Below are 72,089 nucleotides of genomic sequence, written 5' to 3'. Positions count from 1 at the left end.
ATATATAAGACAAGAGTGATGGTATATTGAAAAAAGTGGGATCTGGGCATGACGTGAATGGTATAGAATAAGGGGTGGATACTGTCATGGGTTCAGCAGTAATAGTTATTTTTCTCCTTCTTTGTCAGTGCAGTGCTGTGTTTTTAACTTCCAGCCTGGGAACAGCGCTGATAACACCAATGTTTTTAGTTGTTGCTAAGTAATGTTTACTCTGACCAAGGACTTTCTGAGTCATATGCTCTGCCAGGGAGGAGGGTAACCTGGGAGGAAGCAGAGACAGGACACCTGACCCAAACTAACCAAAGAGGTATTCCATACCACAGCACACCATGGCCAGTATATAAACTGGGAGCAGTTACCCAGAAGAGCTAGATCAGTGCTCGAGTTGGGCTGTGTATCGGTTGGCGGGTGATGAATGGTTGTATTCTCTTCCCTTGTCATTTCCCTTATCATTGTTATTGGTGGTAGCAGAAGTGGCTTTGTGTTATGCCTTAGTTACTGGACTGTTCTTATCTCAGCCCATGGGAGTTACATTCTTTTGATTCTCCTCCCCATCTGTTCAGGAGTGGGGGGAGGAATGGGGGGGGCCGGGGAGTGAGCGAGCAGCTGCGTGTTTCTGGATTGCAGGGAAAGCAGGAGAATGTGAATGACTGTTAAGGAATGAGTCAGTTCTTAGACTCAAACTGAGGTTTTTTGATATGAAAATTTTATCATGGTAGAGATGGTCAGGGCAATCTCAAGCACAGCTACAGGTTGGGCGGTGAAGAGATTCAGAGCAGGGTTGCCCAAGGAAGCTGTGAATGCTCCATCCCTGGCAGTGTTCAAGACCATGTTGGACAGAGCCTTGGGTGACATGGTTTAGTGCGAGGACCCCAGAACTGTACACAATACACCAAGTGAGGTCTCATGAGATCAGAGGGGCAGGATCACCTCCTTTGACCTGCTGGTCACACTTTCTTTGTTGCAGCCCGGGATACAGTTGGCTTTCTGGGCTGCGAGTGCACACTGCTGGCTCATGTTAAGTTTTATAAGAACTGAAGTCTTATAAGGCTGACTGAAGTTTTTGACCTATCAAAGGCTTTTTTAATGTTTCTATATTTAACAGGCAAATTAAGTAGTGCAGAAATAGAACTAGAGATGAATCCACACAGCATCAATTCCCTGATCAGCTCAGGATTTATTTTTATGTGCTATTTGCTGTATTTATTAATGAGGAAATAGTTTTCTGTAGACACTTTATGATCTTTTTTCAGTGTAAATGGTTCAGATACCACATAACACCTGTTTTAATGAGTTTTCCCAGCTAACCTGTTATTCCTTTGAATTTTCTCAAGTGCCCCCAAGATTCTTTCAAGCTCCTGCCTCAGTGACAGGCGTTTCAGACTGACTGTTGGTGTTTTTTTTGGTTTGTAGTCTGCAGTGTCTCTCTCCTTTCTGTAGTCTTTAAAGCTTCACCTTTGAACTTCATTTTGCCATTTATAAGTAGTTGAAATAAAGATACAATGGAGGCAGCCACCATGTCAGTACTTGGATGAGACTGAAAACATGACATGACATGACTTAATTGATCTGTTGTCCTTCAGGGAATACCTTAAAGTAAGTGATCCATCTTTTATCTTTTCAGTGCATTTTCTGCAGAGGTCTTGAAGCAAAAAAGGTTGAGAATACTCAGCTTATACTTGTAGGATTAATTAATTTATCAGAAATAAATAATCTTATGTGTCACCCAACAGAAGAAATGTAGGAATAAATCACATGGTAAGGCTGTAGATTAATAATCTTAACAGTAGTAAAGTGTGAAGGATCTAATGAAATATTTCAGCACAGCATGATGATTTTGTGGGAAAGGGTTTATAACATGTCTGGAGCTTCCCTTTCCTTTCTCCTTCACTGTTTCCATCATCTGACTGACCTGACCAGTTATCAGCTGATTCTAATGGTAATTTTTAACTGAAGTTGTTTAAAAAGTAAAAAAAGACTTGTTGTGAGAAGAAATTATTCAGAGGTGCCAGGGGTGATTGAGTCATGTGGAGCTCACTGTAACATTTCATAGGTATATTTAATGTAATATAATTCACTTTCCTTCCTTGTATGGCTGTGTGGGGGTTTGTGTGTGTGTTTAGGGATTTTTCAGTATGTTTTCTATACATATGCCTGTCAATATACATCAGTTAACACTGAGGTGAGAAGGTTATAGTAAAGACAATACAGTCTCTACCAGTACAGCAAGAGAAGTTGCTGGTCTCTGAGCCTGCCACTTAGTGCCAAGAATGATGGTTGAAAGGAGATTAACACTTACTATGCACCCAGTTTCTCTTGACAAATCATGAGTTAATTGTGAAAGTAGAAGGAGGTGCCTACCTAGTCTAAGGATAGAGGAAGGAGTTTGTACTGAGGTAACTGATGAGTCTTTAGAATAATTCATTTTTTTATTTTCAGTCATGTTTGCTAAAGGAGAATGATTCACTGCTGTTGAATTTCACTGTAACCAGGATCTATTAATTTTGTTAAACTGAGTTACTAAGTGATTATGTAGCTAATTTAAGTCATTGTAACTAATAAAATATAGGGAATGGATATAGAAACTTGGTTATGTTAACAAAAATTAAAATGTTTGATGAGGTATTTTGATACTATAGAAGTGAAATACTCTATTATGTAACATTTTCTTAAATGCTAGGAAAATAAACAGCCATTTAAATTATTCTAATAAGAACAACTCCACACTACTGTTTGACTTACAGAACTTCAGCCCTGTGTAGTACTTGGGGGCTTACAGCAGCATTTCTAGTGGGCTTACAGAGAGGCATTTTAGTAAGGGACAAGAATACTTGGTAACTTACTGTCTTTAGAACTTTTTGGTATTTCTAAAACAGCCAGCTCACAGCAGGGCTGTACTAATCATTCTGCCTCCGGACCCAAAGTACAGGGCTGTGCAGGTTTCTATACAAATGTCTCTGCTCTGGCAGCTGGGCTGAAGGTTTAAAGCAAATGTTGTGGTTTCAGCCCAGCCAGTAACTTAGAACCACACAGCTGCTTGCTCATTCTCCCCCACCCCCGAGGGATTGGGAGAATTAAAATAATGTATTCCCACAGGCTGAGATAAGAACAGTCCAATAACTAAGGTATAACACAAAACTACTACTACTACCACCACCAATAATAAGGGAAATAACAAGGGGGTAATATAAAATTAAAAGGGGAAAAGGAAAACAATAAACACAAGTGATGCACAATACAATTGCTCACCACCTGCTGACGAGCTAGCTGGGCCTTTTGGGTAACTCCCCTCAGTTTATATACTGGGCATGATGTGCTGTGGTATGGAATACCCCTTTGGCTAGTTTGGATCAGGTGTCCTGTCTGATTTCTCCTGGTGTCCCATGCCCCTCCTCACTGGCAGAACATGAGACTGAAAAGTCCTTGGTTGGAGTAAACATTACTTAACAACAACTAAAAACATCAGTGTGTCATCAGCACTGTTCTCAGACTAAAGTAGAACACACAATGCTACACCAGCTACTAAGAAAAGAGAAAAATGACTGCTACAGCTGAACCCAGGACAGCAAGTCACCTTTGTGTATACAGAGCTTTGCCTCTTCAGTATCTGTACAAAATCTGGTGAGCTGACTTCTCTGCTGACTCTGGGAAGGAAGCAAAATGAAAGCATTAAAGTGAGTTGTGTAGTGCAGAATAAGTTGTCCAGTGCAGAATGAGTTGATGCTAGAGAAAAGAGTCTATTGCTCTGGATTTGCAAATAGTATAAAATGGAAAGTTAAATGTGCTTAGAAGGGACAAAAATATGTGGAGTTAAGAATTGGAATTCTTTTACTGTGGTTCTGTTGTGAGGCTCCTTTGATCTGTTTTCTGTGCAAGAAATTAAATATTTAAATTCTCTAAGCAGTTTACTGAAGTTTACATTCTCTTTCAGGAATGAATCAAATTAACTTTTAATTCTGCATTTCAGAAAGAGACAAAATTATTTTAAAATAGGCCTATGGCTTTATTTTACAAAAGAGTATTTGTGTTTTGCTCTAGTCACTGCCTGACACAGTAAAAAAAACCCAAACAATCCACTTTCATTTTTTCCTTTTAATAAATATATAACTTTGTAGCTCACAGCATGCTGAATAGCTGTATGACCTTTCAGCAGGGCTTCTTCATCTTGAAGCTCAGGAAAACAAAAGGACTTTCTGTATATTCTTAATCTCTCAGACAGAGGAGGAAAAAAAATTCAAAACCTGGAACTTGTATGGAAAACATCCTGCCTGTCTTCCCTTAAAATAGGAGACTGGGACTCAGAGCCCTCTCATCAGTAACTGGGCCTGGGCAGACTTATAGATGAGTAGATAAGTCTGTTCTGGGTAGAGCTTGCTCAACTCCTTGTAATTACTAATGGGAGTCAGACAGATTTCCCATCTTCTTTTGTATCTAGTCTGCTAGCAGAGTCATGTTTCCATTATTGAAGATTATTTTTGCAATGAGCAAAATCAGTGTGTTGTCTGATGGTAGTTTGGGTAATACAGCCACCTTGAAGGTGGCTTTTAGATAGCATTTGGGAGCAAAACATTTAAGTAACAGAGTCAGGGCAAGCAGGCCTCTAGCAGATGGACTAGGCCATATAAAAATTGGCAGAATACTTGAAGACCTTTGAAGAGAAAGATTCTCATTGAACTTTTGGTGGTGGGGAAGGTTTCAAGACTGATATACCCAGATGTTTGCCGTTGCCTTAGGCTAAGCAGCTACATACAGCTCTGATTCTGTAATGGATGTTTACACATTAGGCAGAAACACTACTTCATTAAAAAAAAATAATTAAAAAAACCCAGAACACTTGGGCTTACCTTTTGTGTTTTAATGGGTACAGTTGTTTTGAAGGCAACTATCAAATTCATTTTGTGATAGTTTTGTTATGACTGTTCCCTAAACTGTTTCCTGTGTTGTTTTCCTTCAGGTGTCTGAATGCTTAAATCAGCCAGGAGTAGCCATAGGCTTGGGTTGGATTTTCCTAGGGGGAGATCGTGTTTGTAAAAGCCAGTTGCATGGATGGAGAAGGTCAGCTCATTTTGACTGGTCAGCTTGGAGATGTGATGAAGGAGTCAATGCATCTTGTAATCAGCTGGCTGTGCAGCAACACTGAGATATGGTAGGTTGGGAAAAAAAATTACAGTGCATCATGGAGATGGTGTGCATGCATCAGCTAGCTAGATGAGTCTATAGTTTTCCTCTAAATTTTAAGACACAGTTTCTGTTAAAAATCAATTTTCATAGTCTAAGCTTTCATATCTTGAGAATTAGTTGGGTTTGTGTGGTAGCTGTTGAGTGCAGTAGGACTTCAGCCAAAGCACCCAACTCTTTTGAACCTCCCAAGAGTTCTGGAACTGGGCTTTCTAGTTGGATCATATGATGAATAGTCAATTGTCCAGTACTTGTCACTATATAAAGATTCAGATAGGTTAAAAAACTAAACTGAATTAATGCATGAAATGCTTCTGGCATTAACTGCGTATACATTTATCTCTCTAGTTTACACTGTTATGTCCTACAGGTTAAGTAAGGTGAAAAGATGTAAATGGGAGATTTATTTTATAATAGTGGTTAATGCTGGGTTTCTGTGGAGTGTTGGTTTTGTGGGATGTTCTCTGAAAATTGATATTTAGTGTTGGGAACGTAAACCTCCCTAAAAATTTTATGTAGGAATTGCTTGGTTTCTACATTACCTCCTACTCAGAATTTCACAACATGTGCAAAGGCCGAGCATATTGATTTACTTGTTCCGGTTTTGTCTGGGAATCTGATGTAGAAACCCCGTTGAGTTGTCTTTTTGTTTGTTTTTCTAGGGCCTCTTAGTTCTCTGGTGGACTGTTAGAATATTCTTTTAGAATAAAGACCAGGAACAAAATTTTTTCACATTCAAACCATTCTTTTTTTCTTTAAGCTTCTAGAAGTTTTGATCTCCTTGACAACACCAACATCCATCTGCACTTCCCAGCTGGAGCTGTCACAAAAGATGGACCCTCTGCTGGCATTACCATAGTAACTTGTCTTGCTTCACTCTTCAGTGGGTGGCTGGTGTGTTCAGATGTAGCCGTGACAGGAGAAATTACACTAAGAAGCCTTGTTCTTCCCATAAGCATCATATCAGAAAAGAGCCAAGTTGTATTAATTTTCCCTATTCTGGGTATAAAATCTAGTTATAGCCATTTTCAGCAATCCAGTCTCTTCTGATGCACTGTCAGAGGCTGAGGGAAGCCAGCACGCTGCAGTGCCACACCGCTCCTGATGGCCTTATGTTGAACGCTAAAGCTCCCCTTAATGATGCTTTTGGGGAAAGCACAGTAAAATATATAGTTAGAAAGGAAACCTGGGCATCTTAAAATTCAAGATGGTTCCAGAATACCTATTGCAATTTCTAAATGTGCTCCCTCAAACTGTTACTACAGAACTATCTCCGTTTTCTCTGAAAAGTTGTTTCTTAAAGCTCTTACAGTAACTGCACATAGGTTATTCTTGGAACCATCTCGATATGTGTATTTTTGAAGTCTTCTTAAATTTTGTTACTTGCATGTAGTTCAGCTGAATGGTTCCTGTGAAGCTTTTTCAAAGCATGAGGGAAAAGGCAAGTTTTCAAACCAATACAGTTTTAGTTTTCAGTATCAAATGGAGCTTGGCATAAGTGATTAAGCAAATATGGGAGAGCATTACCTCTCATATCAAATGATGAACAAAGGAAGTGTGGAGTTAGAAAAAAAACAGAAATAACATGGATAGGTATCAGACTGGAAGGATCTCTGAAGTAGCATTCTGGAGGCAATCAGACTGACAAGACTGCCTGTTGGTCAAAGCTCTAGTGAAAAATAAGCACTGCATTTGACACTGCTCTAGTGCAGTTTATTTAGCTTAGCAGATAAATTGCCTTTACTGTAGCAGTGACCAAATTTTGCCTACTCTTTATGGTGGGTGCAAAAATCAGGTATCTAAATACTACACTGAGTTGACCTTCCTTCTGAATGTCATCTAGAATCTTGTGGAATTGCATCCTTGAGACTACTTTCTCCCAAACCTGGTACTGCCTTTATCTTGAAGTTCTAATGTAGGTACAGGATTTCAGCATACCCTGTGGAAAAAGTAAGTTTTTCTTAAGAAAGAAATCCTGAAAAGTAATGACTCTTCCACTATTGATGTTCTTGTACCTGTATTCCAAGATTAATTTTTAATTCTTTTATTAACTGGTACAGAAAGGATACAGTAGGACATTAACAAATTTCCCTCATTAAGCATATGAGCTAAAACTACAGCTGCATTTTTAATTGCTTTCCTAAATGACTGGGGGAGGGAGAAACCTTTCATTAAAATTTAACTCCTGATGTGATTTGTTTCAATGATTACCTCATTAGATCGATGTCATGGATGTTTTTATATATGTATTTTTTCTCCATATTAGGTAAGGAGAATTAAAAGACAAAGTCCTGGCAGCATACAGAGCTGGACTGAAGAAAATTATCATTCCTCAGAGAAATTATCTTGAAGAAATTTCAGTGAATGTACAGCAAGATTTGACTTTTGTTATGGCAAGCTGCCTGGATGAAGTTCTTGACACCGCTTTTGATGGAGGTTTTGCAGTTAAGCCTGGAGTTGAGTACTTGAATAGTAAACTTTTAAGAGCCAGGCCAAGATTTTGTCTGTTTCAAGTTTCACAAGGATCAAGAGCTATCAACATATCAAGTAGAACTATGAGCTAAATTTGATTGTTAAAATGTGGGTGTAAATGCTCTTCCTGCTCACTAATTCTGAAACAAACTCAAGTGTGATCATGAAATGTATACTTTGTCACTGACAAAAACTATTATAGAAACAACCTATAGATCAAAAGTAAGCATTTGTTTTGCTTTAATTTCAGTAGACAGAAAGCTGATTTACCTCAAACATAACAGCATCATAGTAATGAATTCTAGTAATAGTAATATGTATATAATATGTAATAGTAATGCATAAAATAGCAATATGTAATAGTAATAACGAATTCTAGTAATTCATAGTAATAAATTCATAGTAATGAAATACAGGTATTTCTGTATGTGATTACAAAATACTTTTTAACTGTTATCAAAGACTTGATCTAATAAAATTATAAAAATAAAATAGTGAAACAAAAGGGGTTTTTAAGAATTCTACTTCAGTCATTCACTAGCCACATTCCAAGGGTAAGAGGTAACAACCACCGAGTCTCAGAATACCTTCTGCTTTACAAAATACTTGAACACAGAATGTGCAAAGAAACTAGACAATTGGTGAAACACCACAAAGGTACATCACTAATACACTGCTTCACTTGTTGCAATTTTAAAGCACTACTGCAAACAACAACTAGTAAGAAATGTCAAACAGAACCCAAACATTAATGTCCACATTTGTCAAATATTTTCCTTTTAAGACTTTTTTTTTTCCTCCAAAGGCAACAAAACCCAACAGCAGCAGGGCTAGTGGACAAACAAAAGATCTACTGCATTTCATCTTGTCTATTAAAGACAAATATGAATACTCACTTCCCCATACAGCAATGTAAAACAATGTTTTCTAAAATAAATAGCTAATGTTAAGATAAATAAATGGTGCATAACAGATAAGGTAGTAAACTGTACAGACTTCTAGTACATTTTCCATTTCCATATCTAACTGTAGTAAACTCACCATATCCTCAAACTCTTTCAGTGGATCTCCTCTCAACAGGTTTCTAATACTTTTGAAGATCTGGGCCTAAGGATAATCTCTAATAACTTCATCGGATGGACATACGTTGTTCTATACAGATTTCATAACAAGACCGGAGAGCTGGAAACAAGTTGACCTCAGCAAGCAAATACCAGTGGTAGGCAGCTGATAACACATGAATTAATGCATCCCTCAAAATATCAAAAAGTAGTTAGCCAAGTTCCTGTCAAAGACCAGGACACAAATCAGAGGTAAATACAGACAAGCTTAATTAGGTGAGAGGAATTAGTGAATTTAGTAGATTGCAAAAAATTAGTTGTTCATAAGTGTCATGGGTTCAGCAGTAGCAATCATTTTTTCTCCTTCTTGGTAGCTGGTGCAGTGCTGTGTTTTGACTTTCGGGCTGGGAACGGTTGCTGATAGCAAGTATGTTTTGAGTTACTGCTCAAATGTTTGGTTTTGTCCAAGGCATTTTCTGAGCACATGCTCTGCAGGGAGGAGGGGAAGACGGGGGGAGGGGGGGATAGGGCGCCTGGCATAGGTTGGCCAGGGAGGTATTCCATACCACAGCACGTCATGCTCGGTGAGGTAACTGGAAGTTGGCCGGGAGGGGGGGAGTTAGCTCTCTTCTGGGTTGGGCTCGTTTCAGAGGGTGGTATCGTATTCTCTCTCCTTGTTTATTTCCTCTATCATTGTTTTTATTAGTGGTAGCAGTAGTGATTTGTGTTATAGCTTGATTACTGGATTGGTTTTTATCTCAACCCGTGGGAGTTACATTCCTTTGGTTCTCCTCCCCATCCCTCTGGGAGTGGGGAGGTGGGGGGTGAAAGGGGTGTGTGGTACTGCAGGAGACTGAGGTGGGGTTTTAAACCACGACAGTTCTTTTTGGCGCCCAACGCAGGGCTTGAGCGGTTGAGATAACAACAGATCTGACAGGATTTATAGTCATTCGTCGCAATGCTGATTTATTGGCTCTCACAGTTGTTTCTCTTGATCTCACAGTTTCAGGATTTTGCCAGTTACTTTCAGTATGTATTAGCTGTTTTCATGTTTATCAATCATGGGATTTGGGCTAAGTTTCTTATCTCATTGTTGCCGCGGCCAGGTGGAGGGGAGGAAACACCGACACGATGTAGGTTCACGAAATGCTCCGTTTATTGATTACAAGGCTGCTCTTAATATACTGTCCCACACGCAATCACGCACTACTTGATTGGCTACTTCACTCTGCCCGCGAGAGGTACACGCTCCACTTTGCCTCTCCTGATTGGTTTCACACCTTCGCTTCAGCTTAGCGTTACATCATGCTTCTGGCATCTTGTTATTGCTCTCCTGTTTTGCTGACCTTGATGCTTCCTCTTCCAGCCTGGGGTCAGAGGCTCACTTTCTCACAGCTTGCTGCAAGCCTGTTAAAGCGCCCATGCTCGACCCCCAACATCTCCCCCTCTTTTTTCAAATAAGGCATTCGTCATCTGCTGCATGCGTTGCATAGTACATTGTAACAAACAAGGTTCAAAAACAAAATTAACAACATAATCATTATTGGTCCACTTAACATCATGATTAAACTCCTTAACCAACTACTTATCCCTAACGATTTTAACCAAGAGTCTATAGGATTTGTTTCTACAGTATTTTCTTTAAGTTCAAACAATGATCAGAAAGATTGTGAAGGATGTAAAGCAGCTGCAGAAGTAAACTGTACAGTGTTAACAGTCAAGAGGCTTGCTCCATCATTACACTCCCCCCCCCGGGTGTTTTTTTTTTTTTTTTTTTTTTTTTTTTTTTTTTTTGGTGGTCAACCATAAATACCTGCTGCACTTATGCATTGACCCTTTCTTGCCCAAAATGTTGAACTGCTACCTGTTAAAACTTATTACATGAACCTAACAACAAAAAATATACAGAATACTGTCTGCCTACATCACACACACACAAACACACATATATGCATATATGGGATCCCACATACACTCTCCACAGAAACACAAAATCCAGACAATCATTGCTCCCACTGCACAGTTCCACATACAGGACGTGGCACAAGGACCTTGTAAAGACTATTAAGAAACCAGCTCCAAGAAGCATCATCGCAGTGCAAGGTGGCAGGCTCAACCTTAGCGGGCGTCCCCACAGAGGCTCTGCCTCCCTCACATCACATGAGGCTTGGGCTTTTATACTGACTAAAATGCACACTCGTTCCAACACAGGTGGCCAGCCTATGTTGGAAGAAGTTGCCAGCAATATCTATAAAGGTCTGCAAGGGTCAATAGAAACATGGACATACTTATGTTTACCAACTTCAAGTACATGAGTATCACAGAGAGACCGTATCAAAGGAGTTGTATATGGGGTCCCAACTCCACGGTCTGACACATTCTGCCCGATACCCCTGATAAGAGCATACAAGAGACCTTCCCATCTCAGGTGGGAAGCACACACACCACGGGAAACCGTGCAATACATCCACATCCCCCACCCATCTCACTTCTCCCTTTACAGCTACCCATTTATCATGAGGATATGGGGGATATAAATCAGGCTTCTTTTCCGGATGAATAGGCTCCAGGTCAAAAGCACCATCCAGGTCAGCATCGGCATTATCAGGCGTCAGAATCTCAGGATCAGCAACAACAAACTGATGAACATGCACAGGCTCCTTCTCGGGGTCAATAGGGCTCAGGTCGAAAGGATCGTCTTCATCCTCATCTTCAGTCTTCACAGCCATGGCAGCAACCAGCGGAGGTTTGGGGGGGAGGGTGGGGGTGGGAGGGGGGGCACGCTGGTCTCCATGATCTCATTTTTTGACTTTAACATCTCTAAAACTGTTCTCCAAATTACTAACAAACTTTTCACAGCTTCATTGCCTTTCGTGGCTGCATTCCACAGCTTAACTCCTGCCCCATTCCACAAGGATATCTCAAATCCGGTAGACTCATAAATCTCTGGGTAACGTGTCTTCGACCATTTCGACATTAACTTTAGGTCTGTCTCTTTAAGGGTTGCTCCCTTCACCTTAGGAAGGACTGAAAACATCCATAAATCAGGGGCTTCTTCCTTAGTAATTTTCTCCCAAGTCTCGAGATTAAAAGCTTCACCGACTCCCACAGTTCTTCCCCTATCTTACGCCATTGATCTTTGGAGAATAACTGTCCCGTATTTTCTAACAACCCCCTTCGTCGGCACCAAAATAAAAAGTCCACAAGTTCCTGTCGAGGTATCGAGTACCCTGTTTTCTTCGCTACGCATAGCACTCCTTCTATCGTAGCCTTTTCTATCGCTGATACAGCGAAACCCATCCCGAACCAGACCGCAGTCTGCCTGACTCACCGGTCAGCCGTGGCCACGTAATTTGAGCTCCTTTCCTGCCTCTCTCGGACAGCCTGCCTCTCTCGGGCAGCCGGGATCTCCACCTTCTCTCGTCCGCGGTCTCTCTCTCTCCTGGTATCACGTCGGGGTCACCAGAATGCCGCGGCCAGGTGGAGGGGAGGAAACACCGACACGATGTAGGTTCACGAAATGCTCCGTTTATTGATTACAAGGCTGCTCTTAATATACTGTCCCACACGCAATCACGCACTACTTGATTGGCTACTTCACTCTGCCCGCGAGAGGTACATGCTCCACTTTGCCTCTCCTGATTGGTTTCACACCTTCGCTTCAGCTTAGCGTTACATCATGCTTCTGGCATCTTGTTATTGCTCTCCTGTTTTGCTGACCTTGATGCTTCCTCTTCCAGCCTGGGGTCAGAGGCTCACTTTCTCACAGCTTGCTGCAAGCCTGTTAAAGCGCCCATGCTCGACCCCCAACACATTGTTCTTTATGTTAATGACTTGTAATACAATAGAAACATTCATCATGAAACTGATCTGGTTTATGTTCCCAGTGTGGTCACCACCTTTATACTTTCGGAGGTATATAATAGAAGTGCTTAGCAATTTCACATCTTTTTTCTCCTTCTCGGGTGGTCAACCTGTGAAGGAGACATACTTCTATCCTCACAGTGTTCTCTCCAGATGGTCTACAACATAATTTGAGAGTTTTGAAGTTTTTGAATGGCCTTTTAATACTGTTGAGACTTGTATATTGATTGTGATGGGGATCACCATAGTAGCACGCATACAGAGTGTGTTTTGCCCATTTGTACGTTGCGTCTCTGCCCTGATGGCCTGAAGTGTCATGGGCCCACCGGGCCAAAAATAATTCACCTTTATGTTGCAAATCTAAGTCCATCTGAGCCACTTCAATCTTAGCAGCTTTTTCTACTTGTTGGTTATTGTGGTGTTACCCAGTCGCCTGACTCTTAGGTATGTGGGCATCTACATGGCGTACCCTCACCACCAGCTTCTGCACCCGGGCACCAATATTTTGCCATAATGCAGCAGCCCAGATGGGTTTACCTCTGCATTGCCAGTTGCTCTGCTTCCATTGCTGCAACCACCCCCACAGAGCATTTGCCACCATCCATGAGTCAGTATAGAGTACTGGCCACCTTTCTCGCTCAGCAATGTCCAGGGCCAGCTGGATGGCTTTCAGTGCAGCAAACTGACTCGATTCACCCTCTCCTTCAGCAGTTTCAGCAACTTGTCGCTGAGGACTCCATACAGCTGCCTTCCATCTCCGATGCTTTCCCACAATACGGCAGGACCCATCAGTGAACAAGGCATACTGCTTTTCACTTTCTGACAATTTATTATATGGTGGTGCCTCTTCAGCACGCATCAACTCCTCCTCTGGTGACATTCCAAAATCTTTGCCCTCTGGCCAGTCCATGATGACTTCCAGAATGCCTGGACGACTGGGATTTCCTATCCGAGCTCGTTGTGTGCAGCCCATTTACTCCAAGTAGCATCAGTTGCATGATGTGTAGAGGAGACCCTGCCTTTGAACATAAAGCCCAGCACTGGCAAGCGGGGTGCCAAAAGGAGCTGTGCTTCAGTGCCAATCACTTCCGAAGCAGCTCGAACCCCTTCATAAGCTGCCAATATCTCTTTCTCCATTGGCCTGTAGCTGTCCTCAGAGCCTTTGTATCCCCGACTCCAAAAACCAAGGGGTCGACCTCGAGTCTCCCCTGGAGTTTTCTGCCAGAGGCTCCAGGTAGGACCATTCTCCCCAGCTGTGGTGTACAGTACATTTTTCACATCTGGACCGATCCGGACTGGTCCAAGGGCCATTGCATGAACTATCTCGTGTTTAATTTGCTCAAAGGCTTGTTGTTGCTCAGGACCCCATTTGAAATCATTCTTTTTCTAGGTCACATGATAGAGAGGGCTTACGATTGAACTGTAATTTGGAATGTGCATTCTCCAGAACCCCAAAGCACCCAAGAAAGCTTGTGTTTCTTTCTTATCAGTTGGTGGAGACATTGCTGTTATCTTATTGATTACTTCTGTAGGGATATGTCTACGTCCATCTTGCCATTTTATTCCCAAAAATTGAATTTCCCGTGCAGGTCCCTTGACTTTACTCAGTTTTATGGCAAAACCGGCTTTCAGCAGGATTTTGATTATTTCCCTCCCTTTCTCAAAAACTTCTTCTGCTGTATCACCCCACACAATAATGTCATCGATGTATTGCAAGTGTTCTGGAGCTTGCCCCTGTTCCAGTGCAGTCTGGATCAGTCCATGGCAGATGGTGGGGCTGTGTTTTCACCCCAGGGGCAGTCAGTTCCAAGTGAACTGGACACTCCTCCAAGTAAAAGCGAACTGTGGCCTGCACTCTGCTGACAAAGGAATTGAGAAAAATGCAATGGCAATATCAATTGTGGCATACCACTTGGCTGCCTTTGACTCTAATTCATACTGCAGCTCTAACATGTCCGGCACGGCAGCACTCAATGGTGGTGTGACTTCATTCAGGCCACGATAGTCTACTGTTAGTCTCCACTCTCCGTTAGACTTTCGCACTGGCCATATAGGGCTATTAAAGGGTGAGCGGGTCCTGCTGATCACTCCCTGCCTCTCCAGTCTACGGATCAGATTATGGATGGGAATCAGGGAGTCCCGATTGGTGCTATATTGCCGCCGGTGCACTGTTGTGGTCGCAATTGGCACTTGTTGTTCTTTGACCTTCAGCAACCCCACAACAGAAGGATCCTCTGAGACACCAGGCAAGGTGGACAGCTGCTCAATTTCCTCAGTCTCCAAAGCAGCAATACCAAAAGCCCACCGGTACCCTTTTGGGTCTTTGAAGTACCCTCTCCTGAGGTAGTCCATGCCGAGGATGCATGGAGCCTCTGGACCAGTCACAATGGGGTGCTTCTGCCATTTCCTCCCAGTCAGGCTAATTTCAGCCTCCAGTACAGTCAACTCTTGGGACCCTCCTGTCACTCCAGAAATATAGATGGGTTCCACCCCTTGACAGTTCGATGGCATCAGGGTACACTGTGCACCGGTATCAACTAGAGCCTTATACTTCTGTGGGACTGATGTGCCAGGCCATTTGATCCACACAGTCCAGTAAATACGATTGTCCCCTACCTCCACCTGGCTGGAGGCAGGGCCCCTCTAATAGTCATCATCATCACAATCTTGGACACCTAAGTCGTGTTGAGGGGGATTATTCTTCTTTATCGCAGGAGCTGGAGTAAAATCAGCTCTTCCACTCAATCTGGGAACCTGTTTTCCAGAGACTGAAGCTGCAGCTCTCATGGGGCAATCAGTCTTGACCCTTGCTCCTCTCTTCAATTCACCCACACATTCCTCCAAGGCTGAAGTAGGTTTTCCATCCCACTTTGTCATGTTTTCTCCGTGATCCCGCAGGTAAAACTATAGGGTAGCCCGTGGCATGTATCTTATATATTTTCTCTCTTGAACAATAGGATGCCTTTTGTTAATAGCTGAAACACGTGTTGGCAAATGTGAGGAGCTGGATAAATCAGACAGATCGTCCCTCAACTGTTTGAGATCCTGTTTGAGATCCTGAGACAGTTTTTCCACAGCTGAGATGATGGAAGGGGTAAGATTGTCTTCGAATTCTCGGAGCTTATGAACCATTTCATCCACTGTTAGTAGGGCTATGTCATTCCAGGTTACTGTTGCCAATGGATGGGCATATGATGACGGTGCGTTCCCGTGTAAGTTTTCGCCACATGGGTCGTGTGCATTCGACTTCATCTGGGTCTATGGGTACATTCCCATTATTCGGCTTGGTGTGGTAGATTATCTCTACGATAGCTGATTCCCTCAGGGACTGGATACCTTTGTCTATAGTAGTCCACTTGGCCGAACGACTCATAACATCATCCTTGTATGGAAACCTTTCTTTCACAGCTGCCAAATGCCTCCTCCAAAGACTGAGGGACTTTTTCTCTCTTGCAATTGCTTTGTCAATTCCCCCTTCTCTAGCAAGTGATCCCAGCTGCTTGGCTTCTCTATCTGCTAGTTCATGACCATCGGCCCCATTATCTCAATATCGGAGCAACCAGGTGATGATGTGCTCCCCTGGTTGACGGGTGAAATCTTTTCACATATTCCGCAGCTCAGTTGAGGTCCGAGATCGAGAAGTCACCTCTTCTTCTTCATCATGTGATGATGACCCCTGATTAGATACTAGACCAGGTAGTGGATGCGTAGTTTCTTCATCCTGCCTCCTCTTTCTTGGCTTTTTTTGGTTTTTCTCTTGTGTACAGGAGCAACCAATATTGGTACGAATTGGTCCTCTGGTTCAGCTGCAGTGATTATCACTGTAGTTTGAGTAGCAACTGTACTTGTTGCTGGGGTAGCTGCACTGTCTGTCAGAGCTGAAGTTTGGGTAGCGACTGTACTTGCCGCTGGGGATGGTGTAGCTGCTGTACTTGGAGTTGGAACAGCTGCACTGACTTCTGTGTTGCTCTCAGATCCAGGGAAATCTTTTTCCTTTTGAAGGTGTTGGATAATGTCGAACAAGGCCCTATAGGCGTAGGCCAAGCCCCAGCACGTTGCTGTAATTTGTCCATCTCTGGTATGGCCAGGACGACAACACACCTCATTTAGGTGTTTTACTAATTCTTCCGGATTTTGCACTTGTTCGGAAGTAAAATTCCAAAGTACTGGAGGGGCCCACTGACCTAGATGCTTGCCCATACTATCCCACACACCCTGCCACTCATGGCTGTCCAGCCTCTGGGAAAATCTCTTGGTCCTCCTATGTCGTCATTTAACCCCAATACAGGACCAGACCTGACTCCACTTAACTCTTGAAATCAGATGAAATAATTGTGGGCAAAACAAACTCTGTATGCGTGCTACTATGGTGATCCCCATCACATTAAGCATACAAGTCTCAACAGTATTAAAAGGCCATTCAAAAACTTCAAAACCCTCAAATGATGTTGTAGACCATCTGGAGAGAACACTGGGAGGATAGAAGAATGTCTCCTTCACAGGTTGACGACCCGAGAAGGAGAAAAAAGATGTGAAATTGCTAAGCACTTCTATTATATACCTCCGAAAGTATAAAGGTGGTGACCACACTGGGAACATAAACCAGATCAGTTTCATGATGAATGTTTCTATTGTATTACAAGTCATTAACATAAAGAACAATGAGATAAGAAACTTAGCCCAAATCCCATGATTGATAAACAGGAACACAGCTAATATATATGAAAAGTAATTGGTAAAATCCTGAAACCGTGAGATCAAGAGAAACAACTGTGAGAGCCAATAAATCAGCATTGCGACGAATGACTATAAATCCTGTCAGACTTGTTGTTATTTCGTGGGTTTGTACCCCACGTTGGGTGCCAAAAACTGTCGTGGTTTAAAACTCCACCTCAGTCTCCGGCAGTACCACACCCTTCTTTGTTTACCCCACCCCCCATCTTCCCACTCCCGGAGGGATGAGGAGAGAGCCGAAGGAATACAACTCCCACGGATTGAGGTAAAATCAGTCCAGCAATTAAGGTATCACACAAATCACTACTGCTACCACTAACAAATCAATGTTATAGGAAATAAACAAGGAGAGAGAATACGATACCACCCGCCGAAACGAGCCCAGCCCGGAAGAGAGCTAACCCCTCCCCTCCCGGTCAACTTCCAGTTCCCTCAATGAGCCCAACCTGGGAGAGTGTTAACCCCTCCCCTCCCTACCAGCTTCCAGTCCCCTCCCTGAGTATGACGTGCTGTGGTATGGAATACCTCCCCGACTAGCCCAGACCAGGCGCCCTATCTCTCCCTCCTCCCTGGCAGAGCATGAGCTACTGCTGAACCCATGACACCGTGGGGGCTGCATTCCTTGGATTCTCCTTCCTAACTCTCCGGGAGTTGAGGGAGCGAGGGGGGAGTGAGTGAACGAGCTGTGCAAACTTGGTTTTAAACCACGACAATAAGGAAAAAGATGCTAGATTGCAGGAATTCTGAAGCATTTACCTACTGTCACAAGGCATCAGTAGAATCATAGAATCATAGAATAATTAATAGTTGGAAAGGACCTTAAGTTCATCTAGTTCCAACCCGCTTGCTTCAGGCAGGGACACCTCCCATGAAACCATGTCACCCACGGCTCTGTTCAACGTGGCCCTGAACATCACCAGGGATGGAACATTCACAACTTCCCTGTTGCCCTGGGTTCAGCAGTAGCAGTCATTTTTTTTCCTTCTTAGTAGCTAGAGCAATGCTGTTTTTGACTCTCAGCCTGAGAACAAAGCTGATAACACCAGTGTTTTTAGTTGTTGCTTAGGAATGTTTACTCTGACCAAGGACTTTCTGAGTCTCATGCTCTGCCAGGGAGCAGGGGAAGCCAGGATGAAGCAGAGACAGGACACCTGACCCAAACTAGCCAGAGGTATTCCATACCACAGCACGTCATGCCCGGTACATAAACTGGGGCAGTTACCCAGAAGGGTTAGATCACTGCTCAGGTCTGGCTGGGTGTCGGTCAGCGGGTGGTGAGTGGTTGTATTCTCTTCCCTGGTTATTTCCATTATTATTATTGGTGATAGCAGTACTGGTTTTGTGTTATATCTTAGTTACTAGACTGTTTTTATTTCAAACTGTGGAAGTTACATTCTCTCAATTCTCCTCCCCATCCATCCAGGAGTGGGGGGGTGTTATAAAAATTTACCGCAAACCGGGTTTTGTCCCAATCGATTTTATTCACAATTGATTAGAAATTTAAGAGAGGCAATAAGCAAAACAGCGCTGGGTGCGCAGGGGAGTCTCCGCTCCACCAGCAACGCACACCGGGATCTTTGGAGTACAGTCTCTTATACTTCTCAGTCTTGGGTTTTAGCCAACCCTGTTGTCTTCTTTACCCGAATGTCGACGTGGCCCCTTTCCTTTGTTCTTTTCTTGTTTGCTGGGGTCTTTCTCCGGTGAAGACATTGAATTTTCTTAGTAATGTATTAACAGAAAAATGCTTACAAGCTTAACGTAGTCTTAACATTTTGTTCTATACCTTATATGGTTATTTGCCTAGTACCCAAGTTTGCAACATCCTGTAACAAAATGTATCTCTTGGTTATCTAATCTCCTTAGGCCAGTCAAACCGTTAAACAGAAGTCCCCTTTGAAAAACAAAGCGATTGATTAGGAGAGATTATCCCCTTTGTTTCTCCTTATTGACAGGAGTACTTATGATAATCACGGTCACAAAGGAGGGTTGGTTTCACACCAAGTGCAATAGCGACAAGGACGCCTAAATTCCTGACACGAATCATTCCTGTATGTCTCACAGGGAGGAAGAGGGGAGAGTGAGTGAGCAGCTGCATGGCTGACAGGGCTTAAGCCATGACACCTGGGCAACCCATTCCAGTGCGTCACCACCCTTACAGTAAATAACTTCTTCCTTAAATCCAATCTAAACTTCCCTGGTTTAAGTTTGAACCCCCTTCTCCTATAACTACAGTACCTAATGACAAGTGCCTCCCCAGCATCACTATAGACTCCTTTCAGATACTAGAAGGCTGCTATGAGATCTCCACGCTGAGAGACCCGCCCCAACTTGCTCAGCCTGTCTTCATATGGGAGGTGCTACAGTCCCCTGATAATCCTTGTGACACTCCTCTGGGCTTCTTCCAACAGTTCCATGTCCTTTTTATGTTGAGGACCCCAGAACTGTAGACAGTACTCCAAGTGAGGTCTCAGGAGACCAGAGGGGCAGGATCACCTCCTTCAATCTGCTGGTCACACTGCATTTGATGCAGCTGAGGGTACGGTTGGCTTTCTGGGCTGCGAGTGAACACTTCCAGCTCATGTTCATTTTCTCATTGACCAACACCCCCAAGTCCTTCTCCACAGGGCTGCTCTGAATCTCTTCTCTGCCCAACCTGTAGCTGTGCCTGGGATTGCTCCCACCCAGGTGGAGGACCTTGCACCTGGCATGGTTAAACTTCATGAGGTTGGCATCAGCCCACCTCACACGCATGTCAAGGTCCCTTTGGATGACATTCCTTCCCTCCAACGTATCAACCGAATCACACAGTTTGGTGTCATTGGCTAACCTGCTGAGGGCACACTCAATCCCACTGTCCATGTCACCAACAAAGATGTTAAAAAAGACCGGTCCTAACACCGATCCCTGAGGGACACCGGTTGTTACTGGTCTCCTGTTGGACATTAAGCCATTGACTACAACCCTTTGTGTGTGGCCATCTAGTCAGTTCTTTATCCACCAAGTGGTCCATCTATCAAATTGATGTGTCTCCAATTTAGAGATAAGGATGTTATGTGGGACAGTGTCAAACGCTTTGCACAAGCTTCTCTACCCCTGTCCATCAGTTGCGTAGCCCCATCATAGAAGGCCACCAAATTGGTCAGGCAGGATTTCCCCCTAGTAAAGCCATGATGGCTGTCACCAAGCACCTTGTTGTTTTTCATGTGCCCTAGCATGCCTTCCAGGAGAATCTGCTCCAAGATTTTGCCAGGCACAGAGGTGAGACTGACTGGTCTGTAATTCCCTGGGTCATCCAGTTTCCCCTTCTTGAAAATGGGGCTTATATTTCCCTTTTTCTAGTCATCGGGAACTTCACCTGTCTGCCATGATTTTTTAAATATGATGGACAGTGGCTTTGCAGCTTCATTCGCCAGCTCCTTCAGGACCCGCAGATGGATTTCATCAGGTCCCATGAACATGTGTACGTTCAGGTTCTTAAGATGGTCTCCAACCATATCCTCTCCTATAATGGGCCAAAGGTCTTCCTTCTCACAGTCTGTCTGCCTTCCAAGACTTGGGTGGTGTGGTCAGAGCCTTTGCCAGTGAAGACCGAGGGAAAGAAGTTATAGAGAACCTCAGCCTTCTCCAAATCCAGGGTATCCAGTTCTCATTATAGCTTCTGGAGGGGGGCTACATTTTCCCTACTCTGTCTTTTATTTGTTACGTACTTATAGAATCCCTTCCTGTTATCCTTAACAACCCTGGCCAAGTTTAATTCTCCATCTTTTACATCAAATTTGTGTGCAGTTCCAACAGCCTAAAGATCAGATTTTATGTGAAACTTACTACATGAAGCAAACTATTTGTGTAGTATTTTATTAATCCAACCGGATGGAATTTATGTTCTTTACCTGTAGAACTACTTACCTCATTATGCAAAATAGTAAGAAGAAGAGTTGTCTTAACAAATCAACCTCTGACAAGAAAGTTAAGACAGTGCACAGTAAATAAACTGTATTTTAATGGGTTACAAAAGTAGTTATTAGGCAGCCTAGCTCCCCAACCACATGTCCACTACCACCAGGTTTGACAAAGATCTCTTTCAAACAGCTTTTCACCTTAGTCTCTGTGTCTGGTTTGGAACACAAATACCATATACATTTATAGTTCAATCTTTCACATACAGATGGTATAAAGCCCAATATCCTTCAAAAGTCTTTCTGGCTGGGGAATCACACCTCTAAGAGACTGTTTGTAATGTAACATCCATCATGTCACTAATATACAGAAATCAATTCAAGACAGTTCCTTCAGTAACAACCAAAAGCCATGAAGACAAGCATCAATGTGTCAAACTGAGCTAACACAAAAAGCAAAAGTTAGGTTGGTGTTTTGTTTTTAATTTTCCAGGTATTCTTTTAATGATAAATATAAGACTGAAAACATTTCAGTCTGACTGCCTTTAAAAAAAAAATGGTCAGTGCTTAATATTACAAATACTGCATAATACAATACATTCTTTGTACTGAAAACAAATACAAGAATGCAATCAAGTTTCTAAGCATCTCTAAAATTTGAAGCGTGTATTAGTTTAAATTCAAAAAATTCTTAGTAATTGTTCCTTTTCTGGTTGAAGATAACTCAAAGTACAACATCATCTTGACCTGTTTTTAGAAGAGCTTTGTTTCGCCGATACATCTTTCAATAAAAGTACTTCTTTTAAGTTCAGTACACTCACAAATAGCTCAATTAAGAACAGCATCACCAATGAGTTGACTACTGGAAAGAGACAAAATTTACCAAACATACAGAAATAGAAGTTTAACCATAGCAATTATGCACAGCAAAAGATGACACTGGTAATTAATTTTTTTAAAAAAGATAAAAACTTGAATTACAGAAAAGAAAGTAATATTTATTTAATGAAAAACTAGAAGTTAATGAAAATTAGCAAATACACAGAAAATATACACCAACAGCAGCAATACTATGTAGTGACTTACAAAGGAGGGTACAGTAGCCAGAGACCAGATCATTCAACATGGCTTGTCAGTCAAAGGGGGGAGGAAAAAAAACCACAAAACCATGAAACAGTATCCTTCTCAACAGTACAATGAATCTACAAACAAGTTTTTAGAATTATTTTACAACAACATTTTCTGTAGAATCAATTCTTAATACAAAAGATGCCCATTTTGGGTGTATATATATATTTTTTCAGTGGTTTACTGCTGACTTATTTTAAATATGTTAGTGTTACTACATGCAACTGCTTCCTCTAATTTAAGAGCCTTTCCTTTTATTTACCTTCATATGTCTACCCTCCATCTACCAACTAATTTGACAGTCAAAGGAAGATGGTTACCCTAGTTTCAGCTAAATTAAATGCAACGGTTTAAACACTGGCCTTAAGAAGTTGGACTACCATTTCAACACATGGATATAGTTACATTAATGCCTAAATTGCCATTTTCTGCAAAGAGCTGTGCAATGCTGGTGTCAAAGACTAGACAGTCACTATTCATAATGGCTGTTGCAATTCCTTCATGGATAGATCGAGGAGTTGCTTCCCAAGTCAATCGCCGTCTATGACCATTTAACTCCAGTCGATAAGCAAAGTTTTCTGCTTGCTTGCGGGTTCCTATCAGCTGTACAATCGCAAAGAACTGCTGATGACCATCGTACTTCTCCTGTTTCTCCAATACTAACATGAAATGAAAGCCAAAACAAGACTGCATCATAACCCAGTCAACAGCACCAGGAAGATTAATGTCTGTAGCAAGAAACACTATATCTTCTCCCTGAAGTGTTGTAATGGACTTATGTTGATGCATCAGGTGTGGCATTACAGCATCTAGAGAACCTTGCCATTTACATGAAGCACCAGGACATGGACAGGAATAAGGCCTAAACTCACACAGCTCCTCATGGTCTGCTTTTTCTGTGTGTGGCAAAGTTATCTCACATCCGGAAGAGGCATATTTACAAGGGAACAGTACAGAATTAGCAACTTTCTCCATAGCCAGGTTACGAATGGAGCCCAGTGGGCCTCGGCAAGTCGGACAGCACGTAAGTTTGGGGCGACAGTTGCTACAAACAAGATGACCACTCTGACACTGAAGAATTGGTGGCAGCACATAGTCAAAACACACAGGACACTCAAAGAGACTAGCCAAGTCATTATTGGAAGCTGTAGTGCCTGTCAGTGCAGGGACCCTCTGTGACGGTGTACACTTGGAAGTACCTGTGGGTAGAGCTGTAGCAGTCTGACGGCTCATTTCTGCAACAGAACAGAGAAAAAAAAATGAGTACTCAGACACATTTTATTTCCTTTTGCATACAGATTTTCTTGATTTACAAAGAAGCCTCAAAAGAAACCAGATACAAATGACAGCAAACATGGGGCACAAAGGGTTGAGATAATGACAGATCTGACCAGAGTGTCTACTCGTATTTGTGATAAGCATTAATTCTTTTGGATTAATAGTCACTGGTCACAATGCTGATTTATTGGCTCTCAGAGCTGTTGCTCTTGAACTCAAAGTTTCAGCATGTCATACCTTACTTATAGCCGATATTTGCTGTTTTAGTGTTAACCGGCTGGGGAGCCTGGGCTAAGGTTCTTGCTATGCTGTACTTTATGGTAATGACTTGTAATACAAAAGGCTCACTGATTATGAAATTGATCTGTCTTGCATTCCCAGTGTGGTCACCACCTCTATACTTGGGGAGGTATATAATAAAAGTCTTTAGCAATTACACAATTTTTGTTTCCTCCTCGGGTGGTCAACCTACGAAGAAGACATTCCCTTACATTCCCAGCACATACACCACACACACCCCCCCCCCCAGAGTATTTACAGAAGCTTTTGAGAGTTCTGAAGGTTCTGAATGGCAGTTGGGTAGCCTTGAGACCTGCCTGCTGATTGTGATGAGGATCACAATGTTGGCAAGCATACAGAGTGTGTTTTACTCACAACCATTCCGTCTGATATCAGAAGTTAAGCAGAGTAGGGTTTTGGTCTTGTCTAGGGTTAGACGAAGATATAGGAGGACCAAAAGATTTCCCCCGAGGCTGGACAGTCATGAGTGGCAGGGTGTGTGGGATAGTATGCGCAAGTATCTAGGCCAGTGGACCCCTCCAGTGCTTTGGAACTTGATCACTAAACAAGTGCAAAATACAGAAAAATTAGGAAAACACTTAAATGAGGTGTGTTGTCATCCTGGTCCTACCAGAGAGGAACAAATAATGGCAAAGTGGTGGGTATTGGCCTATACTTACAGATCCCTGCTCAACACTATCCAGCACCTTCAAAGGGAAATAAATGTCTCTAGATCTGATGGTACAGCAATTGACAACTCAGCTGCTCCAACTAGAAATAAAGCAGCTACACCAACCCTAGTGACAAGTACAGCAGCTACACATACTCTGACAGCAACAGACAGGGCAACTACTCCAGCTCCAAGCACAGGAACTACACCAACGTCAGCGACTAGTACAGCAGCTACCCAAAGCCCAACAGCAACAGACAGCACAGCTGCTGCTGCTAATCAAACCCCAAGCTCAGTGGCTGCACCAACCCCAACAACAGATACCGCATCCACTACAACCCCAGTGATAATCACTGCAACTAAACAGAGGGCCAATTTGTGCCAGTATTGGGTGCCCTTGTATGCAAGGGGAAAAGTGAACAGGAGGCACAAAAGCAACCCATACAGTGAAGAAAGATGAAAAGCCAATGAACTTACTACATGGGAAAGTATCTGAACAAGAGTTATTATTAAGTTAATCAGAGGGAGAAGAAGAACAAAAGGCGATTTCTCAACCCCAGACTTCAACTGAGCTACAGAATATGCAGAAAGATTTTAACCGTCAACGAGGGGAGCACATCATCTAGTTGCTCTGATGCTGGGACAATGGAGATGAAGGTCACGAGCTAGAAAGCAGGGAAGCTAAGCACCTGGGATCACTTCCTAGGGAAAGGGGAATTGATAAAGCAATTTCAAAAGTGAAACAGTCCCTCAGCCTTTGGAAGTGGCTCTTGGCAGCTCTGAAAAAAAGGTTTCCATACAAGGACGGTGTTGAGTCATTCAGCCAAGTAGACCACACTAGAGAAAGGCATCCAGTCGCTGAGGAAATTAGCCATTGTAGAATCACAGAATCATAGAATAGTTAGGGTTGGAAAGGACCTCCAGATCATCTAGTTCCAACCCCCCTGACATGGGCAGGGACACCTCACAATAAACCATATCACCCAAGGCTTCATCCAACCTGGTCTTGAACACTGCCAGGGATGGAGCATTCACCACCTCCCTGGGCAACCCATTCCAGTACCTCACCACCCTAACAGTAAAGAATTTCTTCTTTATATCCAGTCTAAACCTCTGCTGTTTAAATTTCAACCCGTTACCCCTTGTCTTATCACTACAGTCCCTAAGGAATAGTCCCTCTCCAGCATCCCTGCTATGAGGTCTCCACGCAGCCTTCTCTTCTCCAGGCTGAACAGCCCCAACTTTCTCAGCCTGTCTTCATACGGGAAGTGCTCCAGTCCCCTGATCATCCTCGTGGCCCTCCTCTGGACTTGTTCTAACAGTACCATGTCCTTTTTATGTTGAGGACACCAGAACTGAACAGGTCTCACGAGAGCAGAGAAGAGGGGCAGGATCACCTCCTTCGACCTGCTGGATCCTTTTGATGAAGCCCAGGGTAGAGTTGGCTTTCTGGGCTACAAGTGCACACTGCTGGCTCATGTTCATTTTCTCATTGACTAACACCCCCAAGTCCTTCTCTGCAGGACTACCATGAATTTCCTTTTTGCCCAACCTGTAGCTGTGCCTGGGATTGCTCCCACCCAGGTGTAGGACCTTGCACTTGGCATGGTTAAACTTCATGAGGTTGGCATCAGCCCACCTCACAAGTGTGTCAAGGTCCCTCTGAATGGCATTCCTTCCCTCTAGCGTATCAACAGAACCACACAGCTTGGTGTCATCGGCAAACTTGCTGAGAGCACACTCAATTCCATTGTCCATGTCAGCGACAAAGATATTAAACAAGACCGGTCCCAACACCGATACCTGAGGGACACCACTCGTTACTGATCTCCAACTGGACATTGAACCATTGACCACAACTCTTTGAGTGCGACCATCCAGCCAGTTCTTTATCCACCGAGTGGTCCACCTATCAAATTGATGACACTCCAATTTAGAGACAAGGATGTCGTGTGGGACAGTGTCGAACGCTTTGCACAAGTCCAGGTAGATGACGTCAACTGCTCCACCCCTGTCCATCACTTTTGTAGCCCTGTCATAGAAGGCCACCAAATTGGTCAGGCAGGATTTCCCCCTAGTAAAGCCATGATGGCTGTCACCATTTCTGTTTTTCATGTGCCCTAGCATGCCTTCCAGGAGAATCTGCTCCCAGATTTTGCCAGACACAGAGGTGAGACTGACTGGTCAGTAATTGCCCGGGTCATCAATTTTCCCCTTCTTGAAAATGGCAGTTATATTTCCCTTTTTCCAGTCGTCTGGAACTTCACCTGTCTGCCATGATTTTTCAAATATGATGGCCAGTGGCTTTGCAACTTCATTCGCCAGCTCTTTCAGGACCCGCGGATGGATTTTATCAGGGCTCATGGACTTAAGGGCTCATGTTCTTAAGATGGTCTCGAACCAGATCCTCTCGTACAGTGGGCCGAAGGTCTAGGTTTTCACAGTCCCTGCGTCTGCCTTCCAAGACTCGGGTGCTGCGGTCAGAGCCTTTGCCAGTGAAGACCGTGCCAAAGAAGCCATTCAGAACCTCAGCCTTCTCCAAGTCCTGTGTAGCCAGTTCTCCCAAAAGTTTCCGGAGGGGGCCTACATTGTCCTTAGTCTGTTTTTTAGCCGCTACATACCTATAAAATCCCTTCCTGTTATCTTTAACATCCCTTGCCAAGTTTAGCTCCAATTGGGCCTTAGCTTTCCTAACTTGGTCCCTAACTACCCTGACAACATCCCTGTATTCATCCCAGGCCACCTCTCCTTGCTTCCACCTTTTATAAGCCTCTTTTTTCCTGTGAATTTTTATCAGCAGCTACTTATCCATCCAAGGAAGTCTCCTGGCCCTCCTGCTGCACTTCCTTCTAGTCGGGATGCAACACTCCTGAGCTTGTAGCAGGTGATCCTTGAATATTAACCAAGACTCTTGGGCCCCTTGCCCTCTAGGGCTATATCCCATGGAACCTTGCTAAGCAGGTTCCTGAAGAGGCCAAAGTCTGCTCTCTTGAAGTCCAGGGCAGAGAGCTTACTGCACGCTCTTCTCACTGTCTTGAGGACCTCGAATTTGACCATCTCGTGATCACTGCATCCAAGACTTCCCTGGAGCGTCACATTTCCAACGAGCCCTTCCCTGTTGGTGAGCACGAGGTCAAGCAGGGCACCTCTCCTCGTCGGCTCCTTTATTGCTTGCAGAAGGAAGTTGTCTTCCACACAATCGAGAAACCTCCTGGATTGCTTGTGCTGGGCCGTACCATTGCCCCAACAGCTGTCAGGGTGGTTAAAGTCCCCCATGAGAACAAGGGCCTGCGAGTGTGAGGCTTTTCCTATTTGTCTGTAGAGTTCTTCATCCACAGGTTCCTCTTGATCAGGCGGTCTGTAACATATCCCCACAGTAATGTGTCCCATCACCGATTTCCCCTTAACCCTGACCACAAACTTTCTGTTAACTGATCACCTGTCCCCAGACAGAGTTCCATACTCTCCAGCCTATCCCTAACATAAAGGGCAACTCCCCCTCCCCTCCTACCGGTCCTGTCTTTTCTAAAAGGCCTGTAACCTTCCATTCCAACACTCCAGTCAAAGGAGCCATCCAACCATGTTTCTGTGATGCCTATTATATCATAGCCGCGTAGATGTGCCCACATCTCTAATTCCTCTTGTTTATTCCCCATGCTACAGGCATTTGTATAGAGGCATCTGATCCGAGCTCCAAATGAAGCCAGCTCAGTGGCTGGAGCGGCTATAATATTACTACATTGCTCAGAGTATTTATTATAGGAGCTTCCAACTGACTGGGTGTGTTGGGATGGAATGATGCCCCCCTCCCCCAACACAACTAGTTTAAAGCATCCTTGACAAGTCTGGCAAGCCTCCCAGCAAAGCCACTCTTCCCTTTCTTTATCAGAGCAGTTCCACCAGACCCCAGTAGGCCTGGCCTACAAATGTGGGCCCCATGTCCAAGACACCCAAACCCTTGACTATGATACCAATCTTTTAACCATTTATTAACCTGTCCAATCCTCCTTGCCTTTGGAAGGTCCTCCCCTGTGTCTTGGAGAATTGTCAAAAAGACTGTCTGAGCTCCAGAACCCCTGACCACCTGTCCCAGAGCTCTGAAGTCCTTCTTTATACTCCTCAGGCTACTACTATCTATATCCCTAGCACCCACATGTATCACTAGAAGCGGGTAATAGTCCGTGGGACTTACTAGAGCAGGCAGCCTCTCTGCAACATCCCTGATCCATTCCTCAGGTAGGCAACACACCTCCCTTGTGACCAGGTCAGGCCAACAGATGAGCGCTTCTGTCCCTTTCAAGGCAGAGTCCCCTACTACTACAACCCGCCACTTTTTCCTGGCGGCACCAGTAGAGATCTTCTGTACCAGTGCACCAGCCGACTGTTTCTGATGCAAGTGCATTTCCTCATTAGCCCGTTGCAGGACAGCAAAGCAGTTCTGGGTGGGTACAGCAGATTTAGGAGGAAGCCCCCTGCTTTTAATTACTCTCTTCCTCCTTTTGTTTTTTTTTTTTTTTTTTTTTGTTACTAATTCCCAGCTTCCCTGATCAACAGCCTCCTTCTTTCCTCCATGAGTTAGAGGGGAAGCTTGAAGCCCCTGTGCTGTTTGGGCCTGAAGCAAGCAATCCTGCTTCCTCTCAGCTTCCCTGACATCTTGCAGCTTCTTGATAGCATCCCGCAGCTCAGCCACCTGCTGGAGGAGGACCTCCATCAGGGAGCAGCGAGCGCAGCCCTGCCCATTCTGCACCTTTCCCTCACAAGACCAGAGCAGGCACTCTCTACACTCCAAGCTCTGCACTGCAACCTCCCCTCTTACCAGCTCTGTCTGGGTGCCTACGCTGGCCACCACCCGGGCAGCCAAGGCAGAGCTCCCAGACCAGACCCTGGTTGTACGGCGAGTGAGATGACCTATCGAAGGCTGGATGTGTGGAGTGGACACACAGATCCAGATGAACTCGAATGTACATGATCCATAAGGCAGAAATTTACAGGGAATGCACTGTCATCATATGCCCACTCATTTGCAGCAATAACCTAGAAGGACATTGCACCGCCAACAGTGGATGAAATAATTCATCAACTCCGAGAGCTCGAAGACAATCTCACCTCTTCTATCATTTCAGCTGTCGAAAAACTGTCTCAGGAGTTCAAACAATTGAGAGATGATCTATCTGATCTATCCAGCTCTCCACATGTACGAACCCACATCTCAGCTATTAACAAAAGGCATCCTACTGCTCGAGAGAGAAGATATAGGAGGTATACACCAAGGGCCAGCCTATGTTTTTACCTGTGGGATTACGGAGAAGTCATAAGGAAGTGGGTTGGAAAACCTACCTCAGCTGTAGGGGAATGGGTGCATGAACTGAAAAGGAGAACAAAGCTCACAGATGATCATCCCATGAAAGCTGCAGCTTCAGTCTCTGGTGAGGAGGTTCCCAGATGGAGTGGAAGAGCTAATTTTACTTCAGCTCCAGTGATAAAGAAGACTAATCCCTGTCAATAAGACCTAAGTGTCCGATGTTCTGATCACTATTAGAGGGGCCCTGCCTCCAGCCAGGTGGAGGTAGGGGACAATTTGATTTACTGGACTGTGTGGATCAGATGGCCTAGCACATCAGTCCCACAGGAAGTGTAAGGCTAAAGTAGATAATGTTGCATAGTGTACCCTGATGCCATCAAGCTGTCAAGGGGTGGATCCCATCTATATTTCTGGAGTGACAAAAGGATCACAAGAGTTGACTGTACTGGAAGCTGAAATCATCATGACTGGGAGGAAGTGGCAAAAGCACCCCATTGTGACTGGTCCAGAGGCTTCATGCATCCTTGGCATAGACTACCTCAGGAGAGGGTTCCCAAAAGGGAACCAATGGCCTTCTGGTATTACTGCATTGGAGACAGAGGAAATTAAGCAGATGTCAACCTTGCCTGGTCTCTCAGAGGATCCCTCTGTTGTGGGGTTGATGAAGGCCTAAGAATAACAAGTGCCAATCGCAACCACAACAGTGCACCAGTGGCAATATCGCAGCAATCGAGACTCCCTGATTAGAATCCATGAGCTAATCCATAGACCGGAGAGCCAAGGAGTGATCAGTACGACCCACTTGTTGACGCAGGAGTCCCGGACAACGCGGAGACGATCAATGTGATCAAGCGATTGCCAAACTTTATTAGATACAGTACTCTTCTTATACCCTTACTCCCTTATGTAACAGCCTTGGATACTGAGCTCTAATTGGTTAGTCTAGAGTTTACTACCATTTACAAAGCTAATGCTTATAACTTGTTATAATTGCGATTAAATACCTTACTCTAAAAATACAGTGGGAAACTACAACCTTGGCAGAGATCATTCTCTGCACATTTTCAGTGGAAAATTACAGAGGCCTAACAAGACAACTGACCTTGCTTATGCCTGCTAAAAATCTTACTTTACAGTAACAAGGCTCAGGGTATCGGGATCACTCACTATGTGGCCTTGGCTCTTTAAGAATTCCCACACCCGCTCACCTTTTAATAGCCCCATATGGAAAGTGTGAAAGTCTAACTGAGAGTGAAGACTAACAGTAGACTATCGTTGCCTGAATGAAGTCACACTACCATCGAGTGCTACCGTACCAGACCAGCTAGAACTTCAGTATGAACTAGAGTCAAAGGCAGCCAGGTAGGATGCCACAACTTATAACATCAGTGCATTTTTCTCAATTCCTTTTGCAGCAGAGTGCAGGCCACATTTTGCTTTTATTTGGAGGGGCATACAGTACTTGGAACCTACTGCCCGGAGGAGTGGAAACACAGCCCTATCATATGCCATGGACTGATCCAGACTGCACTGGAAGAGGGGCAAGCTCGAGGACACCTGCAATACATGGATGACATTATTGTGTGGGGTGATACAGGGGAAGAAGTCTTTGAGAAAAGGAGGAAAATAATCCAAATCCTGTTGAAAGCAGGTTTTGCCATAAAATAAAGAAAGGTCAAGGGACCTGCACAGGAGAGTCAATTTTTGGGAATAAAATAGAAAGATGGATGTCTCCAGATCACCACAGATGTGATCAACAAGATAACAACGATGTCTCCACCAACTAGTAAGAAAGAAACACAAGCTTTCTTAGGTGTTGTGGAGTTCTGGAGAATGCACATCCCAAATTACAGTCTGATTGTAAGCCCTCTCTATCATGTGACCTGGAAGAAGAAGGATGTTAAATAGGCCCCTAAGCAACAAGCCTTTGAACAAATTAAACTAGAGATAATTCATGCAGTAGGAAGTTGGACCAGTCCAGACTGGCCCAGATGTAAAAATCATCTACACAGAAGCCAGGGAGAATGGTTCTACCTGGAGCCTCTGGCAGAAAACTCCAGGGGAGAACTGAGGAAGAAGCCTCTGTTTTATGGATGTTTTCAGTCCTTCTTAAGGTGAAGGGAGCAACCTTTAAAGAGACAGACTAAAAGTTAATGTTGAAATGGTTGAAGACGCGTTACTCAGAGATTGATGAGTCTACCGGATTTCAGATCTCTTTGTGGAATGGGGCACGAGTTAAACTGTGGAATGCAGTCACGAAAGGCAATGACACTGTGAAAAGTTTGTTAGTCATTTAAAGAACTGTTTTAGAGACGTTAAAGTAAAAAAATGAGATCATGGAGACCAGCGTGCCCGCCCCATCCCCCCACCCCCTGCTCTCCCCCCCGAACCTCTGCCAGTTGCCACCGCGGCTGCAAAAACTGAGGACGGAGATGAAGATGATCCTTTTGACTAAGACCCTACTGACCCCGAGAAGGAGCCTGTGCACGTTCATCAGTTTGCTGTTGCTGATCCTGAGGTTCTGACACCTGATAATTCCGATGCTGACCTGGATAGCCTTTTTGACCTGGAGCCTATTCATCCGGAAAAGAATCCTGATTTATATCCCACAGATCCCCATGATAAATGGGCAGCTATGGAGGGAAAAGTGAGACAGGTAGGGGATGCAGATACATTGTGTGCTTTCCCTGCAGTATTGGGGGTATCTTATCAGGGGTATGGGGCAGACTGTAGCAACTGTAGACTTGGGAGCATATACAACTCCTTTGATACAGTCTCTCTGTGATACTCATGTACCAGAAGTTGGTAAATATAAGTATGTCCATGTTCCTATCAACCCTTGCAAACCTTTATAGATATGGCTGGCCACTTCTGACATAGGCTGGTCACCTGTGCTGGAATGAGTGCATCTTGGTCAGTATAAAAGCCCAAGCATCATGTGATGTGAGGGAGGCAGAGCCTCTGCGGGGACGCCTGCTAAGGTTGATCCTGCCAGCTTGCACTGGGATAATGTTTCTCGGAGCTGGTTTCCTGATAGTCTTCACAAGGTCCTTGTACCACGTTCTGCATGTGGGACTGTGTAGAGGGAGTAATGATTGTCTGGATTTTGTGTTTCAAATATTGTAGTTGGGTGGAGTGTGCTTGTGGGATCCCAAGCTTGTGTGTGTGTGTGATGAAGACAGACAGTGTTCTGTATATTTTCTGTTGTCGGGTTCATGCAGAAGTTTTCATGAGTAGCTGCTGCGGAATGGACTCATTCAGAGATCAATATGATCAGACCAAAAGCCATTTATTGCAAAGCATTAACTCCTTATATACTATTGCTTACACACACCTACAGCAGTTTGGCATATCATGATTGGATGCTTGTCTTGAAAACCCTTAGAGACTAACATATAATTGGTTAAGCACAGGTGTGAGAACTTGACCCCGAAAGCTTGCCAACAGTTGACAGTTCTCATAACTCAGTGAATTCCAGCTTCTTCTTATCTTGCTTGCTTAAGCATCCTTTGGCCTCTCACAGCCTTGCTGTATCTTTCAGAGTTATTAAGAGCTCATGTACCAAATACCCATTCTCCTGTTAGAACGCTGTCTCCACTAGTAGCAGTTTAGCATTTCGGGCAAGAAAGGGTTAATGCAAAAGCGTGGTTGCTGGCAGATATTTGTTGCTGCTGCTGAGCAGGCAGGAAGCTGTAGCTGCCGCCAAGCAGGCTGTGCAAAGCAGGGTGAGCAACTTTGCGAGAAAAAAAAAAAAAGGGATGTAATGATGGAGCAAACTCCTTGACTGTTAACACTGTGTGGTTTACTTTTGCAGCTGCTTCACATTCCATTTGCATCAGAATGCTTCTGCTTTAAGGAATCACTTTAACCTCTCTACTTCCCAAGAACTGATAACCCGGAGGAAAGGGTATACTTCTGTCCTCCTACCTAGAGGTCCACGGCAGCTGCCTGCAAAGTTTGTCAAGCCTTGCCATGAGTGGGACAGACGAGTGGAAGAACTTGATGCATCAGCTACAGGAGCTGACCATGAATACCCCAAGCAGAATGGGACAGAGGAATCTAAAAACGAATGATTGCAAAACATCACTTGAAGGCAACTGAAAAGTAACAACCTGAATATGCGTGCTTGTAAATTATTAGAGGCTGTGATTTTGTGTATAAAACCACCTGTATTTACTAGCCAGTTGCTAATAAGAAACTATACCTTGTATTGTATGGATTTGTCACTTGTAAAAGAGATGTTAGAGCACACAAATTTGCAGCAGCTGCTAGAAAATGCTAAGGCAAAAGCTAGAAAGATTCTAAGATGATGGTAGTGTTATAAAGCAGGTAATGGAACAAATTAAGAGGGTGGGAGAACTCCACTGGTAAGAAATTTCTTTGGTCAGTCACTCGCTGCCATCAGCATCTTCAACATGCTGCTGCACTCTGTGATAGTTACTCTGCTAATGTCAATCTGTGTGTGCTTTGCTATAGTAGTGACTTGTTACTGGGTGAAGCAGGTGAAACTCTGCTTTGACAACAAGGTTCAAGGACTGAGACTGACCAAACGCCTGCTACCACAGTCAAGGGCAAGACTGGGTTGGCCTCTTTGTTTGCCACCAAGAAGAACTTTTAGCTCCACTGCTGGCTGCAACCCAGCAGGTGTGGAGCGGTGGGGACATATGCCATGCCAGACCTTGATATGAGGGATGGTCTTCCCTGTTATCAGAGAGACATCCAGGAGAAAAAGGGCAGGCCCAGCTGTGTACAGCTATCAACAGGACCATACTGACTGCCAGCGAAACATATAAAGCACCAGAACTCAACAATATAAAGAAACGGCAATGACAGAAATCTTTGTAATACCTGTTCTATTACTTGTGACCATGGGTAATGGACAAGTACACTGGGCACATTTGTTAAATCCCCATTATTCCATCCTGTTACATGGTGTGTAGAATTCACTGGTATGCCAGATGCTATAAAGGTTCAAGTGACTTCAAATCAGACTAAACTTAATGAAATAATACTGCCTAGAGCAGTGGGTTGTTATGTTACACAAGTCAAGAAGTGTGTCCTGTTTTCAGCAGTAGCAATCATTTTTTCTCCTTCTTGGTAGCTGGTGCAGTGCTGTGTTTTGACTTTCGGGCAAAGAACGGTTGCTGATAGCAAGTATGTTTTGAGTTACTGCTCAAATGTTTGGGTTTGTCCAAGGCCTTTTCTGAGCCTCATGCTCTGCCAGGGAGGAGGGGAGGCCGGGAGGAAGGAGAGACAGGACACCTGACCCAGGCTAGCCCAAGAGGTATTCCATACCATAGCACGTCATAATCAGGAGGTAACGGGGAGAGGTCCGGAAGGGCTGGAGCTCTGGGGGGGAATGGAGGAGGTATCGGTCAGTGCTTGTTCGGGCAGGGTGGGGTGAGTTATGGGTCGGTGGCTAGTGAGGTGTTGTATTCCCTTCACTTGTTATTTGCTTAATCATTATTATTTGTAGTAGTAGTAGCAGTAATGATTTGTGTTATGCCTTAGTGATTAAACTGTTCTTATCTCAACCCGTGGGGGCTACATTCTTTGGATTCTCCTTCCTAACTCTCCAGGAGTGGGGGAGCAAGGGGGGGAGCGAATGAACGAGCTGTGTGCAGTTTGGTTTTAAACCACGACAGTTCTTTTTGGCACCCAACGTGGGGCCCGAGGGGTTGAGATAACAACAGATCTGACAGGTTTTATAGTCAATCATCGCAATGCTGATTTATTGGCTCTTAGAGTTTTTTCCCTTGATCTCACAGTTTCAGGATTTTGCCAGGTACTTTGAGTATAGGTTAGCTGTCTTCGTGTTTATCAGTCATGGGGCTTGGGCTAAAGTTTTTGCTTCACTGTACTTTACGGCAATGACTTGTATTATGGGGGGCTCTGGCAGCAGGGGGGGATGGACATGGCCGTGGACTTAGACTTGTACCAGGCCGTCCCACTGCTCTTCACCGTCCTTGCCCTTGTCCTCGCCTCCGATTGTGTGAGGCTACCTGAAGCCGGGAAGGAGCCGCCCTGGGAGCCGGCAGCGGCGGCTGAAGCTGCCAGGGAGAGCAGCCCGGGGAACCAAACAGCTGTAGCAGAGCAGCGGGAGGAGGCGGCGGAAGAGCAGAAAGAGGCAGTAGCCGGGCAGCAGGACCAGGCAGCGGAGAAGCTGAGTCCCGCGGCCGAGCCCAACCCTGCAGCGGCCGAGAATATCCCCCGGAAGTTGCCCGCCGAGCCCCAGCAGGATGCAGGAGATCACGCAGCACGTCCAAGCAAGGCAGAGGAGGAAGATCCAGATCTGGGAGAAGCTGATAGTAGGAGAGCTGGCAAGCACGACAGCTACATCAGCCCCAGTGACAAGTGCAGCAGCATCATCTGAGAGTTCTGACGGTTTAGAAGGGCTTTTGGGTGCCCTTGGGACCTGCCTGCTGATTGTGATAGGGATCAGCATGGTGGCACACAGACCGAGTGTGTTCAATCTACAACCATTTTGTCTGATCCCAAAAGTCAAGCAGAGTCAGGTTTGGGTCTTGTCTAGGGTTAGACAAGGATATATGAGCACCAAGAGACAGTCCCCAAGGCTGGACAGTCATGAGTGGCAGGGCATGTGGGACAGTATGGCCAGGTATCTGATCCACTGGGCCCCTCCAGTGCTTTGGAAGCATTGGAGGTGGAAGGCAGCTGTATGGAGTCCCCAGCAGCAAGCTGTAGAACTGCTGAAGGGGACGGTGAATGATTTTGAGCCTGGTGGGCCCAGATACTTCAGGCTATCAGTCCAAAGATGCAACATAGAGATTGATTCATGATTGAGGGGTGGACTTAAGAGTGATGTTATACTGAAAATGTGGGATCTGAGCATGACGTGAATGGTATGGAATAAGGGGTGGATAATGTCCTGGTTTGAGCCGTAGCAGTCATTTTTCTCCTTCTTGGTAGCTGGTGCAGTGCTGTGTTTTGACTTTCGGGCTAAGAACGGTTGCTAATAGCAAGTATGTTTTGAGTTACTGCTCAAATGTTTGGTTTTGTCCAAGGCCTTTTCTGAGCTCATGCTCTGCCAGGGAGGAGGGGAGGCCGGGAGGAAGGAGAGACAGGACACCTGACCCAGGCTAGCCCAAGAGGTATTCCATACCATAGCACGTCATAATCAGGACGTAACGGGGAGAGGTCCGGAAGGGCTGGAGCTCTGGGGGGATGGAGGAGGTATCAGTCGGTGCTTGGTCGGGCAGTGTGGAGTGAGTTATGAGTCGGTGGCTGGTGAGGTGTTGTATTCTCTTCACTTGTTATTGGCTTTATCATTATTATTTGTAGTAGTAGTACCAGTAATGATTTGTGTTATGCCTTAGTTATTAAACTGTTCGTATCTCAACCCATGGGGGCTACATTCTTTGGATTCTCCTTCCTAACTCTCCGGGATTTGGGGGAGCAAGGGGGGGGAGTGAGTGAACGAACTGTGTGGACTTGGTTTAAACCATGACACAGTGATAGAGCAGACACACCAAATTGTAAGAAACTTCTAGTAAAACTAAAAAGGGGGAGATGTGGAGACACTGTTCTCACAGGAGAATGGATATTTGGTACATGAACTCTGAATAACTCTGAAAGATACAGCAAGGCCGTGAGAGGCCAGATGAAGCTTAAGCAAGCAAGATAAGAAGAAGCTGGAATTCACTGAGTGATGAGAACTGTGGAGTGTTGGCAAGCGTTTGAGGTCAAGTTCTCACACCTGTGCTTAACCAATTATATATTAGTCACTAAGTGTTGCGGAACGGACTCAGTCAGAGATCAATGTGATCAGACAAAAAGCCATTTATTGCAAAGCATTAACTCCTTATATACTACTGCTCACACACACCTTGCCTGCTTAGGCTTCCTCGGGCCTCCCACGGCCTTGCTGTATCCCTCGGAGTTATTCAGAGCTCATGTACCAAATATCCATTCTCCTGTGAGAACACTGTCTCCACAACTAAGGGTCTTCAAGACATGTATCCAAAAAGGATATGCCAAATTGCTGTAGGTGTGTGTAAGCAATAGTATATAAGGAGTTAATGCTTTGCAATAAATGGCTTTTTGTCTGATCATATTTATCTCTGACTGAGTCCATTCCGCAGCAATATATATATGAGACAAGAGGGATGGTATATTGAAAAATATGGGATTTGAGCATGACGTGAATGGTATGGACTAAGGCGTGGATACTGTCCTGGGTTCAGCAGTAGCAGTCATTTTTTTCCTTCTTAGTAGCTGGTGCAGTGCTGTGTTTTTGACTTTCAGCCTGGGAACAATGCTGATAGGAACAACTAATAAAATCGGTGTTAAGTAATGTTTATTCTGTCCAAGGACTTTCTGATTGTCACATTCTTCCAGGAAGGAGGGAAGCCAGGAGGAAGAAGAGACAGGACACCTGACCCAGACTAGCCAGAGGTGTATTCCATATCAGAGCATGTCATGCCCAGTATATAAACTGGGGGCAGTTACCTGGGATGGCTAGTTCACTGCTCGAGTTGGGCTGGGTACTGGTTAGTGCATGGTGAGCATTTTTATTCTCTTCCCTTGTTTTTTTCTTTATCATTATTATTATTAGTGGTAGCAGTAGTGGTTTTGTGTTATACCTTAGTTACTGGACTATTCTTATCTCAACCCATGGGAGTTACTTTCTTTTGATTCTCCTCCCCATTCCTCCGGGAGTGAGCAAGTGGCTGCGTAGTTCTTAGTTACTGGCTGGGCTTAAACCACGACACTGGGACAAACCAAATAGAGGTTCTGGGGAAGTGTCACCACATGAGCTTGTTACAAGGGAATTCTAATGGTAAGGCCTCTGTGAGAACTGAGCACTGTTGTAATTTTTCCCCACCTCCCATGGGTGGAAAACTCATGATCACTTGCTGCAATTCTGTGGTCTGGAACAAATTGTACACAGAGATTAATTGAACACAGGAGAACAAATTGTGATCATGGTGTTCACTTTGAAAAAGTTCAGAACCATAGAATGGTTTGGACTGGAATGGACCTTAAAGCTCCTCCAGTTGCAACCCCCTGCCATGGGCAGGGACACCGTCCACTACACCAGGTTGCTCAACACGCCACCACGTGCACATTTTTATGTCAAATTCTAAATGTGTTTCCCTTCAAATATTTTAAACATACACTTCTGAAATGTTTGTGTTTCATCTTCCATGATCCTATGGGTCTTGATGCAGGGGATCCCCAGTAACCCGCAGATAACTCTGGTTAAACCCACTGCATTACACCAGTTCCCTGGGCAGTCTGACAGGCTGCTTTCTTTAATTACACCTCTTAGGGCCCATTCAAAAGTTAAATTAAGCAATCTACAAACTTTGCAGGAGACCTTATGCAGAGGTACTTCCCACTTAAACCTTCTAAAAGCCTCAAAACACTAGAGAAAAGAACCAAGTACTAGAGAGAACCATACAGCCCTGTTTTATCACTGTTTCTGCATCTGACCAGCATTCACATATGTGAAAGAAACAGTGCTGTTTTCACATAATTGGGGACGGGGCTTTGCAATATTAGGGCTTTACAATATTAGAGCTTTAAGATCAATATTAAGGCTTTGCAATACTAAGATTTTTCAATACTGGAGCTGGGGCTAAATTAATAAAGAAACAAAACAAATGGTTTTGAGATATCATAACTCAAAAAGGCACACTGTGGTTAAAGACAATATAATCTTTTAGATGAAAGACACTGTAGTTAAAGACAGTACCATCTCTGGACAAAAGATACAGTCTGTGGTTAAAAAGAATACTATCTTTGTATAACCTATGAAACTAAGCAGGTGCAGGCTGGTTAAACAGTAAGTTGGGGTACCACAAGTCTGCCAAAGAGTTATATAATTAAACCATAAAAGGAGATAAATAAATAAGAGGAAGGGGCATACAAAATCCAGTAAGGGAAAAGGTAACCAGAGGCAGGACAGTTAGCATGTAGATTATACGCATCGGACAGGCTGTAAACCTTGGAGTACCCAACCAATGGGGAAACAAGGGGGGGAACTTGTGGATTGGGGGGTGTGTAGGAAATATAAATCACAGTTCTGCTTTAGCTGTGTGCCTACTTTCCAGGACACCTGTTTTTGCACAAGTGTTAATAAACAGCTGCTTCACTGCTGTGTCTACCCTGAGCTTAAGTTTTTATCTAGAGACCATTTCTCACAACACACACCTTCTACAACCAAGAACCATGCAAATAAGCAGGGAATGAAAGTGAGCAGGAATATGTAAATCAGGCCATTGAGATTAGCAAGCAAGGAAGAAACTGGATAAAGCTATAAACTGTAATTCACCAAGACTAAGCCTGCCCAAAGCCTACATTTTCATCACTCTTGTTAACATAAGGATGAATAATACATCATGATGGAATAGTCAGAAGTTAACTTCTTATAGTTATCTTGAAAACAACAAGTTAATTACAAGCATAAGTGTTAACAGTGCAATATATTTAACCCACCAACATATAACAAGATACAATTACAAACCAAGTAAAACCAAATACAGAATTGGAAATAAAATTTAAATATATTTTTCATTTCAAAAGCTTTACTACAGGTAAACCCCCCTAATATGCAATATCTGTTACTATCTTTATTCACACACACTGGGACTAAGTTTCTAAGCAACAGTGACAAACTAAGGCTCACTAGGTGTCACTGTCAAAGTATCAGTTCCTACAACACAAATTATTCAAGATATTGTACAAATTAAGAAAATAAAAATAACCAAGAGGAAGAGTGAAAAGGGGAAAAGGCATTTTAAAATTTCCTAGCTCTAGGTCAAGAAAAACTCTGTCCTTAATGACACCAAAACGCACCAAGCTGTTGATGAAACTGTTCTTAGCACCAATGCACACACCACCAAGGCCTCCTGGGGGACACGATTTCACAGCTCCTACAAAACAGCTTAAAGTCTAGCGCACAACCCAAGTCACATGTTGCTACCGTTCCCCTTGCAGGAGTTACTTCCCAGTAAGCAGGCACACAGCACTCCCTTCCACAAATGCGAGTTGGAGGCATATGTCCCCGTCATGGGGAGCGGAAGAGTTCATCGCATTCCTGCACAGACAAGCGGGTTCTGGGCTGCCCGGGGGGCACAAACCAGGCACTGGCTGTGGCGAACATGCCTGCGATCCCCAGCGGGACCCTGCATGGCTCCAAGCATAGTTGTCACCGCTTCGGGCACAATCCCCCATTTACGACCCGGCACTCTCCGCATCCACATGCTGCATCCAAGCTCCAGCTCAGCGCCCCAAAATGGTTCCCCAACCTCCCCGCCACAGGTGGGCCTACCAGGTCAGGCTGGCTACACCCGCCTGTGATAAACACATAAATGTATTGTCTTTCACAAACCATAGGTGTGGTTATGTGGATATAACTGTACGAGTTTACAATAACAGAAAAAAAGCTCGCTAAAGACACAAGATTAGACAAGTTAAAACAGGGCCGGAACTTTTGAGCATAACGGAGTCACATAGCAAAAGAATTTGTAAAAGTAAAAGAAAGAAAGGGGGGGGGGGTTGATATTATAGTACCTGAAAATAATAAAGTACTATTTAGCTTAACTTAGGTTGTAGAAAGAGAACAATGTTTATGTTATAAGTCTGTGGAATGTAACGGCCCCACTAAACATGAGTTGTTTCACATAAGTCCTCTAAAGTATCTTTAGCTTTAAAGAACAATGTTTGTGTTGTAAGTCTGTGGTGAGATAACAAGATTTAGTGACCCCACTAAACATGAATGAGTTATTTCACACCATCCTTCTACTTATCAGTTAGTTTAGAGACAGAGCCTCCCAAAAATCTGCTAGCTTGGGATACTCCTTGTCTGCCTGTCCAGCAATAAATTTTTCAGGAAGGTCACACTGTTTTAAAACTCTGCTAGTTATGAGGAGAATTACAGATATGGCTGGTTTCAGCTAGTTGTGTGATTACTGGGGTGTCCAATTGTGCCAAAGGTGAAAAGTACACTGTGAGGAAGACTGATTACTTCATCTTGAAGACCCCTACTCACAAGAGGAAGACTGCTTACTTCATCCCCAAGACGACTACCAACAATCACCGGAGAGCAGTGCGCAGACGCCAAGAGGAGGACACTTATAATAATAAGTTCCTGGAGCTGAATATAATATTCCCTGCCTATAAACAGGAATTATGAATATGTATGCGACTAATGTAGTAATATTCTAGCCGCTCCAGCCACTGAGCTGGCTTCATTTGGAGCTCGGATCAGATGCCTCTATACAAATGCCTGTAGCATGGGGAATAAACAAGAGGAATTAGAGATGTAGGCACATCTACAGGGCTATGATATAATAGGCATCACAGAAACATGGTTGGATGGCTCCTTTGACTGGAGTGTTGGAATGGAAGGTTACAGGCCTTTTAGAAAAGACAGGACCGGTAGGAGGGGAGGGGGAGTTGCCCTTTATGTTAGGGATAGGCTGGAGAGTATGGAACTCTGTCTGGGGACAGGTGATCAGTTAACAGAAAGTTTGTGGTCAGGGTTAAGGGGAAATCGGTGATGAGACACATTACTGTGGGGATATGTTACAGACCGCCTGATCAAGAGGAACCTGTGGATGAAGAACTCTACAGACAAATAGGAAAAGCCTCACACTCGCAGGCCCTTGTTCTCATGGGGGACTTTAACCACCCTGACAGCTGTTGGGGCAATGGTACGGCCCAGCACAAGCAATCCAGGAGGTTTCTCGATTGTGTGGAAGACAACTTCCTTCTGCAAGCAATAAAGGAGCCGACGAGGAGAGGTGCCCTGCTTGACCTCGTGCTCACCAACAGGGAAGGGCTCGTTGGAAATGTGACGCTCCAGGGAAGTCTTGGATGCAGTGATCACGAGATGGTCGAATTCGAGGTCCTCAAGACAGTGAGAAGAGCGTGCAGTAAGCTCTCTGCCCTGGACTTCAAGAGAGCAGACTTTGGCCTCTTCAGGAACCTGCTTAGCAAGGTTCCATGTGATATAGCCCTAGAGGGCAAGGGGCCCAAGAGTCTTGGTTAATATTCAAGGATCACCTGCTACAAGCTCAGGAGTGTTGCATCCCGACTAGAAGGAAGTGCAGCAGGAGGGCCAGGAGACTTCCTTGGATGGATAAGTAGCTGCTGATAAAAATTCACAGGAAAAAAGAGGCTTATAAAAGGTGGAAGCAAGGAGAGGTGGCCTGGGATGAATACAGGGATGTTGTCAGGGTAGTTAGGGACCAAGATAGGAAAGCTAAGGCCCAATTGGAGCTAAACTTGGCAAGGGATGTTAAAGATAACAGGAAGGGATTTTATAGGTATGTAGCGGCTAAAAAACAGACTAAGGACAATGTAGGCCCCCTCCGGAAACTTTTGGGAGAACTGGCTACACAGGACTTGGAGAAGGTTGAGGTTCTGAATGGCTTCTTTGGCACGGTCTTCACTGGCAAAGGCTCTGACCGCAGCACCCGAGTCTTGGAAGGCAGACGCAGGGACTGTGAAAACCTAGACCTTCGGCCCACTGTACGAGAGGATCTGGTTCGAGACCATCTTAAGAACCTGAACGTACACAAGTCCATGAGCCCTGATGAAATCCATCCGCGGGTCCTGAAAGAGCTGGCGAATGAAGTTGCAAAGCCACTGGCCATCATATTTGAAAAATCATGGCAGACAGGTGAAGTTCCAGACGACTGGAAAAAGGGAAATATAACTGCCATTTTCAAGAAGGGGAAAATTGATGACCCAGGCAATTACTGACCAGTCAGTCTCACCTCTGTGCCTGGCAAAATCTGGGAGCAGATTCTCCTGGAAGGCATGCTAGGGCACATGAAAAACAGAAATGGTGACAGCCATCATGGCTTTACTAGGGGGAAATCCTGCCTGACCAATTTGGTGGCCTTCTATGACAGGGCTACAAAAGTGATGGACAGGGGTGGAGCAGTTGACGTCATCTACCTGGACTTGTGCAAAGTGTTCGACACTGTCCCACACGACATCCTTGTCTCTAAATTGGAGTGTCATCAATTTGATAGGTGGACCACTCGGTGGATGAAGAACTGGCTGGATGGTCGCACTCAAAGAGTTGTGGTCAACGGTTCAATGTCTGGCTGGAGATCAGTAACGAGTGGTGTCCCTCAGGGATCGGTGTTGGGACCGGTCTTGTTTAATATCTTTGTCGCTGACATGGACAATGGAATTGAGCTTGCCCTCAGCAAGTTTGCCGATGACACCAAGCTGTGTGGTTCTGTTGATACGCTAGAGGGAAGGAATGCCATTCAGAGGGACCTTGACACGCTTGTGAGGTGGGCTGATGCCAACCTTATGAAGTCTAACCATGCCAAGTGCAAGGTCCTAGACCTGGGTGGGAGCAATCCCAGGCACAGCTACAGGTTGGGCTAAAAGGAAATTCATGGTAGTCCTGTGGAGAAGGACTTGGGGGTGTTAGTCAATGAGATAATGAACATGAGCCAGCAGTGTGCACTTGTAGCCCAGAAAGCCAACCGTATCCTGGGCTGCATCAAAAGGAGTGTGACCAGCAGGTCAAAGGAGGTGATCCTGCCCCTCTACTCTGCTCTCGTGAGACCTCACTTGGAGTATTGTGTGCATTTCTGGTGTCCTCAACATAAAAAGGACATGGTACTGTTAGAACAAGTCCAGAGGAGGGCCATGAGGATGATCAGGGGACTGGAGCACCTCCCATATGAAGATAGGCTGAGCAATTTGGGGCTGTTCAGCCTGGAGAAGAGAAGGCTGCATGGAGACCTCATAGCAGCCTTCCAGTATCTGAAGGGGGCCTACAGGTATGCTGGTAATGGTCTCTTCATTAGGGACTGATAGGGCAAGGGGTAACGGGTTGAAACTTAAACAGCAGAGGTTTAGACTGGATATAAGGAAGAAATTCTTTACTGTTAGGGTGGTGAGGTACTGGAATGGGTTGCCCAGGGAGGTGGTGAATGCTCCATCCCTGGCAGTGTTCAAGACCAGGTTGGATGAAAGCCTTGGGTGATATGGTTTATTGTGAGGTGTCCCTGCCCATGGCAGGGGGGTTGGAACTAGATGATCTTGAGGTCCTTTCCAATTCTAACTATTCTATGATTCTATGATTCTAATGCAATTGTGAAAGTATATAAACCTGTAACAAATACTAAACACTTGCACCTCTGGCTACAGTCATGCATGCCAGTGCTGTTGCTTTTGCTTTATTGACTTTGTCCCTCAATAAAACTGTTATCTTTTTTAGAGGAGTGAGTTCGTATTTTACACACTGGCATTGCCCCAAACCAAGTGGCCCCGCCCAACTGCTGCCAGGTCACAAAGGAGAGGGCGCGGTGGTGCCGCTTGGGCGTGGCGCAGGCAGCTGTTCGCACCCTGTGGAGCAGAGGGCCTGGCCTCATAGAACAGGCCCCCGGGACAGTGGAGCCGACCCCTAATGGTGGGCAGCACCTCACCCCAGAGTGGACACCTCCGAAGGCCTCGCAGCACATCATGGCACATCACCTCCTCAGCTTGTGCCTGTACACAGAGATCCCTTCCCATGTCCCCTCTACATCGGTACGTGCTTCTCACCAGTTGTCTTCAAATAGGCGGATCTGATAATCTTTCCCCAATAACTTTCTAAAAAGCTATAGATTCAATTCAAAACATTATCTTTCCATTCCTGCTATTTCAAGGATACTGCTCAATTTAACGTTTTCCACTGTGGATCTATAAAGTACATGAATTTTCACCATTTCTATAAAGATTATTCAATTAAGCAAAAGCATACTAAACTCAAGGAAAAGAAAAATTTGGAACAATGTGACATAGCTGAACATCCAAGTGAACTATTAAAAAAAATAAAAAAATAGAGCAGTTTAAGGATAAAGGAAATGGAAACCAAGTCAACATGCTTGATGCACATTCTGGTCTCAGCAAAGCTTAGGCTTTATGGAATACAGATGTAAGGATGATAAGATCATGAAGGTAAAAATTCCAGTGGAGTAAAAAGAACATACTGCAATAAATTGTTTTGGTCACATAAAAAGGCTACTGTATCAGAGTAAAGAAAATTATTTTTGAAAATGCTTCCCTACTACTTGAAATTCAAGGCCTGTTCAAGGAAGACCGTGGAAGTTTGTTTTAGCACCATAACATGTGCAAATAACACCCCATCACTAGTAATGAAAACTACTGGCTTGATACAAGGCATGCTTCAACCTGACCCCCAAACGCCCAGTATACAACATCTCCACCAGTTAAGAGACGAGAAAGTTTCCAAGCAAAACAGAAAAGCTGAAGAAAAGCAGCACAGGAAAAGCTTTTGAGAAAACAAGAGCATCTTGTTAAGCATCTGAAACATGCCCTGGGCTTTCCCTCCTGCAGCAAAGTCCCCTAAACAAGCCCCTCCACAGGTTAGCGAATGCTGCATGCTCTGCTATGCCAGGATGTAATGTACAATGCCTAAAGAAAGAAATCCTTTGAAAACTCAGATGGATAAAAAAGTTACAGTGAGAAGGGGAAGACACAATCAATCCACTGTTTGAAAAGCTCAGATGAGGTGCATAGGAAAGCAGTTTCAAAAGAAGTTAAAAAGGATGATGTACCTCACGTGACATGAAATTCACAATAATACACAGGAATGGATCAATACCCTTTCAGCTGCTCATCTTTCAAAGGTGTTGGCTTCAGACGCCACATGCTTCTCCAAAATCTTTGCCCTCATCAGATAGACTTAAGCTTAACATTTTAATCTGCTTTTGAGGGAGTAACTGAATATTAGTTTGGGGGAAAAAAAAAACAAACAAAAAAACAAAACAAAACACAAAACTCCTGTAGTCATCTAAATGGCTGGAAGGGGAAAAAAACCTCATTCTGTAATGCTGAAGAGTGGTGCAAGGACAGGATTTGCCTTATCACAGATATGTGATATGTCTATGTGGTGCAATAAAATCTTTTTCAATCACATTTCAGAACTAACTGAATTCAGAGACTTCCTTTTAAAACACATTCTTAATGAATTACAGCCATCAACAAAGTAATACAAAATCTGTCAACTTTTTCAACTCTACATTCATATTTGAAAATGAGACCTTTTTAAAATCAACCCTTTTAGAGAGCACTGCAAATAAGAACATTTCATGACAGTGACTAAAGCTGTAAAGAAACACTGAGAGGTTACTTTTTCCAAGATATGATATAAACCAAAGAATACCAAAACCTAAAAGCTAACCAACCTGTTGAAAATACTCATTAAACAGGTGTAAATAAGATCTTAAAAGAAGACACAGAAAGATTAGCCAGTATCACCAGGCACACGTACAATTCAATATTGGTAACTTCTGCAAAATATTATAAACAATCAATTGAAAATACTAAAGAGTCACCAATATTTCTTTCGCAGCAGCAGCAGGTTTCATGAATGCAACATAAGCGTGTGTATATTTAGAAACAAGAAGGTGTATACATGCACAAGTATACACTAAGTACGTAATATCACACCCAAGAAGCCACAAGCGTTACCAATACAGAAGTCCCAAGTGAATATTATCTTGAGAACAAAAGTACTTAAACAGCATACTTGCTTCTGAATAGAAAGGGGCACCGGTGTATTCTAAGTAGGGAAATTTCTTTCCATTTTTAAGGTAGCATTAGATTAATTTTATATGAAAAATCATAGAATCATACAATAGTTAGGGTTGGAAAGGACGTTAAGATCATCTAGTTCCAACCCCCCTGCCATGGGCAGGGACACCTCACACTAAACCATGTCACCCAAGGCTTTGTCCAACATGGCCTTGAACACTACCAGGAATGGAGCATTCACAACTTCCTTGGCCAACCCATTTCACTGCCTCACCACCCTTACAGTAAAGAATTTCTTCCTTATACACAGTCTAAACTTCCCCGGTTTAAGTATGAACCCATTACCCCTTGTCCTATCATTGCAGTCCCTAATGAAGAGTCCCTCTCCAGTATCCTTGTAGGCGCCCTTCAGACACTGGAAGGCTGCTATGAGGTCTCCATGCAGCCTTCTCTTATCCAGGCTGAACAGCCCCAAATTGCTCAGCCTATCTTCATACGGGAGGTGTTCCAGTCCCCTGATCATCCTCGTGACCCTCCTCTGGACTTGTTCCAACAGTTCCATGTCCTTTTCATGTTGAGGACAACAGAACTGCACACAACACCCCAAGTGAGGTCTCACAAGAGCAGAGTAGAGGGGCAGGACCACCTCCTTCGACCTGCTGGTCTGTCGTGGTTAAAAACCAAACTGCACAGCTCGTCAACTCACTCCCCCACACTCCCCCAACTCCCAGAGAGTTAGGAAGGAGAATCCAAAGAATGTAGCCCCCACGGCTTGAGATAAGAACAGTTTAATATGTAAGGTATAACATAAATCACTACTGCTACTACTACTACTACTAATAATGATGATAGAGCAAATAACAAGTGAAGAGAATACAACACCTCACCAGCTACCGACCCATAACTCACCCCACCCTGCCCAAATGAGCACTGACCGATACCGCCTCCAACCCCCCAGAGCTCCAGCCCTTCCGGGTAACTCCCGGTTGCCTCCTGGGTATGACGTGCTATGGTATGGAATACCTCTTTGGCTAGCCTGGGTCAGGTGTCCTGTTTCTCCTTCCTCCTAGCTTTCCCTCCTCCCTGGCAGAGCCTGAGGCTCAGAAAAGGCCTTGGACAAACCAAACATCTGAGCAGTAACTCAAAACATACTTGCTACCAGCAACCGTTCCCAGCCTGAAAGTCAAAACACAGCACTGCACCAGCTACCAAGAAGGAGAAAAAATGACTGCTACTGCTGAACCCAGGACATGGTCACATTGCTTTTGATGCAGCTGAGGGTACGGTTGGCTTTCTGGGCTGCAAGTGAACACTGTCAGCTCATGTTCACTTTCTCCTTGACCAACACCCCCAAGTCTTCTCCGCAGGACTGCTCCAAATCTCTTCTCTGCCCAACCTGTAGCTGTGCCTGGGATTGCTCCCACCCAGGTGGAGGACCTTGCACTTGTCATGGTTAAACTTCATGAGGCTGGCATCAGCCCATCTCACATGCATGTCAAGGTTCCTCTGGATAACATTCCTTCCCTCCAACATATCAACCAAATCACACAGTTTGGTGTCACTGGCAAACCTGCTGAGGGCACACTCAATCCCACTGTCCATGTCAGCGACAAAGATATTAAACAAGACCGGTCCCAACACTGATCCCTGAGGGACACCACTCGTTACTGATCTCCAACTGGACATTGAACCGTTGACCACAACTCTTTGAATGCGACCATCCAGCCAGTTCTTTATCCACCGAGTGGTCTACCTATCAAATTGATGACACTCCAATTTAGAGACAAGGATGTCGTGTGGGACAGTGTCGAACGCTTTGCACAAGTCCAGGTATATGACATCAAGTGCTCCACCCCTGTCCATCACTTTTGTAGCCCCATCACAGAAGGCCACCAAATTGGTCAGGCAGGATTTCCCCCTAGTAAAGCCATGATGGCTGTCACCAAGCACCTTGTTGTTTTTCATGTGCCCTAGCATGCCTTCCAGGAGAATCTGCTCCAAGATTTTGCCAGGCACAGAGGTGAGACTGACTGGTCTGTAATTCCCTGGGTCATCCAGTTTCCCCTTCTTGAAAATGGGGCTTATATTTCCCTTTTTCTAGTCATCGGGAACTTCACCTGTCTGCCATGATTTTTTAAATATGATGGACAGTGGCTTTGCAGCTTCATTCACCAGCTCCTTCAGGACCCGCAGATGGATTTCATCAGGTCCCATGGACATGTGTACGTTCAGGTTCTTAAGATGGTCTCCAACCATATCCTCTCCTATAATGGGCCAAAGGTCTTCCTTCTCACAGTCTGTCTGCCTTCCAAGACTTGGGTGGTGTGGTTGGAGCATTTGCCAGTGAAGACCGAGGGAAAGAAGTCATTGAGAACCTCAGCCTTCTCCAAATCCAGGGTAGCCAGTTCTCATGATAGCTTCTGGAGGGGGGCTACATTTTCCCTACTCTGTCTTTTATTTGTTAGGTACTTATAGAATCCCTTCCTGTTATCCTTAACATCTCTAGCCAAGTTTAATTCTAACTAGGCCTTAGCTTTCCTAACCTGGTCCTTAGGTTCCCGGACAACATCCCTGTATTCTTCCCAGGCTGCCTGTCCTTGCTTCCACCTTCTATAAGCCTCTTTTTTCCTCTGAATTTTCATCAGCAGCTCCTTATCCATTCAAGCAGGTCTCCTGGCCCCCCTGCTGCATTTCTTTCTAGTTCGGATGCAACACTCCTGAGCTTGCAAAATTGTTAGGATACCATAATTTTTGTACCACAGCTGCTCAGTTATGAAAAGTCTTAAACAGCTCTACAGAAAATCCAGCTTTTCAACTATGTGTACTTACTATTTCTGAAAGTCATTCTCCAAGGAACCTACCCTTCCTTGTCCCCTCTTGCACTCAGAATCATCAATGTACAGCAAAACAGAAGGGAAAATGCTTTTACCAGGCTCTAGTCTAAATATTATGTACTGCACTCACCACCACCAAACCCACACATCAGCAATCAAGCACATGGAACATTAAGTGCATTATGCACAACTGTCCAAGAGAATAGCTTATGAATATTTTTTAATTAATATTTCTAATTTCTATTTAAATTTTAAGACATTTGAGGGCCCAAGGTTTTCCATTTTGAAATGTAACAATTTCTCTCTCAGAGCTCTTGGATGATGTCAGAGCACAAAGGCCTGGCATGGTTAATATCAAATACATGTCTGCTCCCACAAATGTGACAACACTGGACACAGAAAAGTACATCCCAGCTTATCCACTGCCTCTGTACCTACTGGCCTACTTCAAAACTTTTGGAAGACAGTTCATGACATAAATTATTAATCAACTGCATAACACAATTTAGTCTCTATACACTCTCTGGATTCATGAATTATGAATTTTTTTAACCCTTACAGACACTGTTTTCTTTAGTGCCCTTAACTAAATACTATTTGTTATTTCAGACACCCCAGGGGTTTTCATTTCCCACATAATAATCAAAAGCCAGAGCAATCTAATGTGACAGAATATTATAAAACAAGACATAAGCACACAAAAAAATTTACAAAATTGAGGCAAGTTGCATGATGATTTCCTTTTCCAAAATATCACCTGTCCAGTTCATCTCCTTTTCATACAAAATTACAACAATTTCCACCACCTTGTAGTGACCCAGACTGCCTGAAAGTCTTTTTCTTGCACCTCAAGACACTCCCTACCAACCTGTCTTCCCAACCATCAGAAAAAGAAATCCCAGTGGATTTATATAATCATGGAATTAGTCATCCTCTTCATGGCTACCTCTGCAGTGATAATGCCACCACTAGGAAAAGAAAATTCAGCAATACATTAAACAAACTGGTATGAGCAACAATAGCAAAAATCGATATTTAGTAATGTCTTCACTCACTAGCTCTGCATCCTTAGTTCCAGGAGTCAGTCAGTGGACAGAGCCTTCCTTGACATAGGACACCTGAACCTCTAGCATGCCTGCACATGGAACCTATAGCATTAATATATAGCACTCTTTGTGTGTGGCCATCCAGCCAGTTCTTTATCCACTGAGTGGTCCACCTATCAAATTGATGTCCCTCCAACTTAGAGACAAGGATGTTATGTGGGACAGTGTCGAATGCTTTGCACAAGTCCAGGTATATGACATCAAGTGCTCTACCCCTGTCCATCACTTTTGTAGCCCCATCACAGAAGGCCACCAAATTGGTCAGGCAGGATTTCCCCCTAGTGAAGCCATGCTGGCTGTCACCAAGCACCTTGTTGTTTTTCATGTGCTTAGCATGCCTTCCAGGAGGATCTGCTCCAAGATTTTGCCAAGCACAGAGGGGAGACTGACTGGTCTGTAATTCCCTGGGTCATCCATTTTCCCCTTCTTGAAAATGGGGCTTATATTTCCCTTTTTCTAGTCATCGGGAACTTCACCTGACTGCCATGATTTTTTAAATATGATGGACAGTGGCTTAGCAACTTCACTTGCCAGCTCCTTCAGGACCCGCAGATGGATTTCATCAGGTCCCATGGACCTGTGCATGTTCAGATACTTAAGACGGTCTCGAACCATATCCTCTCCTATAATGGGTCTTCATTATTGCAGTCCCTGCATCTGCCTTCCAAGACTTGGGTGGTGTGGTTGGAGCATTTGCCAGTGAAGACTGAGGCAAAGAAGTAATTCAGAACCTCAGCCTTCTCCAAATCCAGGGTATCCAGTTCTGACAGCTTCCAGAGAGGGCCCACGTTATCCCTATTCTGTCTTTTATTCACTACATACCTATAGAATCCCCTTCTGTTATCTTTCACATCCCTAGCCAAATTTAATTCTAACTGGGCCTTAGCTTTCCTGACCTGGTCCCTAGCTTCCCTGACAATATCCTTGTATTCTTCCCAGGCTGCCTGTCCTTGTTTCCACCTTTTATAATCCTCTTTATTACCTTTGAAGTTTCCTCAGCAGCTTCTTATCCATCCACGGAGGTCTCCTGGCCCTCCTGCTGCAATTCCTTCTAGTTGGGACGCAACACTCCTGAGCTTGTAGCAGGTGATCCCTGAATATCTGCCAACAGTCTTGGCCCCCGTGCCCTCTGGGGCTGTATCTCATGGAACCTTACTAAGTAGGTTCCTGAAGAGGCTAAAGTCTGCTCTCTTGAAGTCCAGGGCAGTGAGCATGCTGCATGCTCTTCTCACTGTCCTGAGGATCTCGACCTCAATCATCTCATGATCACTACAGCCAAGGCTGCCCTGGATCATCCCATTTCCAACCAGCCCCTCCCTGTTGGTGACCACAAAGTCAAACATGGCACCTCTCCTTGTTGGCTCCTCTACTACTTGCAAGTGGAAGTTGTCTTCAACACAATCGAGGAACATCCTGGATTTCTTGTGCCAGGCTGTAGCATCCCTCCAACAGATATCAGGATAAAATCTATGAATATGCATGAGTATGCTAAATGTATATCTGCTGTCTGCGCCCAGGGCTGCAATAAAGAATGCCTGCTTTCTAAAACACCAAATTGAGTCTTAGAGAGTTTCTCTGACTGACTTTTACAGTAACATACCAAGTGTACAAAATAGAACTTGGAAACCTTGTATTTCAGTTGTCATCCTCTTGCAAAATATAGAGGATACAGAATCTTTCCTTACAAAAGACCTGTAATACAGACTAAATGGAAAAAACAAAGACAAGCCTTTTAATACACCTATAATTCTAAGTTAGACACCAGCTGTAGCAATTTTTACATAAAGGAAATTATTTTCAAGCTTTCCCTCCACCAATTTAATGCTGAATTGTTTTAAAATACTCCTACTCCAGTTAAAAACCTTTCAACTTTTTGACAATCTGTATGTTAGCAAAATTTAACACACAATTTTACTTCATATATAGTTTTCCTTTGACATATTTCTTCTGAACATGTACTTGAAAATAACTCTTTAAAAAACTGTGGCATTTTAAATGCTCCTCGACAGACTTCAAAAAAAACAAACACTGAAAAGTCACTGTGGTCTTTCATGAAAGACTAAATTAATTTTTTTCTCCATTTAGTACTATATGCAAGTATTTAAAAATATTAACTTAAAGACTTCAAACCAAAGTTCAAAGAAGTGCTATTTCACTTTAAAGAAGCTGATGACTAATTCTTTAAGCAGCAGAAGTTATCACTACATTCCTTGTTTTTCTTCATGTCTCAGCAAGGTCATCAATTGTTACAAGAAAAGATACAAAACTGTTCCTAAATAAGTGAAACAAAAAAAAGGAAATGTTCAACAACTGTCTATAGATTAATTTGCTGCTCTCTTTACATCAATTTCCCTGTAGGAATATATCCACAATAACTTTTAAAAAAGCATTTCCAGATGCAAAAGAACAAATACGTTCTTTACAATTCAAATAATATTTTACTTCCCAACTGAAAACAAAGCCAACCTCAGCTTCCCTATTCAGCTTCTACAAAGAGAAATCAAAATCAGAAGTGCACAATTTGGTTAACTGTAATTATCTAGCACTTTAGCTGATTAAAGTATTGTGGAATTAGCAAGCCAATCTCTCATTATTCCTGTGATAACACTGTTGACGCAGGAGTCATGGACAACGCGGAGACGATCAATGTGATCAAGCGATTGCCAAACTTTATTCAGACACAGTGCTCCTTTTATACCCTTACACCCTTAGGTTTCTTATGTAACAGCCTTCGATACCGAGCTCTAATTGGTTAGTCTACAGGTTACTACCGTTTACAAAGCTAATGTTTATAATTTGTTATAATTGCAATTAAATACCTTACTCTAAAAATACAGTGGGAAACTACAACCTTGGCAGAGATCATTCTCTGCACGTTTTCAGTGGAAAATTACAGAGGCCTAACAAGACAACTGAACTTGCTTATGCCTGCCAAAAATCTTCTTACTGGACAGTAATAAGGCTCACGGTATCGGGATCGCTCACTACGTGGCCTTGGCTCTTAAAGAATTCTTATTCTTAAAGAATTCCCACATAACACCACAATTTTAAAGATTAACACAAACAGGCATTTATTTAAGAGAGTTGTCCCAGGAATTACAGAAACATAGCATGCAGTCTGTATTAAAACTAGAAAATATATATGTATATGAAGTGTGGCATAAAATTTAGGAGTATTAACAGGGCATTAACATAAGTTTTTGTCATGGTTTAAAACCCCACCTCAGTCTCCCTCTCACCACACACACACCCCCCCCCCAGTCCCAGAGCAATGATAAGGAGACCCAAAGGAATGCAACTCCCACGGGTTGAGATAAGAGCAGTCCAGTAACTAAGGTATAACACAAATCACTATTGCTACCACTAATAAAAACAATGATAGAGGAAATAAACAAGAAGAGAGAACACGATACCCCTCGCCGAAACAAGCCCGACACGGAAGAGAGCAAGCCAGAGCCCTTCTGGCCAACTCCCAATTACCTCCCCAGGCATGACCTGCTGTGGTATGAAACACCTCCTTGGCCAGCTTGGATCGGGTGTCCTGTCTCTGCTTCCTCCCAGCCTCCCCTCCTTCCCTGGCAGAGCATGAGACTCACAAAGTCCTTAGACAAACCAAACATTTGGGCAGTAACTCAAAACATATGTGTTATCAGCACAGTTCCCAGCCTGAAAGTCAAAACACAGCACTGCACCAGCTACCAAGAAGGAGAAAAAATGACTGCTACTGCTGAACCCAGGACAGTATTCCCTTATTCCATACCACTCACACCATGCTTAAGTCCCACATTTTCAATACACCATTGTGGAGATAGTGCTCTCACAGGAGAATGGATGTTTGGTACATGAACTCTGAATAACTCTGAAAGATACAGCAAAGACGTGAGAGGCCCAAGGAATCCTAAGCAATAAGAAACTGGAATTCACTGAGTTATGAGAACTGTGGACTGTTGGCAAGCGTTCGAGGTCAAGTTCTCACACCTGTGCTTAACCAATTATATGTTAGTCACTAAGGGTCTTCAAGACAAATATCCAAACATGATATGCCAAATTGCTGTAGGTGTGTGTAAGCAATAGCATATAAGGAGTTAATGCTTTGCAATAAATGGTTTTCTGTCTGATCATACTGATCTCTGACTGAGTCCATTCCGCGGCATACCATCACTTTTATATATATATATATATATATATATATATATATACATCTGCATACTCCCAGGCAAAGAGAAAGAAATCTTTTCCTGGTACATGGACCAATCCCTATAATGCTGCTGAGTCCATTCAGTCCATGATGTCAGGATCCATCCCTTGTAATAGTCTTTCGCAGCAGGAGAGTCTGTGCGCAGTGCTGGATCGTTGCCTGCTGATGCTGATTATTCCTTTACTGCAGAACTCATCTGGTTCTATCAAAGTTCATACTCTGTTGGGATGATGGTTAGAAGGAAGTCAGGGCCAGTTGCTGGTGACGTGAAGACATCTAGTTGGTGGGCTATAAAAGTATTACACAGCAGGCAACAACATATAATTAAGTTCATTGGCTGTTTTCCCCTAAAATCAAATCCCCTTGAGGTATACATCTGACATCCCCATCTTCCCACATTACCCACCAAGTATATCCGGGTCCCTGAGAAAAAGCAATCCCACAAGTGGGTTTGCCTTTACCTAAAACAGGAATAACCCAGACTGTTTTCCCCAGCAAATTCTTCATGTGCACCACAGGAACTTTGTCCCCCTCTACAATACGTAAAAGTTGGGCCAGCCCTGTTGGCAGATCCTCTGGTGTTGTCCAACCAGATGGCCTTTGGTAAGTGTGTATCCCAATGTTAGAAAGTCCCACCACCCATTGCCCTCAGTGTACTCTTTCACAGCCCATTGTACCGTTCAATTTTCCCAGCAGCTGGTGCATGGTAGGGGATGTGATATACCCACTCAGTGCCATGCTCTTTGGCCCAAATACCGATCTGTTCTGGTTGTTCTGGAAATGAGTCCCATTGTCTGACTGAATTCTCTCTGGGGTGCCATGTCGCCACAAAATCTGTTTCTCAAGGCCCAGGATAGTGTTCCGGGCAGTGGCGTGGGGCACAGCGTATGTTTCCAGCCAGCCGGTGGTTGCTTCCACCATGGTAAGCACATGGCGCTTCCCTTGGTGGGTTGGTGGGAGTGTGATATAGTCAATTTGCCAGGCCTCGCTGTACTTATACTTCAGCCATCGTCCTCCATACAAAAAATGCTCTAACCATTTGGCTTGTTTAATTGCAGCACATGTCTCACACTCACAAACAACGTGGGCAATAGTGTCCATTGTTAAGTCTACCCCTCGATCACGAGCCCATCTGTATGTTGCATCTCTGCCCTGATGGCCTGAAGTGTCATGGGCCCATTTACTCAAAGTAGCATCCGCTGCATGATGTGTAGAGGAGACCCTGCCTTTGAACATAAAGCCCAGCATGGGTAAGCAGGGTGCCAGGAGGAGCTGTGCTTCAGTGCCAATCACTTCCGAAGCAGCTCAAACCCCTTCATAGACTGCCAGTATCAATTTCTCCGTTGGGGAATAGCTGGCCTCACATCCTTTCTATCCCCAAGTCCAAAAGACAACGGGTCGACCTCGAGTCTCCCCTGGAGTTTTCTGCCAGAGGCTCCAGGTAGGACCATTCTCCCCAGCTGTGGTGTACAGTACATTTTTCACATCTGGACCGGTCCGGACTGGTCCAAGGGCCACTGCATGAACTATCTCTCCTTTAATTTGCTCGAAGGCTTGTTGTTGCTCAGGGACGCATTTGAAATAATTCTTTTTCCAGGTCACATGATAGAGAGGGCTTACGATTGAACTGTAATTTGGAATGTGCATTCTGCAGAAGCCCACAGCACCCAAGAAAGCTTGTGTTTCTATCTTATTAGTTGGTGGAGACATTGCTGTTATCTTGTTGATCACTTCTGTGAGGATCTGTCTACGCCCATCTTGCCATTTTATTCCCAAAAATTGAATCTCCCATGCAGGTCCCATGACCTTACTCCGTTTTATGGCAAAACCGGCTTTCAGCAGGATTTGGATTATTTCCCTCCCTTTCTCAAAGACTTCTTCTGCTGTATCGCCCAACACAATAACATCACTGATGTATTTCAAGTGTCCTAGAGCTTGCCCCTGTTCCTGTACAGTCTGGATCAGTCCATGGCAGATGGTGGGGCTGTGTTTCCACCCCTGGGGCAGTCAATTCCAAGTGAACTGGACACCCCTCCAAGTAAAAGGAAACTGTGGCCTGCACTCTGCTGACAAAGGAACTGAGAAAAATGCATTGGCAATATCAATCATGGCACACAACTTGGATGCCTTTGATTCTAATTCATACTGGAGTTCTAGCATGTCCAGCACGGGAGCACTCAAGGGTGGTGTGACTTCATTCAGGCCACGATAGTCTACTGTTAGTCTCCACTCTCCATTAGACTTTCGCACTGGCCATATGGGGCTATTAAAGGGTGAGCGGGTCCTGCTGATCACTCCCTGACTCTCCAGTCTATGGATGAGCTTATTGATCGGAATCAGGGAGTCTCGGTCGGTGCAATATTGCTGCCACTGCACTGTTGTGGTTGCGATTGGCACTTGTTGTTTTTCGACTTTCAGCAACCCCACAACAGAAGGATCCTCTGAGAGACCAGGCAAGGTGGACAACTGCTCAGTTTCCTCAGTCTCCAAAGCAGCAATACCAAAAGCCCATTGGTACCCTTTTGGGTCTTTGAAGTACCCTCTCCTGAGGAAGTCTGTGCATGGGGTCTCTGGACCAGTCACAATGGGGTGCTTCTGCCATTTCCTCCCAATCAGGATGATTTCAGCCTCCAGTACGGTCAACTCTTGTGATCCTCTTGTCACTCCAGAAATATACATGTGTTACACTCCTTGACAGCTCGACGGCATCAGGGTACACCGTGCACTGGTATCTACTAGAGACTTATACTTCTGTGGGGCTGATGTGCCAGGCCATTTGATCCACACAGTCCAGTAAATACGATTGTCCCCTACCTCCACCTGGCTGGAGGCAGAGCACCCCTAATAGTCATCACAACTTTGGACACTTAAGTTGTGTTGAAAGGGATTATTCTTCGTTATCACAGGAGCTAGAGTAAAATCAGCTCTTCCACTCCATCTGGAAACCTGCTCACCAGAGACTGAAGCCGCAGCTCTCATGGGACGATCAGCCTCGGCCCTTGCTCCCCTCTTCAATTCACCTACCCGTTCCTCCAAGGCTGAAGTAGGTTTTCCATCTCACTTCGTCATTTCTTCTCTGTGATCCCGCAGGTAAAACCATAGAGTGGCCTGTGGTGTGTACCCTCTATATTTTCTCTCTCGAACAATAGGACACCTTTTGTTAATAGCTGAGACGTGTGTTTGGAAGTGAAATTCCAAAGTACTGGAGGGGGCCACTGACCTAGATACTTGCCCATACTATCCTACACACCCTGCCACTCATGGCTATCCAGCCTCGGGGAAAATCTCTTGGTCCTCTTATATTGTTGTTTAACCCCAAAAAAGGCCTAAACCTGACTCCGCTTAACTCTTGAAATCAGACGAAATGATTGTGGGCAAAACACACTCTGTATGCGTGCTACTATGGTGATCCCCATCACAATCAGTATACAAGTCTCAACAGTATTAAAAGGCCATTCAAAAACTTCAAAACTCTCAAATGATGTTGTAAACTGTCTGGGGGAAGCACTGGGAGGGTAAAAGAATGTCTCCTTCACAGGTTGACCACCCGAGAACGAGAAAAAAGATGTGAAATTGCTAAGCACTTCTATTATATACCTCCCAAAGTATAAAGGTGGTGACCACACCGGGAACATAAACCAGATCAGTTTCATGACCAATGCTTCTACTGCATTACAAGTCATTAACATAAGGTACAATGAGACAAGAACCTTAGTCCAAGCCCCATACTTGATAAACACTGACACAGCAAATACAGTCTCTAAGTAAGTTACAACATTCTGAAACTGTGAAATCAAGAGAAACAATTTTGAGAGCCAATAAATCAGCATTGTGACGAGTGACTATAAATCCAGTCAGATCTGTTGTTATCTCAAGCCCTCGCGCCCCACATTGGGCACCAAAAAGAACTGTCGTGGTTTAAAACCCCTCCTCAGTCTCCCTCTCACCACACACACACACACCCCCCCCCCCCCGGTCCCAGAGGGATGATGAAGAGACCCAAAGGAATGCAACTCCCACGGGTTGAGATAAGAGCAGTCCAGTAACTAAGGTATAACACAAATCACTATTGCTACCACTAATAAAAACAATGATAGAGGAAATAAACAAGGAGAGAGAATACGATACCACTCGCCAAAATGAGCCTGACACAGAAGAGAGCAAGCCAGAGCTCTTCCGGCCAACTCCCAGTTACCTCCCCAGGCATGACCTGCTGTGGTATGGAATACCTCCTTGGCCAGCTTGGATCGGGTGTCCTGTCTCTGCTTCCTCCCGGCCTCCCCTCCTTCCCTGGCAGAGCATGAGACTCACAAAGTCCTTGGACAAACCAAATATTTGGGCAGTAACTCAAAACATATGTGTTATCAGCACCATTCCCAGCCTGAAAGTCAAAACACAGCGCTGCACCAGCTACCAAGAAGGAGAGAAAATGACTGCTACTGCTGAACCCAGGGCAGGTTTGTTTTCTTTCTTTACCTAGTATAGTTAACAGCTAAAAACACTATAGCATGGCATAAAACAACCCCAATTCAATGATTTCAGAATATTTTTGTTACATGTAAGTAAGTACTAAAAGGAGAAACTCAGGCAAACCTGCAGTAACATCTCACAGTAACAACACAGTATTTATGCATATCTCTCCATTTCTAGTCCATGATGTGATACTATACACAGAAGACATAAACCCAAATTGCATTTTTATCATGATGTTGCACATTTAAGACATGAACAGTACCTACACTTTGAAAAAGAGTAAATTGCTTACAACAAATTATCTTATCAATGAAACAAAACACATATATTAAGATAACAGTATTTCTCTACCTGTTGTGTATTTATGTTAGAATCAAAAGGGGTATCTCTTACTATTCTTTTTAATCACAGACTGGCTTGGGTTGGAAAAGACCTTAAAGATCACCCAGTTGCAAGACCCCCTGCTATGGGCAGGGACACCTTCCACTAGACCAGGTTGCTCCAAGCCCAGTCCAACTCTACCTTGAACACTGCCAGGGATGGGGGAGCCACAGCTTCTCAGGACCACCTGTGCCAGTGTCTCAGCACCCTGACAGTGAAGAGAGAATCACAGCTAGTTGTCACTTTTCTTAATGATTTTCTTTCAAAAAAACAAGCAACAAAAAAAGAACAAATGCAGTAAAAAACATCTCCTGCATCTATAATGTTCATAATGTTAACTTCAGAGAAGATATCTTTAGGTCCCAAATTGATGGCTGACATGAACTAGAGCCTGCCAGTGTCCTTACTTCACTGCTACTGCTCTCTGCAGCAGGTGGCATTAACAGCACTAACCAGGATTCAGGTAACTACAGTCTGCAGCTGGAAACAGAGTTTTCACTTTGTCTTTTTGCAGACTGAGTATATGCATCATAACTGCAGAACTTAGTTCCTTGTATGTGTCCAGAATTTCAGACACCATTGATTTACCATAACTCATCTAGTTCAGATTAGGTCCTGATAATGAGACAACCATTAAAGCAAAACACACACCAATAGTCTATTTGGCAAAACTCAGTCTAACTTTTAAAGCTGACAGTTACAAGACCACAAAGACTTACGGGGGGGGGGGGGGATCACAAAGTGATTTGAACTTAAAACATCATGTTTGTCATTGTCTTGGTTTAAGCCCAGCCAGTAACTCAGAATCACACAGCTGCTCACTCACTCCCCCCCTTCTTCCTCCCCCCACTCCCAGAAGGATGAGGAGGAGAATGAAAAGAATGTACCTCCCACAGGCTGAGAACAATCCAGTAACTAAGGTATAATACAAAACTACTACTACTATCACCAATAATAATAACAATAAGGGAAATAACAAAGGAACAGAACACAATTGCTCACCACCCACTGAACAATACCCAGTCCAACCCGAGCAGTGATCTGGGCCTTCCAAATAACTCTCCCCGCTTTATATAGTGGGCATGATGTGCTGTGGTATGGAATACCCCTTTGGTTAGTTTGGGTCAGGTGTCCTGTCTCTGCTTCCTCCTGACTTCCCCTCCTCCCTGGCAGAGCATGAGACTGAGAAAGTCCTTGATTATTTTCTACAACAGATTACTAGTCCAAAGATACATGTTTTATCCTAAAAACCTCTATAATAGCCCACCACATATTCCAATACCACATATTCCAACACCTCAAATCTTCTTGAAGATCAGCTTGAATAACTTGGGCTTGAGAAGAATCACTCCCATTTTTCCTCCCCCTCTGGAATCCACTGTGCTAGCCTCAGTTAAATTGACAAGTGAAACTATGTCCCATGCATAGAATATCCCATGTCCTTCATGACCTAGTCCAATTAGCTATGAGCTTCCTGACATCCACTCATCTGACACGTTAAACAAATTAAGTCACATTATTTATTTAGCATATGAGCAAACCATTTATTATAAAGGAAAGGCAATATTCAACCAGACTGGCTGAAATAGAGACTGAAGAGAGAATATTGTAGAAATATTGCATGTTTACAGTTACAAGCAAAACGTGAACTTATAATAAAAGCACCACCATTTCACTACTGGAAAAGAAACTTAGTTCTTCTCCTGAAGAAATAATTAGGATGCTTTGCCTTTCACTACATATGCTATTGTTTTCCGTCCTTTTAAATCCATGGAGAAGGGAAGAGAACTCCAGCCTTTCAATTTCACAAGGATCAGCAAGAATCTTCCCCCTTTTTATCTCTCACTGTATTAGAGTGGAGGAAAACAGCAGCCTTCACCGAGGAGCACCCAGCGGCCCATTTACTCCTGCAACCTGTTTCCTGCGGCGATAGGGTTCACCAGGGCGCAGGCAGAAGGCCGCCCCTGTCTTCCTCCCTTGGCCACGCTGAGCCCCACTCCGCGAGCAGAAAGCGCACCGCGCGGCGAGGTCGAAGCCAAACCCACAAAGGGGCAGCCTCACGGCCCAGGCCCTCCGCAGTAGCCGGACCGGGTCGCCGCATCAGACTAGCACACAATAGCCCAGCAGAGGGGCTCGCAGCCGCCGCGGAGTCGCTTCCTTCCACCCCTTGGGACCCGCAAGGCTAACCGGGGGAGAAGGTCCCGCAGCGTTTTGCTCCCCTGGGTCACGCTGCCTCAAACCCACATCGCTGGTAGCGACGCGGGGCCCGGCCGCGAGCAGGAAACCGAACACTCAGGCTGGGCTTAGGCCGCAGCGAGGCCTTGTCCTGACTCTCTGCAACCTCCCTTCCGCGGCGCGCTCACCTATGGGCACTGGGCTGGGCGGGACCCCGCTGAGGCGGCCTGTCTCCCCCGATCGTGCGGAGCGACTGACTGCTCCGCTTTCGTCGAAACGCTCGGTGCGCGTCCAACTGCTCAAACTCAGCGCGCGTTGCCTACTGCTCGTTACCGGCCGAGAACACACCACCACAAGAACGCACCAGCTACGGTGGAGCGAGCCTGCCTGTAGGGCGCGCTCCCGACGCGGGCGGGCACCAACGCGCACGCGCACCAGGCAGCGGCACGCGGGGCGGGTTGCCCCGTTCCTGGGGCGGTGCGAGCCGGTGAGTAAAGGCCGTCAGGCTCCGCTTTGAAGCGGAGTGGTTGTTGCATAGCTGTTAGGAGCTTTCGGGTTCCGCTGTGTTTCCACTCGTTTGCTAGGCTCGAGGAGAGGTTGTCTCTTACTCGCGTCGCTGCCCAGCCCCGCCAGGGTCACCCGATTCCCCCGCGGCCTCAACAGTGATGTGAAATACGATTTCACTTCTCTAAACAAGATAACAAGGTTTTATTAAGGGACAAAGTCAATAAAGCAAAAGCAAACAGCGCTGGGCGCGTGACTGTAGCCAGAGGCACAAGTGATCAGTATTTGTTAACAGGTTTATATACTTTCACAATTCCATTAGTCACATACATATTCATATAGGCAGGGAACATTATAATTAAGTCCAGTAATTTATTATTGGAGGTCTCCTCCTCTTGGCGTCTGCGCACTGCTCTTCAATGATTGTGGGCAGAGGTCTTGAGGATGAAGTAAGCAGTCTTCCTCATGTGAGTAGGGGTCTTCGAGATGAAGTAAGCAGTCTTCCTCATGTGAGTAGGGGTCTTCGAGATGAAGTAAGCAGTCTTCCTCACAGTGTACTTTTCACCTTTGGCCCAGTAGGATGCCTCAGTAATTACACAACTCACTAAAACCAGCCATATCTGTAAATATTCTGATAATTAGCAGAGATTTAAAACAGTGTGACCTTAAACTCTATATTTTACAGGCACTAGCTTTTCTTCTATCAATCATGCAACCCCCCCTTTCTTCTTTTTACCTTTACAGATTCTTCTACTATACGACTCCGTTTTGCTCATCTTGTGTCTTTATCGAGCTTTGTTTTTGTTACTATAAACTTGTACTGTTATATCCACATAACTACATCTATGATAATTGCGAAAGCCAATACATTTATGTGTTTATAACAATCCCCCCCTTTTCTTTTTCTTAATCCATTTGGCTTGAGCCATAATTTCCATTTTTGGCTTTTCTCATTTGCTATTTTTTTTTTGCAAAGATTAGTTTTGCCTCCTCAAAGGGATCATCACGAGACCGAATTTTTAACATTTTGATTTTAGATACTATTCCCTCAGGAGTAATTATCTCAAACCGTAATTGTTCTATGATCCTACAAATCATTCTACTCATCAGGGGGACAACACAAGGTATAACAAGTAAACCAGTTATTAGCAAAACAAAACCCAACAGAATTCCTCTTAACCCCCCAAAGTTTCACCAGTTATTGTTCCACCATTTTTCCATATCCAAGTTAAATCCTCTTCAGGTTTGAATGGGAACATGTGCGACCTTTTTCATTTCAGTAATTATCTTTTCAATAGCTTTTCCTTTATCATCTATCTGTAAGCAACAGTTGGATAGATTGAATTTACCACACACACCCCCTTCCTGGGCCAAGAGGTAATCCAGGGCTAGGCGGTTTTGATATACCGCGGTACGAATTTTGCTCTTCTGTTTCGCTAATATAGTTAATGCATCATCAGTTTTGTTAGTTACAATTTCCAGGACTGCCTGCAGCCTAATTATGCAATTTAACATATATATTGAAACAAGGGGAACACAAAATCACAAAATGGAATTTATAAACCTTTAGAATTAGTTTTAAGCAATGTTAAGTTCAATGGCTTTGTAACAGTAGCAGTGGAAAATTACTTAGGTGCATAATACATAGAAAAAATAGAGTACAGATAGAGAACATACTGGCACAAGATAAATCGTTATAGTTGATGTGGTCTTAAGAAAAACAGTCTAGAAAAACAGGATGCAGGGATAAGGAGTATCTGGGAATAGCAGGTGTCCGGGATAGGCTGCGGGTAAACTAACTGATAAGTAGGAGGATAGGGGGATTATTATGTCTCTGGTGCTAGCGAACCAATTAAACTGGTATAAGCATCTACTGCGCGTGTTTCAAAGGCTGCCAGAAGTGATGAAGATTGTTGGAAGAAGTAAACGACCCTCAGAGACCACCACCACAGTTCTGTACGCATGCGGGGAGCTTTCTGGAAAATGATGTAATCCATACGTAGCCTCATGAATATGTATGTGTGCCCAAGGACTATATAAGGATGGATGGGTAGCAAAAGAGAGACACACGTTAGGAGTGGCACCAAGCGGCAGATGCACATTCCGAGTTCAGAAAGGGATAAACCAGAAGTGCTGTTGCAGAGGCAGGCATCTGCAGCCCCTGAAGAGCAGGGTGAGCAGCTGTGAGGAAAAAAAAAAGGAAAACCAAGGGGGAAAGAAGGGGAGCTCGCGCAGCTCCTGTGTTTGAGCGTTTGGTGCTGGGACAGGCAAACAAGTGGGAAAAGACATGTTCACGGACGGGACTGAGGGGCTGTTGAATAAATGTGGACAGGAGGAAGCATGGAGAGCGTATAAGAATCGGGAACAGGTAGAAAAGAAAAAGCTGGGTCGTGCTACAGCCATGGCTGCGGTGGTTGCTTTGAAACTGCGGGGGGAGAGTTCGGACGCTGGAAGCGAGACTGCCCTTGGGGGGGGTAGTGCCATGGTGTGGCTCCAGCGACTGGATTGGAACTAGACTGACAGGGACCTGGGGAATCTACCCTAGCAGATCCACTGGTTAAATTAAAAGTAGGAACTACAGGAAATAAAGTGGAATTCTTGTGGATAGAGGAGCAACTTATTCGGTGTTAAATCTGAGAGAAAGGAATTTGTTACAGATGTGGGAGCTACTGGCCACCAAGAAAAACAGAAAAAAAAAAACCCAACTCACAAACCACCCGAGGCATTCTTTCTGAAACCCTTAAAGTACAAATTGGAAACACAAATCGGAATGCAGAAATTTTTATGCATGCAAAATTCTCTAAAATCTTTCTTAGGGTGAGAAGCAACATTTAAAGAAGGCAGAATGGAACTTAGAGTTAAAAACAATCAGTTAATTGCAGTTTTGAGTTTTTCTTTAATTCAACAGAAAAGCAAACTGGAGGAAATAGAAGAAATCCTTAATCAGGTATATCTGGGAGTATGGGCATCTGAAGTTCCACGTAAGGTGAAAAATGCTTTGCCTGTTAAAGTGGAAATAAAAAGGGGGGCCTGCCCAATTAGAATAAAACAATATCCCTGAAAATTAGAAGATCAAAGGGAATTAAAAAAAAAGTAATTGATAAATTTTAAAATATATATTATTAATTGAATGTGAATTGGAATATAATATTCTGGACAATAAAGAAATAGGATGATAAAAGTTGCAGATTGATTCAAGATCTCAGAGCAGTCAACAAAACTGCAGAGGATATTTGTCCAGTAGTAGCTAATTTGTATGATTTATTGACTAAATTGAATAATAATCAGAAATGTTTTGCCATCTTGGATTTAAAGGATGCTTTCTTTTGCTTACCATTGGCCAAAGAAAACCAAAATTTATTTGCTTTTGAATGGGAAAATACTGACACAGGAAGGGAAACTCAATTAACTTGGACGGTATTACCTGAAGGGTTTAAAACAGTCCAGCAATTTCTGGAAATCAGCACGAGAACTAGGATTATGGAAGCCACCTGCTCAGACGGGGACTCTGTTACAATATGTGGATGACCTATTAATTGCTACAGAAATAAAGGAAGAATGTATCCAGTGGACAGTGGAATCATTAACTTTTCTGGGACTGAATGGTTATTGGGTATCCAGGCAAAAGGTCCAACTAATCCAAACCCTAGTTTCCTACATAGGATATGAAATAACAGGAGGACAGAGAGAACTTGGAGCTTCTAGAAAAGAAGCCATCTGTCAGACTCCACAACCATCAACCAGCAAGGAGCTCCGGACATTACTGGGAATGACTGGATAGTGCAGACTTTGGATCCATGATTACGGTGTTCTGGAAAGACCACTATATGAACTGTTGAAGGGAAACCCTCCCTCTTTAGAATGGACTAATTCAGCAGAGGGGGATTTTAGAAATTTAAAAACAGAGCTAATGAGAGCTGCAGCTCTGTGACTTCCGGATGTAACTAAATCCTTTTGGCTATATTCCTATGAAGAACAGGGAATAGCTTTGGGGGGTCCTTGCTCGAAAACTAGGACCCTACAGAAGGACAGTGATGTTTTTCAAAACAGCTGGATGAAATGAGCAAAGGATGGCCCAGATGCCTAAGGGCTGTGGCAGCAGTTGTCGTGAATATTGAAGAAGCTCGCAAATTCACCTTGGGACAAAAATTACTGTGCTAATGTCCCATGTTGTATCAGCAGTCCTGGAACAGAAAGGAGCCCACTGGTTATCTCCTTCATGTTTTTTTAAATACCAGGCCACCCTTGTGGAACAAGATGATATAGAAAGTGTGGTCACTAACGTTGTCAATCCAGCATCCTTTTGCAGGAACAATCGACAGAACCACTAACACAAGACTGCTTGGCCACCATAGAGACTGTATATTTGAGCCGACCAGACTTGAAAGAAAAACCTCTGGAAGATGCTGATTCTTGGTTTACTGATGGTAGTAGCTTCATGAAGAATGGTAAACGAAAGGCAGGATATGCCATTAACACCACTTCACAGGTAACAGGGGCTAAACCTTTACCCTTGAACACCTCTGCCCAGAAGGCAGAAATAATAGCATTAATGAGAGCCCTGGAATTGGCTAAAGACAAAAGGATAAATATTTGGACTGATTATGTACATGGTGCTATCTGGAAAGAATGAGGACTTTTGAACAAACATGCTACAGAAATTCTACAATTACTGGAGGCTGTTCAACTACCTGAAGAAGTAGCTATTATATACTGTAAAGGACATCAACAAGGTGACTCTGATAAGGAAATTGGAAATAATTTGGCCGATTTTGAAGCCAAACGAGCAGTTGAACAATCACAAATCATGTCCTTAATCCCTGATGGCAAACTAACAATTGAAAAATCTAAACCTAGGTATTCAAAAGAGGATAAAAATTGATTGAGGATCTAAAAGGACAGGAAAATAAAGAGGATTGGGTTCAGACACCTGATGGGTGAATTGTAATCCCCTATAACCAACTCTGGAAGTTAGTTCAAGGAGAACATAATAAAACTCATTGGGGTAGCAACTCTTTATATAAATATTTAGACAAACAAATTGTAGGAAGAAATCTATACACCACAGTTCAATCAGTGACAAAACAATGTCAGTTATGTCTTAAAATTAAGCATAAAACTGAAAATAGAAATCAAATTGGGACAACTGTGAGAGGAAGTTACCTGGGACAGCACTGGCAAATAGATTTTTCTGAATTATCAAGAAAAGGGGGTTATCAATATTTGTTGGTGTTAACAGATACTTTTCTGGCTGGCCAGGAGCATTCCCTTGTAGGATAAATAATGCAAGAGAACTGATTAAAACATTATTTAATGAGATAATACCTTGCTTTGGAGTGCCAGCAGCAATTTCTTCCAACCGAGGTTTGCAGTTTAGTGCAAAATTGTTAAAAGTAATTAGCAAAAATTGGAAATTGATTGGCAAGTACATGTTCCATGCAGGCCTCGTGCCAGTGGACACGTAGAAAAGATAAACCATCTGATCAAACAACAAATTAGGAAAATATGTCAGGAAATTATATTCGTACCAAGGTTTACCACTGGCTCTATTAAGAATTCGAGCTAAACCTCGGTCGAAAGAAGAGGTTAGCCCATTTGAAATTTTATATGGAAGACCATAACAGTCCCAGTTTAAAGGAGAAAGTCTTCAGGAAGTGGGGGAAGGCTATCTCCCAATTTTTGGTCAATCTGGGAAAAGAATTGGAGGAGATAAATAATAGATTAGCAGGAACAAGAGCAAGAGGTTTGGATTATCTGATTCACTCTTTCAGATCTGGAGACTGGGTTTATGTTAAGAATTCTTCAGGAGATCCTCTACAGGAGAAGTGGAGCGGACCGTACCAGATATTACTGACCACCTTTACAGCAGTGAAGATAAAGGAACAGCCTGCTTGGATACATTATTCAAGAATAAAGAAAACACCAGAACCAGAGAAGACATGGCAGATCAAACCTTCAGGACCCTTACGTATGAAATTGCATCGGTCATAATTTGGACTCATATGATAACTGGTGCACAAGCTTCAGACCAGAATTTATACCTGAAATTAATGCAAACTGTTACTGAAGTTTTTAATCGTAGTGACTGTTGGGTGTGTGCACAGTTGCCTAAATCAGGAGAAAGCCTGGAACTCCCATTAATTGGAGTTCCAATTCCTAACACTGTTTCATGGACAATTCTGTGGGTGAACACTAACAATTTTTATTCAAATGAAAGATTAAAATTTGGAATAGTTAATCCTAATCCAGGCAATAAATATTACACCTGTGCACAAAGATGTATTACACCAGGAACCAGGGTAGGAGACTATACTTGCTTAAGTGCCACAGATGTAGGTCACCATTCAAATTGCAATTGCACTATTAATATAGATGGTATCGTAGTTCAGTGGTGGCCCGTTCCTAAAGGGAAAGGATGGTATTGGTTATGTGGAGAAAATGCTTATAAAACTTTACCCCCCCCAACTGGAAGGGGGCATGCACCTTAGGTGCTGTAATACCCAATTTTACTATTATCAACAGGTATCCTTCCAGAACCTGGATTAGAAGTTTTGTTAAACGGATTAAGCAAAGGTTTTACCCTATTACTGAACGGCACACTGCATTTCTTAGTTTTGTGAGAGGGCTAATTCCATCCTTGGGAGTAAGTGAATTAGAGAAAGCAATTGTAAATACCTCAGCAACCATAGAGGAAATGGAAAGTAAAGATATTGATATAATGCTATCAGAACAACAAAACATAACGAGCCTATCTAAGGTGGTATAAAACTGAATGGCTCCAGACATGTTATTGGCATCACAAGGAGGAGTTTGTTCCATAACCAATAAAAGTTGTTGTTCCTACATAGACCAAAGTGGCAGAATTGAAACATATCTGGAGGAAATTTGGAAACAAACTAATATATTTCATGGGACGGCCATGGATGACACCTCCTATGGTTTCGAAGAAATATGGAAAAAGTTAACTACATGGTTACCTGATCTCTCCTGGTTGAGGCAACTGATTGCAAGAATATGGATGTTAATTATTTTAATATTGTTTATTTGTGGTATGATACAATGTTCCCTCTGGTGTTGTAAACTATCTATGATAAATTATGAAGATTGGAAAAGGAATGAAATTAAGCACCGAGTAGAAATGGGAAATTATTTCAAAGGACTTTTGATGGTAATGGTAATATATAAAATGTTGCAAAAGAATTTGCAAAAGGGCAGAAAAAGGGGGGAATTGAAACAAGGGGAACACAAAATCACAAAATGGAATATATAAACCTTTAGAATTAATTTTAAGCAATGTTATGTTCAATGGCTTTGTAACAGTAGCAGTGGAAAATTACTTAGGTGCATAGTACATAGAAAAAATAGAGTACAGATAAAGAGCATACTGGCACAAGATAAATCGTTATAGTTGATGTGGTCTTAAGAAAAACAGTCTAGAAAAACAGGATGCAGGGATAAGGAGTATCTGGGAATAGCAGGTGTCCGGGATAGGCTGCGGGTAAACTAACTGATAAGTAGGAGGATAGGGGGATTATTATGTCTCTGGTGCTAGCGAACCAATTAAACTGGTATAAGCATCTACTGCGTGTGTTTCAGAGGCTGCCAGAAGTGATGAAGATTGTTGGAAGAAGTAAACGACCCTCAGAGACCACCACCACAATTCTGTACGCATGCGGGGAGCTTTCTGGAAAGTGATGTAATCCATACGTAGCCTCATGAATATGTATGTATGCCCAGGGACTATATAAGGATGGCTTGTGTAGCAATAGAGAGACACACGTTAGGAGGAGTTATCCCCCGTGTCTCCCGGCGCCGCAATAAAGGATACCTGCTTGTCAGCTTGAAAACTTTGTTGGCAAGTTTGTTCCTGGAGTTTTCTCTGAATCAGTTTGGTTACCCAGATGGGACACTCTCTGCTCGGCTGCAGGACCTGCTGAGGACAGGGCTCCCTAGGGCCCTCGGGAATTTTTCCCAGTGGGACCCCTAGACCCATTCAGATCACTGTGGGAGCAGACAAGGACCATCTTCATAAAAGGTATTCTTTTCTTTTGTATAGTCTGTAAGGTGCAGGTTGCATAACGACTACATTGGCCATTTGGTTGGTTTGGTAAGCGTACGCAAGGTTTGGAAGCCTTCCGTAAATCGAGGTAAAGGCGTATACCCGGCTGCTAGCGTCCGTTTTGTATACACCCACAAGAAGCAGGGGGCTTCTTGTGGCTTGGGTCCTGCAAGACACAGTGGGCATCTTGTAGAAAAGGTTTTAGATTTTACTGGTATACACCCTCAAGCAGGGGGCTTCTTGGGGTTTGGGTCCTGCAAGATGCAGGTGTCTCGTGGAAATGGTTTTGGATCTTGTTGTGGCTTGTTACAGTAAGGATTTTGGTCTTGTGATTTTGGTATTGGTGACAGGATGTTATAACTGTGTTATTAATTGTGGTTTGATAGAATTTTAGTCTCTGTCTCTTTCAAGTGTTGTAACTGTGTGGAGTGTGTGTGAGTGAGAGATTGATAATGGAAAATCAGCAGAGTGAAGAGATCATGCAAAAGAGCCCTTTAGGGTGCATTTTGGCACACTGGAAAGAACTGGGAGGGTCTCCTGGGGGCTCTGTAAATAAGAAAATGTTGTCCAGCTGTTTTGAAAAATATTGTAACTGATGGTGGCCTTTGTATATTTTGGAAGATCAGGAAAAATGACCTAAAAATAGAACCTGAACATTGTTACAATTAATGTTGTTTTGAGGCTGCAAGGCAATGGCATGAAGTAATGTATGCCGATATGTTCTTCACTTTAAGAGACCACGTGGAGTGACAGACGCAATGCAAAATTAATAAGGCTCCGCCAGATCCCTTAATTTTGGCTTTGGAAAAGGAGAGGGAAAAACTGACAGTTAAGATGGAGAGATATTGTTCAGCCTGTGATACTGGGGAAAGATGTTTAATGTCAAAAAACAGTAATCAGGAAGGTAGGTAGGAAAAATCTCACAGGTACCTCCGAGAGGAGCACCCTCTGCATCTGTC

General features: G+C 43.8%; 1 protein-coding gene and 1 long non-coding RNA gene across 3 annotated transcripts in view; one reads left to right on the top strand and one right to left on the bottom strand.

Annotated features, from left to right (window-relative positions):
* LOC117438273 (uncharacterized) overlaps positions 1–7,941 on the top strand; it is a 16,570-nt gene extending 8,629 nt beyond the window's left edge. The window contains exons 2-4 of the long non-coding RNA XR_004550680.1: positions 4,955–5,146; positions 5,939–6,036; positions 7,445–7,941. This is a non-coding gene — a long non-coding RNA (uncharacterized lncRNA). The remainder of the gene's footprint in view (positions 1–4,954; positions 5,147–5,938; positions 6,037–7,444) is intronic.
* A 14,241-nt stretch (positions 7,942–22,182) lies between these two features.
* LOC117438283 (E3 ubiquitin-protein ligase SIAH1) lies at positions 22,183–62,966 on the bottom strand. Of its 2 annotated transcripts, none has more exons than XM_034073815.1 (2): positions 62,756–62,966; positions 22,183–23,568 (listed from the first exon to the last, which is right to left on the bottom strand). In XM_034073815.1, the coding sequence occupies exon 2, from the start codon at positions 23,564–23,566 to the stop codon at positions 22,718–22,720; it is 849 nt and encodes a 282-aa protein (XP_033929706.1). In that variant the 5' UTR covers positions 23,567–23,568; positions 62,756–62,966; the 3' UTR covers positions 22,183–22,717. The 2 variants fall into 2 exon arrangements, with proteins under 2 accessions (XP_033929706.1, XP_033929707.1); XM_034073816.1 differs by lacking the exon at positions 62,756–62,966 and adding an exon at positions 24,266–24,315.
* Between the last annotated feature and the right edge of the window lie 9,123 nt (positions 62,967–72,089).

This window comes from Melopsittacus undulatus, assembly GCF_012275295.1.
Source record: "Melopsittacus undulatus isolate bMelUnd1 chromosome W unlocalized genomic scaffold, bMelUnd1.mat.Z SUPER_W_unloc_4, whole genome shotgun sequence".
NCBI lineage: Eukaryota > Metazoa > Chordata > Aves > Psittaciformes > Psittaculidae > Melopsittacus > Melopsittacus undulatus.
This window is presented reverse-complemented; position numbering and strand designations above follow the sequence as displayed.

Bases quoted from the DNA above. Each gene is read 5' to 3' on its own strand.
- LOC117438283 (XM_034073815.1), bottom strand. From the start codon at position 23,566: ATGAGCCGTCAGACTGCTACAGCTCTACCCACAGGTACTTCCAAGTGT.